Source organism: Python bivittatus, unplaced genomic scaffold (genome assembly GCF_059951505.1).
Source record: "Python bivittatus isolate LINGU-HERP-01145 unplaced genomic scaffold, Pbiv_v1 ctg000480_np1212, whole genome shotgun sequence".
Lineage (NCBI taxonomy): Eukaryota > Metazoa > Chordata > Lepidosauria > Squamata > Pythonidae > Python > Python bivittatus.
In genome coordinates this window covers 73,709,191-73,780,693 of record NW_028277075.1, presented here as the reverse complement: position 1 = coordinate 73,780,693, position 71,503 = coordinate 73,709,191, and the positions used below count along the sequence as shown (strand labels likewise).

At 42.0% G+C, this 71,503-nt stretch overlaps 3 protein-coding genes across 3 annotated transcripts in view; all 3 read left to right on the top strand.

Annotated features, from left to right (window-relative positions):
- Window positions 1-6,609, top strand: part of LOC103048818 (aldehyde dehydrogenase family 3 member B1-like) — an 8,519-nt gene extending 1,910 nt beyond the window's left edge. Inside the window, exons 2-8 of the mRNA XM_088145169.1 lie at window positions 365-485; window positions 603-688; window positions 1,559-1,640; window positions 2,918-3,304; window positions 3,791-3,957; window positions 5,373-5,472; window positions 6,310-6,609. Coding sequence (XP_088001295.1) covers window positions 365-485; window positions 603-688; window positions 1,559-1,640; window positions 2,918-3,304; window positions 3,791-3,957; window positions 5,373-5,472; window positions 6,310-6,503 — 1,137 coding nt within the window. The 3' untranslated portion in view covers window positions 6,504-6,609. The remainder of the gene's footprint in view (window positions 1-364; window positions 486-602; window positions 689-1,558; window positions 1,641-2,917; window positions 3,305-3,790; window positions 3,958-5,372; window positions 5,473-6,309) is intronic.
- Window positions 6,610-18,484: 11,875 nt separating this feature from the next.
- On the top strand, window positions 18,485-34,139 carry LOC103048587 (aldehyde dehydrogenase family 3 member B1-like). The gene is made up of 9 exons (XM_088145168.1): window positions 18,485-18,649; window positions 19,252-19,362; window positions 21,018-21,138; window positions 21,256-21,341; window positions 24,267-24,348; window positions 29,366-29,752; window positions 30,241-30,407; window positions 33,006-33,105; window positions 33,946-34,139. Exons 1-9 carry the CDS (start codon window positions 18,554-18,556, stop codon window positions 34,137-34,139), a joined length of 1,344 nt encoding a protein of 447 aa, XP_088001294.1. The 5' UTR covers window positions 18,485-18,553.
- A 14,185-nt stretch (window positions 34,140-48,324) lies between these two features.
- Window positions 48,325-59,728, top strand: LOC103063313 (aldehyde dehydrogenase family 3 member B1-like). Its single transcript, XM_088145167.1, has 9 exons — window positions 48,325-48,489; window positions 49,092-49,202; window positions 50,654-50,774; window positions 50,891-50,976; window positions 53,899-53,980; window positions 55,257-55,643; window positions 56,132-56,298; window positions 58,597-58,696; window positions 59,535-59,728. Exons 1-9 carry the CDS (start codon window positions 48,394-48,396, stop codon window positions 59,726-59,728), a joined length of 1,344 nt encoding a protein of 447 aa, XP_088001293.1. The 5' UTR covers window positions 48,325-48,393.
- The last annotated feature ends 11,775 nt before the right edge of the window (window positions 59,729-71,503 follow it).

Sequence of the window (71,503 nt, the reverse complement as noted above, 5' to 3'; positions counted from 1 at the left end):
CAGAAATGCCCACTCATAATCAATTAGTGTGGAGGAGCCCTTTTTATGTCAGAAATACCTGATGTAGATAGCAAGGAGGAATCTTGCTGAGATTAAACAACATACTAACTAAACAAATCAAGAATACAGGACTGAAAATGGAAGCATGAGCTTTTCAAAGTTCAGTGCTATTCAAGCCTTGCACTTCCTTTATAAAGAAGAGAGGATGAACAATGCTAACTCATGTGCACTAGAGCAAAGATTGGTTTGAAAGCACACAGCAATTTGTAGCTCCTCAGGTATTTCCACCCCTACAAAATCTTCTATTAATTTATCTTTCTGCTTCACCCAGTTGCTTTCTTGCATATTTCTGGTTTTTACGTAGATCACGAAGCTGGATCACGCCTTCATTCGCAAGGAGCCATTTGGTGTGATGCTGATCATTGGAGCCTTTAACTACCCTCTCTACGTTACTCTGATACCCCTCTTGGGGGCTATTGCAGCTGGTGAGTGAGAAGTTATCTGCTAATTCATTTTAGACATTGGATCTTCCAAGAGATCCAGGCATGTGGTGGATGCTCAACTGTTGCAGCCGTGTTAAAGTGTTCTCTCCCCCCTACTAGGGAACTGTGTGATTCTCAAGCCTTCAGAGCTGAGCAGCTGCACTGAAAGGCTCCTGGCAGAAGCCCTGCCTTGTTATCTTGATCCGGTGAGTTCCCCAGCTGCAAGTTCACCTTGTTAAAAAATCAAAATGTAACTGAGGTTTTCTAATTTGTCTTTTCCTCCATCATTTGCCTTAATTTCCTGGAAATTATGACTGGGCAATTCCCTGGGCCTCTTCAGGAGAACCTCTGGATCTGAAGTAATCTCAAACTGTTATCTGTTTTTGGAAGCTGAGTCAGTTTATTTCTGGCTGTCCCAGTTCGTCTGAAACCGTTCCAAACCTGTATATTCCTTCGCATTGTGATGGTGGTAACCCTCTGAGGTTTACAACTGAAGCATCAAAGTGCACTACTTTGCTTTTTCCTTATTTTCTTTTAATTTTTTTATGATAACTTTATGCCATTTTTAAAAAACATAAAGATAATCATTAAGAAGAAGTAATCAAGAAAAAGAACAGAAGAAAAGGAAGAATAAAGAGGAAGAAGGAAAGCTGAAGTGCAGAAAAAGAAAGAAAAAGAAACAGAAATACAAAAAAATGACTTCCGACTTCTTTTACAGCAGATATAAATAAAACATACATTAAGCTCTTACTCAAAGATTACAACTTAACACCCATTTTTTCTATGATTATTAATTTTACTAATCTTCAAATCCATATCATAATTTCATTTTTTTCTGTTTCCTGCAAAAAATCCAAAAGAGGTTTACAATTAGCATTAAATCAAAAATGGTCATCTCATTTTAAAATTGAAATACTTAAAGAAAATCTTAGTTTCCTTTCAGTTTAATGCAGCAGTTCCCTGCCCCCAGTTGCCCCCCAGAGGCTTTTTGCCCTGCAGGTTTCAGAGACAGAAACAGCACCCGTGTGATGTGCAGGCAGGTTGATTGGATGTGAACTTCCCTTTCTGTTTTATAGCAAACCTTTGCTGTGGTGACAGCTGGTCCTGAAGAAACAGGAAAATTACTGGAAAATAAGTTTGATTATATCTTCTATACTGGTGATTTTCTCTTCCTGAATATTCTTTTCAATCGTATTGTTTTTTTAAAAAATGATCATTAATGTCTGCAGAACAATCTGTGTGGTAAGCCAATATCCAACTATTGAAACTGAAAGGTTTGGGTAATTTATCTAAGATCATACATTAGCACACAAACACACACACACAGACATCATCTGCAGTAGAATTTCTCTCTGTGGCTACTACAATGCCTTTCTAGAAGAGCAAATTGTTAACAATAGCAGCAGTTGGCCATGTGTCTTCGTTCAGTAGCTTTATCACGTCTACTGCAATGCAGCTGAGTTCGTGGCAAGTTAGTGGCAGCTTTAGTGGGCAGATTGTAGGCCTTGCCCACAAGTGGAGGAAAAGATGAATTGTCACCCTGTAAGTAGAAGAAAGGCTACAAGAAGAAAGATTCTGAGTGAATTAGGAAAATAATCCCAACACTAACAGCAGTCCAAGAGTCGAGAGCCAGCTTGGTCTAGTGGTTAAGGCTCCAGGCTAGAATCCCAGAGACTGTGAGTCCTTCATGAAAGGTGGCTGGGTGATTTTGGGCCAGTCCCGCTCTCTCAGCCCAACTCACCCCACAGGGTCGTTGGGTGGGGAAAATCGGAGGAGGAAGGAGTACTAGGCTTGTTCGTCACCTTGAGTTATGTATAAAAAAGAATAAAAAGGTGGGATTAAAAAAATCTAAAAAAAAAATGACTTGGATAGCTGGATACGTAGTACATCTGGACATCCCTGTACTTTTACAAATTTACATAAATAATTATTCCTTGTTACTTTTTTGAAATAGTTCTTTTTAAATGTTACAATGCAATATTGATTTTTTTTTTTACCAAAGAATGATAGGAATTTGTGTAGATTTAAATTTATGTAATTCACATTTTTGCAGTGGTCAATACATTAAATAATTGTAAATCACTGTTTTTCCACCTATCCCACAACACTGATCTTTAGTCAAAGAAGATATCACAGGCTGTCATGTTCTGAACTTTTTAAAAATATATGTATCTTCCAAATTCTTTCTAAATCTGAAAATATTTTTTACATTATATACAAACTATCTGGGCAGTGTTACCTTGCCAACTATTCTTAACATTTAGTGGATGTTTTTTAAATAACCTGTGTGGAATTTTGTTGATCTGCATGGAGCAATGTTAGACAAAAAACAACACAGGTGTCTTTTGAACACACAATTGTGGCCCCTGATGGTGGATGGGAGGTGTGGGTGTCTGTATATCTCTCTTGACCCAAATGTTGCCATACCTCTACAGGGAATAGCCATGTAGGAAAGACCATCATGACTGCTGCAGCAAAACATCTGACACCTTTGACTCAGGAGGTGGGGAGTAAAAATCCCTGTTATGTGGATCACTGCTGCAATTTCCAGAATGCAGCCAACCGAATTGTATGGGGAAAGTTCCTCAATGCTGGACAGACATGCGTTGCATCAGATTATGTCATCTGTACAGCTGAAACACAGGAGAAGTTAATACCTTGCCTGCGCCAAGCTATCCGTGAATTCTATGGCCCTGATCCCAAGGGGTCGCCTGATTTTGGCCGCGTGACCAATGACAAGCATTTCCAGCACGTCCAGGATTTGCTGAAATGTGGCCGGGTGGCCATTGGTGGGGAGACTGATGAGAGTGACCATTATATTGGTGAGTATACAGCTTGGGACAGAGGGAAGAGTAAGGGGAAAAGTTTGGAGTTTGAGAAAAACGGGAAGACATTTTATGATTACTATCTAGTAAGCTTATGGAGAAAACCTATTTAGTCTCTAGGAGTCAAAAACAACTTGATAGCACATAATGAATCAGTCAATCAATCATGCTTATGAAGAAGTGCATGGTGAGTAGGTATAGGGATGAAATGAGGCTTCAAGTTGGTGCTCAAAATGTCTTGCTCTTAAATTCTCATTGGCCACACAGATTTTGTGTGGGATTTTGAAAGTTGCAGTGCCACAATCTGGTGAGAGTGAGATTGGGAAAGTCCGTTTAAGAGAGAGCAAGAAGACAGACATATTTTCCTGGGTTTGCGTATTGGAAGTGTAGTGCTGGGGAAAACTAAAGCTCTGGTTAAATTGGAGAATCAAGTTATGATAGATAAGCAGAGCAGGTCTTGATGTAATCTTTTGCCCATTACAGCTCCCACAGTGCTGGTGGATGTGAAGGCATGGAAGCCCATCATGCAGCAGGAAAACCTTGGGCCCATCCTGCCCATTTTCAATGTGAAGGATTTGGAGGAGGCCATCCAGTTCATCAATTGCAGAGAATGTCCATTAGCTGCCTATGCCTTCTCCTGTGATTGCAAGGTATATTGTTTAGGTTAGAGCATACTGTATCTGGGAGAATCTGGATTATTTCCCATCAGCCTATTCAATCCCATAAAGGAAATTAGGCAAGGAGGGCAAAATTAAGCAAATGATAAAAATGAGAGCTTGAACACTAACGATGTCCCACCACATGTTCAGGAGAGCAACTGGTGGTGATAATGTGTGAGGGCAGCAATATTGCTGGCCTTGTTGAGCTGTTGTCCTTCCTCCCGTCTGAAATGTCCTCCCAGGAGTCTGCTGGGTCTCTACACGCTGCCCTACCTTGCAGCTGGTGCAGCCATTTGGTAACTACTTCTGTCCCAATTGTCTCCCAGGGAGCTTCACTCCATCCCTGGTCTGGGAGAAAGATAGGCTCCCACAACCTGTGATCTTCTTTGGGCAAATAAAACTGGAAAAAAATGAAATAATTTCTATCATACCCTCCTGACCTTGTAGCATAAAAGTATGTGACTAGTTATTTCAGCCCATCCCTCTTCTTTTGCAGACAAATCAACCTTGCAAGTGACAATCAAACTTTAATTTTGTAATTAAACTTTAAATTTGTAATACTTAGGATATATGGATTACAAAAATGCACACCATGTGCTTGACTGATCAGGGTACTGATTATTTTAAACTTGTCATCTTTATTCCCACTCATTGCTCTTAGCTCTGTATGAAACGAGAATGGGAGTAGAAAATGGGGGTCCAAAAGGGTTCATTTGCGTTTTCAAACTCTCAAGTATTTTACTAAGATTCATAGAGAAATTATTTTTGATTTTTGCTTTCCAGTTGCCTTTTAGGAAATGGCTAATTGGCCACATATACAATATTAGCCATTTTGTGAACGTGCCTGTGGCACATTTTCAATATTCCAATGTTGATAGTGGCACAAAGGCTAAAGACCTTTGTTTGTACAAGTAGTCCTTGACTTACGACCACAATTGGGACCAGAACTTCCATCACTAAGCGATGCAGTCATTAAGTGAGTTGTGCCTGATTTTATGACCTTTTTTCTGCCATCGTTAAGCGAATAACGTGGTTGTTAAGTGAATCACGTGGTTGTTAAGCGAATCCGGCTTTCCCCATTGACTATGCTTGTTGGAAGCCCCTTGGAAAGTCGCAAATGGTGATCATGTGACCCTGGGATGCTGCAATTGTTGTAAATACATGCCGGTTGCCAAGGGATGGAATTTTGACCATGTGACTGTGCGGATCCTGCAATGGTTGTAAGTGCAAGGACTGGTCATAAGTCACTTTTTTCAACGCCATCGTAACATTGAATGGTTGTTAAACAAATGATCATAAATCGTATCATGTTCCTTATTATTATAGAGCTCAGACCTGATGAAACTCATGTTTGGAAGATTAAGGACAGGATACCTAATACTCTTCTACTGCTTTTCTCTTTATAGATTGTGAACTGTGTACTTGATTGTGTTAGCAGTGGCGGCTTTTGTGGCAATGATACCATGGCGCATGCAACATTGATTTCCCTTCCATTTGGTGGCATTGGTATGATTAGCCTTTTATCTCCTATGCTATCTCCGTTACTTACCTTAATCGTTATTCTTCGCTTCCAACCTGAAATGTTCTCCCTCTTGATGATGTTTTTCATCAGACTAAAGACAAAGACATTAAGAGTCCCTTTTTTTTTTTTACTATTTCCAGCATATTTGCAGATTAACCAAATGCAATCAAATAATAAATACCCCACTGTGCTATAAGCTAGGTGGTCATTTATAAATAAATGAGAGGGCGGGAAATCTCCTGGTGTACATTATGCTGGGAAGCAGGAGTAAGGGGAGGAGGCCCACTATTTTTAACTTTGTAAGTGGTGCTAACAAGACCAAAATATATTCCACAGGACGAACACCTCTGGTTCAACAGTTCTTGTCACGCACTGCACTGAACCAGCTTAACGTGCTGTGTAAATCAAGATTGTTGCATTTTGAGTACAAAACATGGTTAAACCAAAGGATACACAGATTTAATTTCTGCTCAATTTCTAGATATTACGATAACCAAAAAAGCAAGAGTCTCATTTTACTGGGGCAGTTGTAGTTCCACAATCATGAAACACAGCAGGCCCGCAAATTATTATTTAACAAAGCTTTGCTTGTCATTATTAGATTCTCTTCTTTAGTCCCTTCTTTAAGAGTACTTGTGCAGCGTCCACTGAATATAAAACCTTTCATAGTGAGCACTATGAGGGGAGTGCTTTTTAAGGGCATCTATCGTCCAGCCTGAGGAAAAAGAATAAATAGCAAGGGCTGTGCACGTTGTGTTGTCAGATGAAAAATTACAGTCAGCAGATGTGATCTGAACTTCTTCTTCTTTTTAATATTGCAGGATTCAGTGGATTTGGCAAGTACCACGGCAAGTTTACTTTCGACACATTTTCTCACTTTCGTGGCTGTCTTTTGCGCTGCATGGGCCTGGAGACAATCAACAAAGTGCGCTACCCCCCATACAACGATCATAAGTTGCAGCTAGCGATCTCTGCTTCGGAGATCAAGCGCAGAGGCATGTGCACTTTGCTGTGAGGCCTGGAATCACATCACCTGCGTTCGTAAGGAATCCGGCCAAGACTTTTGCTGAGGTTGAGAGGTTCTTCCCTTCATCAGCTGGTCCTGGAATTTTGCCTCATCACCTGCAGAGACCCTTGAAAAACACTCTCTCTTCTGACGAACCTTGTTTTCACCATCTTTGCTCCTTATATTGTTTCTTTATCCTCTATCAGCTTATAGAAATTCAACATTTAGTATGGTTAGAAAACTTAGGTGATACCCTCCCAGTCTCCTTGCACAGTTGTTGGGTATAGAACATATCCTTAATCCCAGTAATGACTAATTAAACAATTAATTAAAGTTTGTGGGTAAACTTTCATCTTCATTGGGACACATAAAGCCAATTCTGCTTTAAAAGCTACAAACATCGGATACTTTCTTAAAAATGGACAAGTACAGCTCCAGTTTACAGTGGAGCAGTCATCCTGATTAATATATTTGTAGAATAAAGATAGCAGCCCGGATGGTGTCTGCAAAGTGATAAAACTATTTCTGAGTGAATATTCAAAAGCTGGATCCATTAAACAATTTTATTCCCAAAGAAATTCACAGCTAAACGAATGCAGGTTGTTATGCATAAAGATACTCTGTTGACAATGCATTTTCCATACTGTGATGCTCTAAAGCTCAGACATGCCCCCTTTAATTATATTGCTTTCAATCTCCTTGCCTACAGTTATAGTTCATATCTTTATTCCATCAGTGATAGCTACGCTACCCAACCCAAAGCAGAATAATATAGAAGTACATTCTATCAAGTTCAGAGGCTTATTTCCACATAATTCTGCTAACGATTCACAATATACTGAGATTATCTGCACTCTTGCATTTTTCAGGTAAATGTCTTGCTTCTGTAATAAAGACCTTGCATCAAACCTTACAAATAGTTGACTAATTATTTAATAGTGCCATCAGTTGACATAATGTATTACATAATAAAATGATCCGGGAACTAGTTCCTACACCAGGAGCTTTTGATTGAAGGTACTGGAGAAGAAAAACAACATAATGAAGTAAAGAAAAAAAATGCTCAAGTGAATGTATAAGCAATTTGCTACAATAAAAATAAAGAGCATCTTGGCATTCGAAAGGGAGTAGCCAGTTTAGAGAGTACGCCCTGGAGTAAAATAGTAGCAAGTAAATCACAGTCAGTCTTGTGTTTCTTGAATGGATACAACGAGTTTTCTCTGAGCTATAGAATGTTCTGAAACAATAGTTACAGAATTATTAATTAACAACGATGAACAATGATGCATCGTCTCTTTTGGGATGCATTAGTAGTATGAATGAAGAAGTCATAGCATATGTCTTCTTTTGGAAGAAAAAAAAGCAGATGCATTCTGGATGGAGATACTGTACCTGTAGAAAGCTGTTATTTCTTAGAATTTAAAGTAGCAGCACAAACCAATTTAAATCCTGGGATGGGGATAAAATACGACAGTGTGATCGTGGGGATTCCTGGGCATTTTGAAGTTGGTGAAAACTACAAATAGCAATTGGCTGACACAGAAATGTAATTAAGCTGACCAAGCCAAGCATTATGAAAGAGATAGAGGCTACTTCTAGCAGCACAGACCCAACATTCTACCAACCTTCTTGGTAAGTTACATCCACCAATCCACGCAGAGTTTGTTTCCCTTCAGCCAATCAGTGACTTCTTCTTAGCCTGAACTGGCGGCACCTAACCTTTCCCCCGCCCCCAAATATTCGGAGGTTTCCAAGCATTCAACCAAAGCGCGAAGGGTGTCCTGCCTCTCGCGGGTCATCTTCAACCAATGACTTTTCAGCCAAGTGGTGATTGGAGCCAGTTATTCTTGCCGCTGATTGGCGGCTTTGAGCAGAGCAGTAGTTTCTATCACTGTTTTCACAGATGGGTTTTTGATACTTTTTGTCCTGCTCGGCCTCTGGTGGCACCAGGAAATTCTTCTGCTGAGAGGAGAGGCGGGGGAGAGCATTGTATTGTAGCAGAAAGGTTCATGGATGCAGAGAAGTGGATATTCCTGAAGGAGTGTGACTGAAGGCAGGATGTTGCTTATGACTACCATATTAAATTCCTGGAGTCATTCCATACCACACACATCATACATGGTACCTCACTATTCTGCAGAATTCTTGTGCATATAGCTATATAGGAGAGACACGAGATAAAACCTATTAACAAATGATGAGTGGAGGTGTCAGAAATAGTAAAATGAAATTTTGGTATTGATGAAATTTCTTCCAAGAACCCTGCACGTTAACTGTGGCCCTCGAGACGCATGAGGGTAAGGCGCTCCATTTAATAGATCAGAAAAGGTTGATTTTTCACCCACAAGAGCAGGATGTGATCCTGCTTTTCCAATGTTACCAAAAGAAAAAAGAAGGAAGCCAGTGTTTCTATCACTGGAGAGCTGCCAATGATGCAAATGGAAGTCAGTGCTTTATTTGGGCTGGTACGACCTCTAGATAGTCTTGAGTGTTTCCAAGGAAAAGGCTGTTGTCTTACAAACTGTATGAAGATGTGGAGTTGAATTTCCCTAGGAGATGGGATGCTCTGCTCTCCCCACCGAATATGTCCTGTCCACACCATGGAATGATGGAGAAGAAAATGGACTATGAAGTTCAACTGAGAAATATTTTTAGCCATTTTCCCCAAATCCATTTCTAAATTTGAATGATCCTTTCCAACATAGGAAATTGGTGCATGTCATGTCAAATCACTGGTTCACCAAACATAGAGTTGCTTGGATTGGCAGGCAATGAGTATCCCAAATTTCAGAGTAGAGTCTTTCCAACCTTTCTGGAAGATGCCAGGGGTTGACCTTGGGATCTTCAGAAGGACAAGCAGATGCTCCATCATGGACAGCTCTTCCTACAAATGAAATGAGGATGGATTGTATTTTCATGGCAAAGCACAAAGGTGAAGTGAGGGAGATGCTGCGTCTGGCTAGCTAGTATTTGGCATGCTGGACTAAATGGACCTGGAACTGATGAAGCAGGAGTTTTATTTATTTGGTTTATTTCCTGGTTTAGGAGCCAAATAAAGCCAGTGCCTCTGGGTTCCACACAGATCTTGGGGAATTCTGAGCAACTAGCAAAATGGGTAATTGCAGATGAGTACTTTGTTGGAAATTGTGCTCACCTGGTCCAAAAGAGAGAGGGAGAGAGAGAAGTAGGCTGAGCATAGCAGAGAACAGCATAATGTTTGGAGCATCCCTTTGCTTTCTTGAAAAGCGGTGCTATGTGATTTGTCATTCCTTGGCAGACCTTTTGTCAGAGTGCCCATGCAGCTGGCAATATTCCAGTACAATGGAGTCTAGTCATCACTTCAGGCCAAGCTGCAGATCTGTAGCTTAATCTTCCATAGCTGCGTTCAAAATGACCTTGAATTCCTCTAAATTTCCTCAATCCAGAACACACCTGCCTCTCACATACACCATTTTCCACCATAAATATTGTAAGTAAAAAGTAAACAAAACAAATCTAAAAAGCAAAAGCTTTCACCCATTTCTTTTCATAAAGAGCACCTATAAGATTGACTCCTATTTTGTGTATTTTAATTAATAATATTTTGTATCTGGCTGGTTTTTGACAAGCTTTGCATCTATCCCATGTGGTTTTCCTTTTTTTTTTTTTGTTGAAGCGTGTGCGTTTGTATATTTATATTCTATATTGTTTCATGATAGGGGTGTTCTCATGAGATTTAAAAGCAAGTTGTGGTGGGAGGCCTCAGTCACTTCAGTGGGTGGTGTTAGTGAAAGGGGCGACGCCTGGTAGGGTGACGTTTGCTGGACAGGACAGGAGGGAGGGATGAAGATAAAAGTAAGTCTCTGTGGGAGTGGGGGCAGATGGAGGTGTGAGAAAAGCCAAGCGACCTAGGAGTAGGACCTTCAGAACTTCAAGTCCAGGAGAAGGCAGTGGCAAATCACTCTTATGTTATTGTCAAGAACACAACGTGGAGTTGAGTGAAACATTTAAACAACTTTGGATTTTAGATGAGGATACTCATTAAGTATCTATGTACTACTAAGACTCTTGATGTTTGTAACCTTCAATTGAGTGAAATGGTACATCATAGGACAACAATTTTTGAATCAACATACCTCAGATGGGCTAATTTAAAGAACAAGTCCAAAATGTGGGACCCATTACTCCCACGGGATTGAAATTTGGCAAAATTGTGGCAGCTTCAGTGCCACTGTACATTCCAACTATACTTCCCAGAAACCTGTAGGCTGCATGCCGCAAGGGAAGATGGGAGGGCAGTATCCTCACCCTCTTTCCCTCCTCCCTCTGGCCTCTGTGTCCAGTTGGCTGGCAGCAAGGCCCAGCAGGTGAGCGGTGATTGGCTGTTTTGGAACTAAGGCTTGGAGGAAGGGGGCCCTTGGGGACATGCTGGGATGGGGAGTGGGGGTGCAGTTTTCCTCATGCTCCGCATCTCCCTTTGTTCCCCCCCCCCCACAGCAAAGTAGCAGGCAGTTCTGTGCATCAGCGGAGGAGGAGGTGTGATTTTCGATGTTCCCTGCCAACTTCCCACAAGCAAAGTCAATGGGGAAGCCGGCCGGAAGTCGGAAGTCGTTCCCACTACCACTGTTTTTTTTGCCTGACTGTGGCCATTCTGTTTCTCTGTTTAGGTAAGGAAATATCTCCGAAAGGATGACCCAACGAGTCACGGGTTGACTAGTTTCATCTGAATCTGTGCTTTCCTGCTTAACGGCTGGTCTATTGCTTACCATATCTCACTTTTGAATCCAACTCTTCTTGTAATTTCAGGTTTCTCCATTTCTCCAACTTTGGCACTGGTGGTACTGCATCCTTTCTAAACGTACCGAGTACTTCTTGCAATTTGCTATAGAATCCTTCAGTGTTTTTCACCACTGCATTTGCTACAGTTGTAGTAAGTGCATACCTTTTTGTTACACTGATGTTCACCGAATGTCCACTAATTCTAACAGGCAGCGTATTGTTTAGTGGGATATGTATAGCCAAACACATATTTTTCACTGTCCTTTATGAGTTTTGTTGCTACCCACTCCATTCCTTTATTTGGTGTCATCCTCTGAACCACATGATCGTTTGGTTTAAAGTGTCTGCTCCAGTCCATCTAAATATACTTATTTATAAATCATCCCATTTAGTGCCCTTCATTTCCTTTGAGAAATTCTTTGAGAATTCAATTTTTTTACTTGTCTCATACTTCCTGTGTACCATGTCCAAATTGTATGTAATATTGTAACTGTTTTTAAAATGAAGATCTCTGCTTTGAGTTCTGGCAGCATCAGTGATAGACTTCCATTTTGCTTTGACCTAACCATATCTTCACCTTCAGATCTACTTCTGACAGTTCAACATCTATCCCCCGTAACTAGGGAAATACCTTCCAACTTGCGAACATCATCATCAAGATGTCTATTCAAGATGTCAGATGGCATTTATAACCCCCTTTGTAGCGTGGGGCTGGCTCCTCATATTTCTCCAACTGTTTTAATTTCATGCAATTTTTATATGAGGTGGATTAGATAACTCTTGGGAATCAGTGTGTTACTGTTGTATTATTATTGGTATTATTTGTGTTTTTCTGTTGTGTGTGATTTTTTAAATCCTATATGTGCCACCCAGAGTTGCAGTTTCTGAGGTGGGAGATATATAGATCAATAAGATAAGAGGTGAGGTGAGGTGAGGTGAGGTGAGGTGAGGTGAGGTGAGGTGAGGTGAGATGAGATGAGATGAGATGAGATGAGATGAGATGAGATGAGATGAGATGAGATGAGATGAGATGAGATGAGATGACAACACCCTTTACTCCAGTCTGTGTGGTGGGTTCATTTTACCACCTTTAGATATAATTTTATCCGTTCACCAGTGGAATGGACATGGCAGGTGAAATGGGGATGGATATGCGGATTAATACAAAGTGGCGCTATATCAATTTAGGATTTCAACGTCATTATTAAAATCAAATGTATGTTCAAAGGTAGCCAATGTAATAGGAATCATCAGTCAAGATGAAAATTATCTTAATTAGATCATTTTATGTATTCTACAAGTTATTCCATCTAACATGTCTTAGTTACATAGAATTAGACCTAGCTAACTAAGAAGGTCTATCTTTATTACAACAAACCAGACAAGCTCTAATGTTTTAAACCTTTATGTTAGGAGAAATCCAAACCTTGGATGTTGTGCAAGTCGATTTGCTGAATAATAATCCTTAAACAGATTCTATGTTAAGTCAAATTCTGTATCTGACTTGTTTTTTAGAAATGAATTATTTTTATAATGATGCATATTTCCACAGTTTAGTCTGCTGTTCTTCTAAATAAAAGATTACATGTGAACTCTGCTGCTTATTTGAAGGTATCGGAAACAATGAGGTGGTTTTCATCATTTTGAGGACAGAGTCTTGAAAGATTTCATCTTTGTTTTATTTGGAAATAAGCCTTGCAGTCTATATTAACCATGTTTCCACTGATCAGGTTTTTTGGTACATTCACCTTCATAAAAATAAAAAATTAATGGTAAAGACATTGTAATTCTGTTTGTAGCCTGTATCACAACAATACCATTTGAGTTGCCTAACAGTCTGTTCTGTGGCAGAAACTCATGATGCTGCAATGTACAGATAGCCTTGGACAGTAATGTCATATAAATCGAAGACCTTGTAGCTGAATGACTCAAGAGGCAGATTCTTCTGGCTGCACATGTAGTTGCACCACAGTAAAGACGCCAAAGGTTTTCCATTGTTACCTGTTCCCACCAGCACAGGATGCTCAATTAAAAACTCTGGTCAAAGAGATGAACTCTAAAATACTCTCATTATATCCTGAAAGATGATATCTTTGACTAATATAATTATTGTCAGAGGTGCAAAGGGATAATAGTGGTAGTTTCCCTGTTTTTCTTGTCTTGCCCACATAGTTCCAGAAGACCAGGTCAGCTTCCTCGTGCTCCATATGGATCATCCCAAACCTTCCAGTGATATCCTTTGACCTGAATATTCCCTTCTTATTCTTGTGGTTTTGCAGAACCACGCCCACAGCACCTTGAGCATCCAATGAACTACAAGAGACTTTGGCTACCAACCAATCAGCATGGCCAGAGATGAAGTACTGAGAAAGCAAAGCAACAAAAGTGTGCTGAGTAAGAACCAGTTCTCCAGAAATAAAGAAGGTGAAGAAGAGACTTACCAGTTGCACCCAGGACCAGCCAGGCAAAAAGAAGCAGAAGTACAGGCTGAAGACTACAACTACAACAATGGAAAGAGGTACCAAAGAAGAATATAGGCTGGAAGCAAATCCCTTACTTTCCTCTTAGGGCTGAGATGGCAATCTGGTGCCTTATTGAGGTTTTGAATTTCCTCTGTCTTCATGCCCGGGCAGAATGGCCTGTGGCAAGAGACAGGCTTTTCAGCCCAAAATATCTGGAAGACACCAGTTTGCCCCTCTCTGATATAGGGGAGCCTATTCCCGGCTCAGCCATGGGTCCGGGAATTTAAGGGAGGGTTGATTGGATTCCCTTCTAAGATTTAACAGTTCCGATCTCAGGGAAGAAGCAGTGATGGCCCTCCATATGCTGCTGAACCATATTTCATGGAAACCTCAGCTGGCACAGTCAGGAGTGAGGGATTCTGGTGGGTGATGGTCAGCAACATCTGGAGGTTCATAAATTCTCTGGGATAAGTGGGTCAGATTAAAAGGGACTGGATATAAAAAGAGTTTGGGGAGTGTAGTGTAGAAATCATCAGAGAACGTCAGTGGTAGTCCACTGTGCTCTGCTACTGGATACTCATCTGATGGGTCGAGCCTGATCAAACACTAGAAAGGACTGAAGAATTGCCGGGCTGAATACTTTTCAAACCTATTCAATAGACTGTCTGCAGTTGATCATGACGTCTTACAGCAGATTTCTTGAGCTGCCAGGCTTGGATGCTCTAGACCTGCATCCCTCTACTGACGCGATCAAGAAAGTGATCTCACAGATGAACTCAAATAAAGCAACAGGACAGGATGGCATTCGTGCTGAGATCTACAAAGGACTAGACTCACACAGCCTACAGGCAACCCAAGACATCTTGGAAGACATTTGGTCCACAGAGGAGGTGCCTCATGACTTCTGCAATGCCCTCATTGTGGCTCTCTATAAAAATAAGGGAAGCAAATCAGACTGAAGAAACTACAGAGGTATCCCACTGCTGTCCATTGCAGGCAAGATCTTTGCCCGCATTCTCCTGAACAGACTTGTCACCGTCTCAGAAAGAACCTCCTTGAAGCCCAGTGTGACATTTGGCCAGAATGGAGTACAGCAGATATGATATTTTCCATGAGACAAGTCCAGGAGAAGTCCATTGAGCAGAACAAGCATCTTTACTCTGTCTTCATTGACCTGATAAAGGTATCTGACAATGTAAACAGGGAGGCTCTCTGGATCATCCTGGGACATTCTGGATGCCTGAGGAAATTTGTGAAGTTGATTCAGCTACCCCACAATGGAATCACACGACAGGTTCTTTACAACAGTGAGACATCAACTACATTGGGTAAAAAAAGAGTTATGTGCTAGCGCCTGTTTTGTTCAATCTGTTATTCGCTTGCATGTTGTCATGTGCTGTCCAGGATCTGAAGGAGGGAGTGTACATCAGGTACTGATTGGATGGCTCTCTCTTTGACCTTCGTTGCTTGAATGCATGGACAAAGTGCCTCCAGACAGTCATTCAAGGAACCCACTTTGCTGATGACCATGTGCTCCTGGTGTACAAAGACAGTGATTTACAGTTGATGCTGAACAAATTCTCAGATGCTGCCATGCTCTTTGGCCTGACTATCAGCCTGAAGAAGACTGAAGTACTTTAGCAGCTTGTGCCGACCCTGTAGAACCAAAATCATTGTTGATGACACCCAGCTGACAAATGAAAACAGCTTCAAATACTTGGGAAGCATTATCTTCAGCAATGGGTCTTTGGACAAAGACATTGACTCCAGGATCAGCAAGGCCAGCCAGGCACTGGGGAAGCTGCATACTAGAGTGCTCAATCAACACAACATCCGTAGCTCCACAAAGCTGAAAGTCTACAGAGCTGTGGTTATCCCTTCTCTCCAATATGGATGTGAGTCCTGGACTATGTACCGAAGGCACATCAAACAACTGAGGAAATTTCACATGCGCACTCTCTGCTTCATCCTCGGCATTTGTTGGCAACTTGGAGATCCTGGATTGTGCAGAGTCCACCAGCATTTAATCCCTGATTATCAGAGCCCAGATGGGGTGGGTGGGATAAGTCATTAGAATGGATGACCACTGTATGCGTCGCCAGTCACTCTATAGTATACTGGAGTCTGGGAAGAGACCTTGAGGTTGACCACGCAAGCACTAGCAAGATGCTGTGAAAGGAACCCTACGCCACTGGGACATCCAGCCAAGGGAACTAGAAGCTGCAGCTGCTGACACAACTCGCTGGCAAGTCCTGTGCTATGAAGGCTCCACTGACTTTGAAGACAGGCACCACCAAAAACCGATAGAAAGCCATGAGCGGCATCACAGAATGACACCCACAGTTACTATAACAATGGACTTCCAGTGCCTCCATTGTGCCCGACTATGCGCTTCCTGACTGGGACTGCAGAGCTCCCTCTGTGTCCACAGATGGACTGCACAACAGCGGGTCTTCTTTGAAACCGAAGAACTAGCATACAGATGTTACAATTCCCAGAATTCTCTAATAGCACTTTTGCTCACAATTCTGGTAATTGCAGTCCAGTACAATTGGGCTGGAAGCCCCCGGTGGAAGAGTGGGCTACATAAATGGCAGAATGATATGTACAGTTTCCAACAGCAGGTGAATGTGTGTGTCTATGTGTCTCTGTGTGTGTATGTGTGTGAAATGATAGGGGATTTCATATTAATCATTCAATGTTGAAAGTGCAACTTCAAAAACAAAACATAAATAAAATCATCCCAGCTGAATGTTTTATGATGCCACTTTTCAGTTTACAGGTGGTAAATTTATAGGCAATTTATTAGATCATTCAGAAATGTGATTCTGCCCATACATTACAGTGACATTGTTGATTCTACCATCTTATTTCACTGCCTACCTGGATGGATCCCTTTGCGCTCAAAAATATTTCTGATAATTTAAAATACATTTCAGGCATGAAATGTGTCACAGCCCATGACCTCCCCTCTTCAGTATAGAATATCACAGATAGATGTGAATCCATGGGCCTAGAATAGCACTAAGATATTAAGATCATCCTGAAACGGAATGAAGTTAGTGTACATTTTTTTCCCTTTTATTAGAAGAAGCAAACATTAGCAGCTATAAGCAGAAAATGTGTAGGCATTAATAGTAGCAAGACAGCACATCTGATTATTTTCTTCTCTTCTTCTAGCTGGAGAAAGAATGCAAGTTCAGGAAGTGGCCATGCAATGTGAAGACCAGCAAGGTACTACCTCGGCTGAGCACAAACTCCATGAAATCCCCCTCCAAGATGAACGCACACAGCGCGCTGGGACTTCAGGGAAGCAGACTTTCAGGAGGCAGTGCAAGCTCAAGGAAATTACCACCCCACATGACGGCATACAGAGTAGCTGCTCAGGACAGCCTAAGAAGCAACAAGAAAAACTCCAAGATGCTCCCCAGCAAAGCGGCTCTTCAGGACAATATAGTAGAAGGCAAGAAAACAGACCGCCCCAGGAAAGCCCAAGTGAGAACACACAGAGTTCAGGGAAACCCAGTCTAAAATATGGCAAAATCCAGAAGATTTCCAGCGAATGCCAAGATGCGCAGAGGTAAGAAACTGGTACAGAGCAAAACAGGTTAGGTGAGATCTCTCCAGATTACTAGACTGCATTTTCTGTTGAGCTCAGTTTGTCTGATGCTTTATTGGTAAAAGAGAAGAATCAGAGTCCGCTGAGTATATGGCATGAAAGTAAGTCACATACGGTGGTGGATCTGAAGCACATTCAGCTGAAAGTCTAGGGGATTTAGTAGGGCTATTGCATGCTAAGCTGTAAATGTTGCTTAAAAGTCTTGTGGCAGGGTTCACATAACATGAGGTTTGTTTAGTTATATCAGAACTAAACAAACCATGTTATGGACTAAGATGATGTGTGAATCCAGACAGTGCACTTAGAACTGTGCTCACAAGGGGTCAGCAAAGATGAGGAAAGACAGATTTTCTACATGGAAAGTATGGTAGATTTTGACCTGGGATAATCTAATCTTTTTTCTCCACATAAAAGCAGTTCTGTACCTGTAATAACAACATAATAAGCAAACATTTAGTAGGTTCTGTGTTGCTTCCTTCTAACACTGCTTTTCTATTCTTGGAAACATTGTCCATCCTCACTTTCTGCCTGTTGCGCAAAAGGCATAGAATCTTTTTGGGGAACTCAAAATAATCAGGATGGTTTAGAAAAGGAGCAACAGGTAAATTCCAAAAGCATCTTGCATTTGAAAAAATAATTGTAAGTTCCGCCTATAGGAACTGTTCCTCTGCATGAATTATTGACTTCATTCCCAAGCTTGGGAAACGCAGGGTGACACTGGGGATGTTAGCAAGCTTCAGGCTTGTGAGTTGCAGCTGTTCCAAGCAAACATCTTGGCAGCTTGTCACTGCTCACCCAGATGCCTTCAAAGATATTTTGTATTTCTTTTTGGCCAACATGAACAAACCAGTGGGATTCAAGCACTGACATTCTTCACGAAATGAATGACAGAAATCTTGGTCACAAGAAAAAATATTAGTTTGATCCCTCTCCGAAGTAGAAGTCTTTTTATGAAATGTTGAGAAGCTAAAACGGTATTGACCCATGGCAGAAACTCCCAAACTGAATTAGAAAGCGAAAGAAAGGCAAACCAGTTATCCATCCAGTTCCTATAGGCCATCCTGCCTTGCAGGGTCAGGTTTAACACAAACGACCTAAGGAGTGGGACTCTTCCATAGCCCTTTTGATTCTATGAGTATTTGTTTTCTCCTAGTGAAAACCCCTACGCTGGCCTAGTGGATTCCTTACGTGCTGCCTGGTGGACAGGAAAGACACGGCCTATGGAGTATCGGGTGAAACAGCTGGAGGGCCTGTGTCACTTTCTGGAGGAAAGGCATGACGAAATCCAGCATGCCCTGTGTACAGACCTACGGAGGGTGAGTGGACCATCCAGCCAGAGCATCTGACAGCTCAGATCAAGGGAGTTGCAGATCAAGGCCTTGCTTACCAGTTAATAGCCACTGCACAACTATTCCATTTTTCCCTTCACTGGATTTTCCATGAAAAAGTTATGAACAGGAAACAATATTTTCTGAAGTTAGCAAGGTGGCAAGCAGCAGTTCTCAGGCTATAGAAGATCATTATGGAAACATAGTTGAGCTGCATCCTAAAATGGTCAAGAGTACAGCCAAGTATCCATTATCTCAGAAAGGTGGGAAGAAAAGGTCAAAACTGATAAAGCCTTTGATTTCTTTGCATAGTAATCAGCTGGCTATATATGGTTTCTCTTGTAGCTGAGCTTGTGAGTCTTCTGCCTGATTAAGCGTTAATTATATAGAGAACTAAACCTAGTGCCATGTCCTGGTGTAAAGCCCAAAGATTTCATTTCAAGAATCAGTTGGGATGATTGCCTGATAAAGCACTACCATGCAATGAATGAGACCCAAGGTTTGCTCACTGAAGAGCTGCTGCATAGTTCACCTCTTGAAGCCAATATGGACATCACTGATGCATCTCATTTTATTTCTCTTCTCCACAGCCCTGCTTTGAAACTGAGTTCACTGAGATTCTCTTAATCAGAAATGCACTGGCTGAGGCTCTTAACAACTTAAGCTGCTGGATGAAGGATGAATGTGTGCAAAAGAGCCTGGTAAGGAGTCAAACTGAGTGGGAGGAGATGAAACGGAAAAGAATGGTTCTAGGTTGGAGAGGGATGAAGGTCTGAAGGGTGAATTATCTCATCAGACTGAAGATGGACTTTCTATCTGTGCCCTTTCAAAATAGGTGGATGCTCGTGTTGGAAGGCAGGACTCACTACTAGGGTATTGATGTTTCACCCTCCCCTACCTGATGTCCTTCCCATGGTGTTTGGGAATGATGAGATCTGTAATCTAACATACCAGGATGCTGTCAGGTTACTGATATGTAAACGTCCTGGAGCAGGTTCCAAATGATGGTCTCTAGGGTCATACATGCTGTGCCATCGGAGGAACAAGTTCCAGCTGCTTTTGTAGGATAACTTCTGCACTCCAATTTAGATTCATTAAAGTCACATTGGTTTAGAACAGCCTTTCCCAACCCATTGCCCTCCAAATAAATCAAATTGTAATCTTCATAGTTCCCAATTATCCCTAGTTACTATTGCTAGTGTTTGCTTCCTAGTTGTGTGGCCAGCAATCTCATCTGTGCACAGCGCCAGAGAGATTAAAAGGTTTGAAGTGTTAGGTGTGAAAACATCCTCATGTTTTACATGCATGTATCATCTAAGGCAAGTGTAACAAGGTGGAGCCTATGGCCTGATTTCAAAGCTCCCTGCAGGCTATTGATTCAAACCTCTAGTAGGAATAGTCTGTTCAAACCTACTGCAAGGTGAGGGAAAGAACAAGGGAAAGGGGTGTCAGAAAGCAGAAAACAAGGAAAGCAGAAGAGAATTAACCACCCCGTTCATGCTTGGATTGGCACTAACCTGAATGGTCTCTTTGGTCCTACCTACAACTGACTTACGTACAACTGACTTAGGGGGATTGACCTTCAAGAGAAAATTTTTTAGAATCCCATATCTGAGATAAGGGCTATAATATTCCTCCCTGATGCCCTCAGAGCCTTGTGGATTGTGTGCTAAGGCCAAACATTTTGGCATTTCCCCACAATTTAGGTATTAAACTCACATGTGGCTGAATCATAATTGTAATATGGGTTTGGGGGAGGTTGGAGGTTTAAAGACCTGTAAGGCTAATGAGGGCTTAAGGCAACCATTCCATTCCTTAACACATTCCCCCAAGTGTAACAATATACCTTTCACAATTCCTAGGACTTCTAATATTTTGGCCCACTCGCTCCAATGAGATAGTCCACCATGCTTCCTGGAGAGCAAGCGCATATACTCTCTCTGTGTGTAGGTATCAACTCTCCAAGCTGCAACAGAAATACACACTCATAATCAGTTAGTGCGGAGGATCCTTTTTTATGTCAGAAATACCCAATGTAGATAGCAAGGAGGAATCTTGCTGAGATTAAACAACATACTAACTAAACAAATCAAGAATACAGGACTGAAAATGGAAGCGCTCAGCATCAGCTTTTCAAAGTTCAGTCCTATTCAAGCCTTGCACTGCCTTTATCAAGAAAAGAGAGGATACACAATGCTAACTCATGTGCGCTACAGCAAAGATTGGTCTGAAAGCAGACATCAAGAGGGTTATACTTTGTTGCTCCTCAGGTATTTCCACCCCTACAAAATCTTCTATGAATTTCCCCTTCTGCTTCACCCAGTTGCTTTCGTGAATGTTTCTGGTTTTTCTATAGTTCACGAAGCTGGACTGTGCCTTCATTCGCAAGGAGCCATTTGGTGTGGTGGTGATCATTGGAAACTTTAACTACCCTCTCTACGTTACTCTGATACCCCTCGTGGGGGCCATTGCAGCTGGTGAGTGAGAGGTTATCTGCTAATTCATTGTAGAGATTGGATCTCCCAAGAGATCCAGGCATGTGGTGGATGTTCATCTGTTGCAGCCGGGTTAAAGTATTCTCTCCTGCCTACTAGGGAACTGTGTGATTCTCAAACCTTCAGAGCTGAGCAGCTGCACTGAACGGCTCCTGGCAGAAGCCCTTCCTTGTTATCTTGATCCGGTGAGTTCCTCAGCTGCAAGTTTGCCTTGCTAAAAAATCAAAATGTAACTGAGGTTTTCTGATTTGCTTTTCCTCTGTCATTTGCCTTGATTTCCTGGAAATTATGAGTGGGCAATTCCTTGGGCCTCTTCAGGAAGACTTCTGGATCTGAAGTAATCTCAAACTGTTTTCTGTTTTTTGAAGCTGAGTCAGATTAGTTCTGGCTGCCCCAGTTCATTTGAAACCCTCCAAAAATTTATATTCCTTCACATTGTGATGGTGGTAACCCTCTGAGGGTTACAACTGAAGGATCAAAGTGCACTACTTCGCTTTTTCCTTCTTTTAATTTTTTATGATAACTTTATTAAAGTTTAAAACACAGAAAGATAAAAAATAACAAAGTAATCATCAAGAAAAAGAATAGAAGAAAAGGAAGAAGAACGAGGAAGAAGGAAAGCGGAAGGGCAGAAAAAGAAAAAGGAACAGAAATGCAAAAAAAGAATGACTTCCGACCTCTTTTACAGCTTCTTTACAGATATACAGTACTGTGTACAAGTTTTAGGCAGGTGTGAAAAAACGCTGTAAAGTAAGTATCCTTTCAAAAATATGTATTGTAATTTTTTATGTTTCTCAATTTACAAAATGCAAAGTGAGCGAACAGAAGAAAAATCTAAATCAAATCAATATTTGGTGTGACCATCCTTTGGCCTGAAACCAGCATCAATTCTTACACTTGCACACTTTGTATACTTGCACAAAATCAGGGATCTTGTTGCATTAGAGCCAGGTGTGTGATTAACCAATTATACCAAGCAGGTGCTAATGATCATCAATTTGATATGTAGGTTGAAACACAGTCATTAACTGAAAGAGAAACAGCTGTGTAGGAGGCTGAAAGCTGGGTGAGGAACAGCCAAACTCTGCTACGAAGGTGAGGTTGTGGAAGACAGTTTCCTGTCACAGGTCATACATCATGGCAAGACTGAGCACAGCAACAAGACACAAGGTAGTTAGACTGCATCAGCAAGGTCTCCCCCAGGCAAAAATTTCAAAGCAGACTGGGGTTTCAAGATGTGCTGTTCAAGCTCTTTTGAAGAAGCACAAAGAAATGGGCAACACTGAGGCCTGTAGACACAGTGGTCAGCCAAGGAAACTTAATTCAGCAGATGAAAGACACATCATGCTTACTTCCCTTTGACATCAGAAGATGTCCAGCAGTGCCATCAGCACAGAACTGGCAGAAACCAGAGGGAGCCAGGTACATCCATCTACTGTCCAGAGAATTCTGGCCAGAAGTGGTCTTCATGGAAGAATTGCAGCCAAAAAGCCATACCTCCAACATGGAAACAAGGCTAAGCGACTCAACTATGAATGAAAACTTAGGAGCTGGGGTGCAGAAAAATGGCAACAGGTGTTCTGGGCTGATGGGTCAAAATTTGAAATATTTGGCTGTAGCAGGGGGCAGTTTGTTCACCGAAGGGCTGGAGAGCAGTACAATAATGAGTGTCTGCAGGCAACACTGAAGCATGGTGGAGGTTCCTTGCAAGTTTGGAGCTGCATTTCTGCAAATGGAATTGGAGATTTGGTCAGGATCAGTGGTGTCCTCAATGCTGAGAAATACATGCAGATACTTATCCATCATGCCATACCATCAGGGAGGCATGTGATTGGGCCCAAATTTATTCTGCAGCAGGACGATGACCCCAAACATACAGCCAATGTCATGAAGGACTATCTTCAGCGTAAATAAGAACACGGAGTCCTGGAAGTGATGGTTTGGCCCCCACAGAGCCCCGATCTCAACATCATCGAGTCTGTCTGGGATTACACGAAGAGACAGAAGGATTTGAGGCAGCCTACATTCACAGGAGATCTGTGGTTAGTTCTCCAAGATATTTGGAACAACGTACCTGCTGAGTTCCTTCAAAAACTGTGTGCAAGTGTCGCTAGAAGAACTGATGTGGTTTTGAAGGCAAAGGGTGGTCCCACCAAATATGAATTTGATTTGATTTTCTCTTGTTTGCTCACTTTGCATTTTGTAAATTGAGAAACCTAAACAATTACAATATGTATTTTTGAAAGCATTCTTACTTTACAGCATTTTTTCACATGTACCTAAAACTTTTGCACAGTACTGTAAATAAGCAGACATTGAAGTCTTACTCTAAGATTACAACTTTAACCTCCATTTTTTCTATAGTCTATTGATTTTACTGGTCGTCAAATTATTACATCATAATTTCATTTTTTTCTGTTTCCCACCAAAAATCGAAAAGGGGCTTCCAATTACTGTTAAAATTAGTTAATGTCTCTTCCCTAATCAAAGCTGCCCATTTCACCGTCTCAGCTACCTCCATCAACTTTGCCTTCCATTCTTCCATTGTAGGTAATAGCTTTCCACACTACTTTGCTTTTCCAGCCCCTCGATTTCAGTGAAAACGAAGAAGGTTGCCAAAGCGAAGCAGCCAGCTTGATGTGCCTCAGTTCTCTTTGTGGAGCCACATCAAAAGGGAAATGAGAGCTTACAGTGGGGTGATGAGTGTCAGTTCACTTTGGACGTAGGTTATGTGCTCTTTTTTCTCTTAAGATCCAAGTACAGCGTAAGGGACTGACTATATACTGTTGTTATTTTAAGGAAAACCTCTTTTGGGGAGAATGAGGCTAGGAGACCACTATGAATGTAAGACAATTCCACTCGCATGGGAAGGTTGGACAGAAAAAAAATCCCCTATTACTGTATGCTCACTGAATCAAAAATGACCATCTCATTTTAAAATTAAAATACTGAAGGAAAATCTTAGTTTCCTTTCAGTTTAATGCAGCAGTTCCCTGCTCCCAATTGCCCACAAGAGGCTTTTTGCCCTGCAGGTTTCAGAGACAGAAAACAGCACCTGTGTGATGTGCAGGCAGGTTGAATGGATGTGAACTTCCTTTTCTATTATATAGGAAACCTTTGCTGTGGTGACAGCTGGTCCTGAAGAAACAGGAAAATTACTGGAAAATAAGTTTGATTATATCTTCTATACAGGTGATTTTCTGTTCCTGAATATTCTTTTCAATAGTATTGTTTTTTTAAAAAATTGATCATTAATGTCTGCAGAACAATGTGTGTGGTAAGCCAATATCCAACTATTGAAACTGAAAGTTTTCTAAGATCACACATTAGCACATAAACACACAGACACAGACACCATCTGCAGTAGAATTTCTCTCTGTGGATACTGCAATGCCTTTCTAGAAGAGCAAATTGTTAATAATAGCAGCAGTTGGCCATGTGTCTTCGTTCAGTAGCTTTCTCACGTCTACTGCAGTGCAGCTGAGTTCGTGGCAAGTTAGTGGCAGCTGCCAGATTGCAGGTCTTGCCCACAAGTGGAGGAAAAGATGAATTGTCACCCTGTAAGTAGGAGAAAGGCTGCAAGAAAAAAGATTCTGAATGAATTAGGAAAATCATCCCAACAGTAACAGCAGTCCAAGAGTCGAGAGCCAGCTTGATCTAGTGGTTAAAGCTCCAGGCTAGAATCCCGGAGACTGTGAGTCCTTCGTGAATGGCGGCCGGGTGACTTTGGGCCAGTCCCGCTCTCTCAGCCCAACTCACCTCACAGGGTCGTTGGGTGGGGAAAATCGGAGGAGGAAGGAGTACTAGGCTTGTTCGCCACCTTGAGTTATGTATAAAAAAGAATAAAAAGGTGGGATTAAAAAAATCTAAAAAAAAAAATGACTTGGATAGCTGGATACATAGTACATCTGGACATCCCTGTACTTTCACAAATTTACATAAATAATTATTCCTTGTTACTTTTTTTGAATTAGTTCTTTTTGAATCTTACAATGCAGTATTGATTTTTTTTTTACCAAGAAATCATAGGAATTTGTGTAGCTTTCAAGTTTACGTATTTCAAATTTTTGTAGCCATCAATACATTAAATATTTGTAAATCACTGTTTTTCCACCTATCCCACAACATTGATCTTTAGTCAAAGCAGATATCACAGGCTGTCATGCTCTGATCTTTTTTAAAATATAAGTATCTTCCAAATTCTTTCTAAATCTGAAAATATTTTTTACAATATATACAAACTGCCTAGGCAGTGTTGCGTTACCAACTCTTATTAACATTTTGTGGATATTTTTTAAACAACCTGTGTGGATGTATTGTCGAAGGCTTTCACGGCCGGCATACGATGGCTGGTGTGGGTCTTCCAGGGTGTGTGGCCGTGTTCTGGAAGTTTTGTTTCCTAACGTTTCGCCAGCACCTGTGACCAGCATCTTCAGAGTGCAGGAGCACAGACAGGAGCAGTTCTCTCTGTGCCCAGGGTGATGTGACCCTTTTGTGGGTATTTATAGAGATCTGGGGGGGGGGGAAAGGGGGGATTGGGTGTGTGTGTGGGGGGTTGAGTTACTGAGTGGCTGCTTGTTTTGGTGTCAGAACCTGTGTGAATCTTCCTGGGGATTAGGCAGGGTTTTTTCTTCTATTGAATTGCTAACAAGGGGCTGCTGGGGGTGATTAGCAAGTTCATTGTGTGAACTGTTCACATGTCCTGGTGGTTGAGCTGAGTTCGTTGACCTTTTGCAGGCTGTATTTTTCAGGATTGGTAGCCAGGTTTTGTTGATTTTTAGACTCTCCTCTTTTTTATTGAAACTGTGCTGGTGTTTGTGAATCTCAATGGCTTCCCGGTATAGCCTGGTATAGTGGCTGTTGGTGTTGTCCAGTATCTCTGTGTTTTCAAAAAGGATTTTGTGTCCAGTGTGCTTGAGAGCATGTTCAGCTACTGCAGATTTTTCTGGCTGCTGTAGTCTGCAGTGCCTTTCGTGTTCTTTTATCCTGGTATGGATGCTGCGTTTTGTGATCCCGATGTATACTTGCCCGCAACTGCATGGTATGCGGTATACTCCTGCGGCGGTGAGGGGATCCCTTTTGTCTTTTGCTGATTTTAGCACTTCTTGTACTTTTCTGGTGGGTCTGAAGATTGTTTGGAAATTGTGTTTTTCCATCAGTTTTCCCATGCGGTCTGTGACCCCTTTGATGTAGGGCAGAAATACTTTGTTGGTGGGTGGCTGATTTTCTTCTTCAGTCGCATGTTGCTTTCTTGGTTTGATGGCTCTTTTTATTTCATTTTTGGAGTAGCCATTCACTTGTAGGACCCAATTTAGGTGGTTAAGTTCAGAGTTTAGGAATTGGGTTTCGCAGATCCGATTGGCACGATCCATGAGGGTTTTGATAATGCCTTTTTTCTGACGTGGGTGGTGGTTGGAGTTTTTGTGTAGGTACCGGTCTGTGTGGGTGGGTTTTCTGTAGACTTTGTGTCCTAATTTGAGGTCTGGTTTGCGTATGACCAACGTGTTTAGAAATGGAAGTTGGCCGTCCACTTCTTTTTCCATGGTGAATTGTATATTGGGGTGGATGCTGTTTAGGTAGTTCCGGAACTTCTCTAGGTCTTCTTCATCCTGACTCCAAATTGCAAAGGTGTCATCCACAAATCGGAACCGGACTGTTGGGGTAATGGGTGCGGTTTCTAAAGCCCGTTTTTCAAAATGTTCCATGTAGAAATTTGCTACGACTGGGCTCAGGGGGCTTCCCATGGCGACACCGTCCATCTGTTCGTAGTACTCATTATCCCATAGGAAGTAACTGGTTGTTAGGCAGTGCTGAAATAAGGCTGTTATGTCTTCTGGGAAGATCTGTTTGATGAGTGCCAGGGTGTCCTTCACTGGTACCTTGGTGAACAGGGAGACCATGTCAAAGCTGACCAGTTTGTCCGTGGGGTTGAGTTTCAGGGTGCTGATTTTGTCGATGAAATGTCCTGAGTCTCTGATGTGGGCTGGAGTCTGTCCAACGTGGGTCTGTAGAAGCGTGGCCAGATGTTTGGATAATTCATATGTCGGGGAGCCAATGGCACTTACGATGGGTCTGAGTGGGATCGAGTCTTTGTGGATTTTGGGGAGTCCGTATAGTCTGGGTGTAAGGGCTTCTGTCTTGCATATGTGTTGAAGTACGTTGGGGTGAAGGGAGGAGCTCCTCGTCAGGGTGTTGGTTTGTTTCATGATTTTGCTGGTCGGATCCCGTTTTAGTTTTCTGTATGTGGTGGGGTCTAGTAGTTCTCTAACTTTGTCCTTGTATTCCTCTGTTTTCATAATTACCGCGGCGTTGCCCTTGTCAGCCGGCAGGATGATGATGTCGGGGTCCGAATTGAGGGTTTCTATGGCATTTCTCTCTTTCTTCGTTATGTTACTGGTGGGGGGCTTTGCTCTCCGTAGGATCCTTGCTATTTCACCCCTTATTTCCTCTGCTTCCTCTTCAGGACGGTGGCGGACGGCTGATTCCACATTGGTGATGATATCTTCCACAGGAATTCTGGGGGGGAGGTGATTGTGAAGTTTCCTCCCTTGGCTAGGATGGCGGTTTCTTCTGGTGCGAGTTGGCGTACCATCAAGTTGATGACAATGCGGGAGGGATCCAGCGCCGGTTTTGGTTGACTATTTTGGCATTTGTTAAACTTTTGCTTTTGCCTGGTTGTGTGGTCAATGATATCCTTTTCCATTTTCCTGTAGGTTAGGTTGTCAATCTTGTCCCAGTCCTGGCTTCTCATTTTCTGACTGATGCTGATGTGTGTGTCAAATAGTTCTTTGTCTGTGATGGCAAGTTTTCTGCGGGTTGTGTGTATTCTCTCATGCAGGAGGGCTTGTTCAAGTCGGTTGTAAATGTGGTTAGCTTGTGGAGATTTGAGAGTCCTTTTTGTTCTGAGAAAAGCTGGGATGGTCCCAGTGTCTCTGCATCGTAGTAGGAAGGTTAATGAGCATAGTAGGTGTGCTTTTTTGTTCCGGAGTGTTCCTAGTCTCCGTGTCTGTCGGAACGTTTCCTCCCCGTAGAGGCGTTCAATGTATTGTTGAAGGCTTTCACGGCCGGCATACGAACTTAACCACCTAAATTGGGTCCTACAAGCGAATGGCTACTCCAAGAATGAAATAAAAAGAGCCATCAAACCAAGAAAGCAACATGCGACTGAAGAAGAAAAACAGCCACCCACCAACAAAGTATTTCTGCCCTACATCAAAGGGGTCACAGACCGCATGGGAAAACTGATGGAAAAACACAATTTCCAAACAATCTTCAGACCCACCAGAAAAGTACAAGAAGTGCTAAAATCAGCAAAAGACAAAAGGGATCCCCTCACCGCCGCAGGAGTATACCGCATACCATGCAGTTGCGGGCAAGTATACATCGGGACCACAAAACGCAGCATCCATACCAGGATAAAAGAATACGAAAGACACTGCAGACTATAGCAGCCAGAAAAATCTGCAGTAGCTGAACATGCTCTCAAGCACACTGGACACAAAATCCTTTTTGAAAACACAGGGATACTGGACAACACCAACAGCCACTATACCAGGCTATACCTGGAAGCCATTGAGATTCACAAACACCAGCACAGTTTCAATAAAAAAGAGGAGAGTCTAAAAATCAACAAAACCTGGCTACCAATCCTGAAAAATACAGCCTGCAAAAGGTCAACGAACTCAGCTCAACCACCAGGACATGTGAACAGTTCACACAATGAACTTGCTAATCACCCCCAGCAGCCCCTTGTTAGCAATTCAATAGAAGAAAAAACCCTGCCTAATCCCCAGGAAGATTCACACAGGTTCTGACACCAAAACAAGCAGCCACTCAGTAACCCAAGCCCCCCCACCCCCCACCCCCCCAAGTCCCCCCTTCCACCCCCCCAGATCTCTATACATACCCACAAAAGGGCCACATCACCCTGGGCACAGAGAGAACTGCTCCTGTCTGTGCTCCTGCACTCTGAAGATGCCGGTCACAGGTGCTGGCGAAACATTAGGAAACAAAACTTCAAGAACACAGCCACACATACCGGAAGACCCACACCAGCCAACCTATGTGGAATTGTGACCTGTATGGAGGAATGTTAGACAAAAAACAACACAGGTGTCTTCTGAACACACAATTGTGGCCCCTGATGCTGGATGGGAGGTGTGGGTGTCTGTATATCTCTCTTGACCCAAATGTTGCCATACCTCTACAGGGAATAACCATGTAGGAAAGATCATCATGACTGCTGCAGCGAAACATCTGACACCTTTGACTCTGGAGCTGGGGGGTAAAAATCCCTGTTACGTGGATCACTGCTGCAATTTCCAGAATGCGGCCAATCGAATTGTATGGGGAAAGTTCCTCAATGCTGGACAGACATGCGTTGCACCAGATTATGTCATCTGTACAGCTGAAACACAGGAGAAGTTAATACCTTGCCTGCGCCAAGCTATCCGTGAATTCTATGGCCCTGATCCCAAGGGGTCACCTGATTTTGGCCGCGTGACCAATGACAAGCATTTCCAGCGCGTCCAGGATTTGCTGAAATGTGGCCGGGTGGCCATAGGTGGGGAGACTGATGAGAGTGACCATTATATTGGTGAGTATACAGCTTGGGACAGAGGGAAGAGTAAGGGGAAAAGTTTGGAGTTTGAGAAAAACGGGAAGACATTTTATGATTACTATCTAGTAAGCTTATGGAGAAAGTCTATTTAGTCTCTAGGAGTCAAAAACAACTTGATAGCACATAATGAATCAGTCAATCAATCAAGCTTATTAAGAAGTGCATGGTGAGTAGGTATAGGGATGAAATGAGGCTTCAAGTTGGTGCTCACCAAATGTGTTGGTCTTAAATTCTCATTGGCCACACAGATGTTGTGTGGGATTTTGAAAGTTGCAGTGCCACAATCTGGTGAGAGTGAGATTGGGAAAGTCCGTTTAAGAGAGAGCAAGAAGACAGACATGTTTTCCTGGGTTTGCATATTGGAAGTGTAGTCCTGGGGAAAACTAAAGCTCTGGTTAAATTGGAGAATCAAGTTATGATAGATAAGCAGAGCAGGTCTTGATGTGATCTTTTGCCCATTACAGCTCCCACAGTGCTGGTGGATGTGAAGGCATGGGAGCCCATCATGCAGCAGGAAATTTTTGGGCCCATCCTGCCCATTTTCACTGTGAAGGATTTGGAGGAGGCCATCCAGTTCATCAATTGCAGAGAACGTCCATTAGCTGCCTATGCCTTCTCCTGTGATTGCAAGGTATATTGTTTAGGTTATAGCATACTGTGTCTGGGAGAATCTGGATTATTTCCATCAGCCTATCCACGATGCCTAAAAGAAAGGAGACTTGCACTATTTTCAAAATGTGCTTAGTGGTAAGCTGTGATGAACCAACATGGCAGCAGTTCTTGGCCCACTGGTAATACAGCTTGAGTGATAGAAGGAAAGCCGAATCCTATCCTTGTTGATTTAGGAATAAGCCCGCGTTAAAAATAACTGGCTTATCCACACCTCCACAGCGCAAAGGAAACTACATTAACAGTACTATTTTTAAGGTTCTGTCTTCAAAGCAGAGCCTCCCTCTCATCCCCAGCCCACTGCTCAGGAGGCAGCAATTGCTCTAAGCTGTTCTGGTACGACAGTGGTCTTTCCCCTTCTATTGCATCAGAAGAGCTCCCAGGCAGACATTCTAGGGCACAAATGTGGGTCTTCTAGGAGATCAGTACTCCCATTGGTGCACCAAAATCAGTTGTGAGACTCTGAACCCCTTGTTCTTGGGGCAGGAGCCTCTGTTTGCGGCAAAATTAAGGACAAGGAAGTATCTACACTGAAAGTCCAGTAGCCAAGGAGGGCAAAATTAAGCAAATGATGAAAATGAGAGCTTGAACACTAACAATGTCCCACCACATCTTCAGGAGAGCATCTGGTGGTGATACTGTGTGAGGGCAGCAATATTGCTGGCCTTGTTGAGCTGGTGTCCTTCCTCCCGTCTGAAATGTCCTCCCAGGAGCCTGCTGGGTCTCCACACCCTGCCCTACCTTGCAGCATTGGTGCAGCTGTTTGGCAACTACTTCTGTCCCAATTGTCTCCCAGGGAGCTTCACTCGATCCCTGGTCTGGGAGAAAGAGAGGCTCCCAGAACCCGTGCTGTCGTTTGGGTTAATAAAAACTGGAGAAAATGAAATAATTTCTCTACTATGCCCCCCTGACCTTGTAGCATAAAAGTATGTGGCTAGTTATTTCAGCCCATCCCTCTTCATTTGGAGAGAAATCAAACTTGCAAGTGAGAATGAAATGTTATTTTTTTTACAAAGCTAGGCTATATGGAGCCCAGCTTACAAAAATGCACAACGTGCACTTGACTGACCAGAAGATTGTGGTTGTCTGCTATAATTAGTAATCTTGGGGGAGAGACAGCTTTCAGGTTACACATCAGCTCCCAAGAAATTAGTAGAGAGAAGAATAAATCTTCAGCTTGTCTCAAATTACACCGAATGTCCTAACTTTACAGAGAAATTGGAATAAGAGAGAACAAGATTTCTGATCAACCCTGATTGCTCATTGGAAGGATCGATAATGAAGCTCAAGCTCAGATACTTTGGCCACCTAATGCGAAGAGAGATCTCTTTGGAGAAGACCCTGATGCTGGGAAAGATTGAAGGCAAAAGGAGAAGAGGACGGCAGAGGATGAGATGGTTAGATAGCATCACTGAAGCAATGAGCATGAAACTGAGCAAACTCAGGGAGGCAGTGAAGGACAGGAAGGCCTGGCACAATATGGTTCATGGGGTCACGAAGAGTCGGACACGACTTAACGACTAAACAACAACAAAGATTTCTGACACAGAGAGAAAAAAGACATTGAAACAACTTCTTGGAGGTCATTTCAGCTCTTTATCAGAGTTATTGGGGAGATGGCCCCCTCCATTTCCCCCCCAATTCAGGCACTGAAATTTCTTGTTCTGTGCTCCAGAGTTCTGCCATTGTTTTTTAAAAGAACAACCTTTCTCTTTACCTGGGAAGAGAGGAGTTGAGGGAAACTTCTGAGTGTTTGCTGTAAAGCCCTTGCTTGGGAGAGATATTGATTATTTTACCTAAACTTGTCCTCTTTATTCCCACTCATTGCTCTTGGCTCTTTATGTAGTGAGCATGGGGATAGAAAACAGGGGGTCCAAAAGAGTTCATTTGCATTTTCAAACTCTTGGCTGGTATACTATAATTCATAGAGAAATTATTTTTTATTTTTCTTTCCAGTAGCCTTTTAGGAAATCGCTAATTGGCCACGCTTACAATATCAGCCATTCTGTGGGCATGCCAGTGACACATTTTCAAAATTCCAAATGTTGATAGTGGCAAAAAGGCTAAAGACCTTTGTTTGTACAGGTAGTCCTCAACCTATGATCACAATTGGGACCAGAACCTCCATCTCTAAACAATGTGGTCATTAAGTGAGTTGTGCCTGAATTTACAATCTTTTTTGCTGTGGTCATTAAGCAAATCACGTGGTTGTTAAGCAAATCCGGCTTTCCCCATTGACTTTGCTTGGTGGAAGCTGCAAATGGTGATCATGTGGCCCTGGGATGCTGCAACTGTCGTAAATACATGCTGGTTGCGAAGGGCCTGAATTTTGATGACGTGACCACGCAGATGCTGCAACGGTTGTAAGTGCAAGGACCAGTGGTAAGTAACTTTTTTCAGTGCTGTCATAATTTCAACTGGTCATTAAACAAATAGTCATAAGCTGAGGATTACCTGTATTATGTCCCTTATTATTATAGAACTGGGACCTGATAAAATTCATGTTTGTAAGATTAAGGACAGGACTCCTAATACTCTTCTACTGCTTTTCTCTTTATAGATTGTGAACCGTGTACTTGATTGTGTTAGCAGTGGCGGCTTTTGTGGCAATGATACCATCACATATGTAACATTGGTTACCCTACCATTTGGTGGCATTGGTATGATTAGCCTTTTATCTCCTAGGCTATCTCCGTTTCTTACCTCCATCCTTACCCTTCGCTTCCGACCTGAAACGTTCTCCCTCTTGATGATTTTCAATCAGACTAAAGACAAAGACATTAAGAGTCCATTATTTTTAATTACTTCCAGCATATTTACAGATTAAACCAAATGCAATCAAATAATAAATACCGCACTGTATATAAACTAGATGGTCATTTATAAATAAATGAGAGGGCAGGAAATCTCCTGGTGTACATTACGCTGGGAAGCAGGAGTAAGTGGAGGATGCTCACTATTTTTAACTTTGCAAGTAGTGCTAACAAGACCAAAATATGTTCCACAGGACGAACAGCTCTGGTTCAATAGGCCTGGTCACGCACTGCACTAAACCCAGCTTAACATGCTGTGTAAATCACGATTATTGCATTTTGACTAAAAAACATGGTTAAACCAAAGAGATATGCAGATTTAATTTCTGTTCAATTTTTATATATCGTGATAACCAGAAAAGCAATAGTCTCATTTTACTGGGGATTAAGGCAGTTGTAGTTCAACAGTCATGAAACACAGCAGGCCAGCAAATTATTATCGAACCAAGGTTTGTTTGTCCTTATTAGATTCTCCTCTTTAGTCCCTTCTTTAAGAGTAGTTCTGCAGAGTCCACTGAATATAAAACCTTTTATAGAGAGCAGTATGAGGGGAGTGCTTTTAAGGGCAGCTATCGTCCAGCCTGAGGAAAAAGAATAAATAGCAAGGGCTGCGCAGGTTGTGTTGTCAGGTGAAAGATGGCAGTCAGCAGATGTGATCTGAACTTCTTCTTTTTTTTTATATTGCAGGATTCAGTGGATTTGGCAAGTACCATGGCAAGTTTACTTTCGACACATTTTCTCACTTTCGTGGCTGTCTTTTGCGCTGCATGGGCCTGGAGACAATCAACAAAGTGCGCTACCCCCCATACAACGATCATAAGTTGCAGCTAGCGATCTCTGCTTCGGAGATCAAGCGCAGAGGCATGTGCACTTTGCTGTGAGGCCTGGAATCACATCACCTGCGTTCTTAAGGAATCCGGCCAAGACTTTTGCTGTAGTTGAGAGGCTTTTCCCTTCATCAGCTGGTCCTGGAATTTTGCCTCATCATCTGCAGAGACCCTTGAAAACACTCTCTCTTCTGATGAACTTTGTTTTCACCATCTTTGCTCCTTATATTGTTTCTTTATCCTCTATCAGCTTATATAAATTCAACATTTAGTAGTGGTTAGAAAACCTAGGTGATACCCTCCCAGTCTCCTTGCACAGTTGTTGGGTATAGAACATATCCTTAATCCCAGTAATGACTAATTAAACAATTAATTAAAGTTTGTGGGTAAACTTTCATCTTCATTGGGACACATAAAGCCAATTCTGCTTTAAAAGCTACAAACATCGGATAGTTTCTTAAAAATGGACAAGTACAGCTCCAGTTTACAGTGGAGCAGTCATCCTGATTAATATATTTGTAGAATAAAGATAGCAGCCCGGATGGTGTCTGCAAAGTGATAAAACTATATCTGAGTGAATATTCAAAAGCTGGATCCATTAAACAATTTTATTCCCAGAATAAATTCACAAAGAAATTCACAGCTAAACGAATGCAGGTTGTTATGCATAAAGATCCTCTAATGAGAATGCATTTTCGATACTGGGATGCTCTAAAGCTCAGACATGCCCCCTTTGATCATATTGCTTTCAATATCTTTGCCCACAGTTAGAGTTCAGATTCTTTATTCCACCAGTGATAGCTACGCTACCCAACCCAAAGCATAATAATATAGAAGTACATTCTATCAAGTTCAGAGGCTTATTTCCACATAATTCTGCTAACGATTCACAATATACTGAGATTTCCTGCACTCTTGCATTTTTCAGGTAAATGTCTTGCTTCTGTAATAAAGATCTTGCATCAAACCTTACAAATAGTTGACTAATTATTTAATAGTGCCATCAGTTGACATAATGTATTACATAATAAAATGAGCCAACAATTAGTTCCTAAACCAGGAGCTTTTGACTGAAATTTAGAAACTGGGGAATAAAGACAACAGAACGAAGTAAAGAAAAAAATGCTCAAGTGAATGTATAAGCAATTTGCTACAATATAAATAAGGAGCATCTTGGCATTCTAGAGGGAGTAGCCACTTTAGGGATTACGCCCTGGAGTAAAATAGTAGCAAGTAAGTCACAGTCAGCCTTGTGTTTCTTGAATGGATACAAAGAGTTTTCTGTGAGCTTCAGAAGGTTCTGAGACAAGAATTACAGAATGATTAATTAACAATGATGAACAATGATGCATCCTCTCCTTTGAGATGCATTAGTAATATGAATGAAGACGTCATAACATACGTCTTCTTTTGGAAGAAAAAAAAGCAAATGCATTCTGGATGGAGATACTGTACCTTTAGAAAGCTGTTATTTTCCAGAACTTAAAGAAGCAGCAGAAACGAATTTAAACCTTGGGATGGGGGCAAAATATGAAGGATGAACTGCCTCTTGCAGGTCATCTTCAATAAATGACATTTCAGCCAAAAGGTGATTGGTCCCAGTTATTCTTGCCATTGATTGGCGGCTCTGAGCAGACAGTCGTTTCTATTGCTGTTTTTGTGAGTGAGTTCTTGACTTTTTGTCCTGCTTGGCCTCTGGTGACGGCAAGAAATTCTTCCGCTGAGAGGAGAGGCGGGGGAGAGCATTGTATTGTAGCAGAAAAGTTCATGGATGCAGAGAAGTGGATATTCCTGAAGGAGTGTGACTGAAGGCAGGATGTTGCTTATGACTACCATATTAAATTCCTGGAGTCATTCCATACCACAGACATCATACATGGTACCTCACTATTCTGCAGAATTCTTGTGCATATAGCTATATGGGAGAGACAACAGCTAAAACCTATTAACAAATGATGGGTGGAGGTGTCAGAAACAGTAATATGAAGTTTTAGTATTGATGAAATTTCTTCCAAGAACCCTGAGCGCTAACTGTGGCCCTCAAGACGCATGAGGGTAAGGCACTCTTGGCTAGCTCCATTTAATAGATCAGAAAAGGTTGATTCTTCACCTACAAGAGCAGGATGTGATCCTGCTTTTCCAATGTTAGCAAAAGAAAAAAGAAGGAAGCCAGTGTTTCTATCACTGGAGAGCTGCCAATGATGCAAATGGAAGTCAGTGCTTTATTTGGGCTCGTACGACCTCTAGACAGTCTTGAGTGTTTCCAAGGAAAAGGCTGTTGTCTTACAAACTGTATGAAGATGTGGAGTTGAATTTCCCTAGGATATGGGATGCTCTGCTCCCCCCACCGAATATGTCCTGTCCACACCATGGAATGATGGAGAAGAAAATGGACTATGAAGTTCAACTGAGAAATATTTTTAGCCATTTTCCCCAAATCCATTTCTAAATTTGAATGATCCCTTCCAACATAGGAAATTGGTGCATGTCATGTCAAATCACTGGTTCACCAAACATAGAGTTGCTTGGACTGGCAGGCAATGAGTATCCCAAATTTCAGACTAAGGTCTTTCCAACCTTTCTGGAAGATGCCAGGGGTTGACCTTGGGATCTTCGGAAGGACAAGCAGATGCTCTGTCATGGACAGCTCTTCCTACAAATGAAATGAGGATGGATTGTATTTTCATGTCAAAGCATTCACAGTGAAAAACTTAGTTACACTATTGCCTGCAAATGTATCAGACACATAGTGAAGAGGGCCATGTTAGTTAGGTACTCTTGAGTCAGGCCTAACCTATGATGGAACATCAGACTGATTCAGAGTATTGAATGTGATAGGGGAAATTATAGAAATGAGGATGGATTGTATTTTCATGGCAAAGCATGAACATGAAGTGAGGGAGATGCTGCGTCTGGCTAGCTAGTATTTGGCATGCTGGACTAAATGGACCTGGAACTGATGAAGCAGGAGTTTTATTTATTTGGTTTATTTCCTGGTTTATGAGCCAAATAAAGCCAGTGCCTCTGGACTCTGCACCGATCTTGGGGAATTCTGAGCAACTAAAACAATGGGTAATTGCAGCTGAGTACTTTGTTGGAAATTGTGCTCACCTGGTCCAAAAGAGAGAGGGAGTGAGAGAAGTAGGCTGAGCATAGCAGAGAACAGCATAATGTTTGGAGCATCCTTTTGCTTTCTTGAAAATCGGTGCTATGTGATTTGTCATTCCTTGGCAGACCTTTTGTCAGAGTGCCCATGCAGCTGGCAATATTCCAGTACAATGGAGTCTGGTCATCACTTCAGGCCAAGCTGCAGATCTGTAGTTTAATCTTACATAGCTGCATTCAAAATGACCTTGAATTCCTCTGAATTTCCTCAATCCAGAACACACCTGCCTCTCACATACACCGGTTTCCACAGAGTGCTTATTTTGAGTTTACCCTCTGCAGCTAATGTTGATTAAGAAAGAGAAATTACAGACAATAATTCTCCCAGTGTTGAATAATGGCACATGGTGGAATAATTGTGGAGAAACTAACTGATCAAATTCTTACAGCCCAAAGGCAAGTCACTTCCCTCAAATCTGAAGCCAGCCTTATCCAGTGAAAATTCTAGCTGTTATATATCTCATACCAAAACCAGGACCTGGACATTCGTCTCCTTATTCTGATCATTAGGAGTACAAAAACTGAATTGAAGTATTGCCTGCAACTACATCAGATACGCAGTGAAGAGGGCCACGTTAGCTAGGTCCTCTTGAGTCGGGCCTAACCTATGATGAAACGTATTGAATGTTATGGGGGAAATTATAGAAAAGAGATTTGAGTCCTGAGAAAGAGGAAACCATGAGAAAGAAACTCAAGATAATATTGCCTTGATTTTGCTAGGTAGAAGTAGAAATAGAAATTCTGACAGACTTTCAAGGTTCTGCCATAATACTCTAACAGCAAGAAAGAGAATTTCTGAAATCCCAGTTGTTCCTGTTTCTTGACTTTGCTTACCTCGACAGGCTAACACAACTCCAGAGGATTGCATGGACAGAAACCTGTCTCCCGGTTGATACTCTACTGGTCAATGAATAACATTCATTTGATATTCTGCCAATCCATTGTATTGTCTTCCTCTTTTCCCACTTCTCTCAACTTTGCCAAGCCTGGTAGTGTCTTCTAGTTCATAATCCATTCTGTTATATGCCCAAGGTATATGGGTTTCTGGTTGCTGAGTTACTCCCTTGCTTATCTGGCACGGGACTGACTGGCTCCTCTTGCAGTCCATGGTACCCTTGGTACCTGGCTCCAAATCCATAGCACTTTTTTCTAGCTCTTTTCAATATCCAGTTTTATGGCCATAGATAGCATTGGAAATGGCATTCATTATTCTGCAATCAACTATCATAGAAACAACTTATCCTTTGTGATCTTCTCTAGGTTGGTCACTTCTTTCCTCCCTAGATTTAATCATCTCTTTATTTCTCCAATTTGCTGTTGGAGAAAATATATATCTTTATATATTTTTGAATCCATGAGAAAAAAATCTATCTACTACCCTCAAGCTTGCAATGTCAGCTAAAATTCCCTAACAATGCTGCTTTACATGGCTGACTAACATTAACCAAGATTTTTAATTTTCTGCTTTTTCTTTGGAATGAGTTTTTCTAAGTTTCCTTTACTTTCAGCCAACGTTTGTGTTTCCACATCCAATTTTGATTCCAACTGTCATCTGTTCCAACGCTGACGTTATTATACTATATTTGCCGTATAAATTAAAGATGTATGGAAAGAATACACATCACTGGCTCAGTGATCCACTCTGTTTGCCCAAACCCAGTTCTTGCAGTAGCTTCTTGTTCAATGTAAAGTTATATTAGAAGAATAATCAGATGCTCTGCCACACCCATCAGCTTTAACGTAGTCCACATTCTAGCATGATCCACATAGCCAAAAGCAATTATTATAGTCAATAAAGCAAAGTATAACAAAGGGTTAAGGTCCTTCTTAAATTCCACTGGTCTCTTCATTGTGCATTTTATGTTAGCTATCTCAGCTCATGTGTCTTTGCCTTTGCCGAAACCTTTGCTGAAATCTCTGTTTGCTTATTTAGCACAGCTTTTCCTACCTATGGCTCCATTCTTCTTCAAGTTCCTAATTCAAACTTGGTTTATGTGAGGATTTAATGCAACGTTTCAGCAACTTGCACTTTCTTTTGTATCTCCTTTTGATGGTGTAGGTACAAGTAGTCCTCACTTAATGACCATTCGTTCAGCGACTGTTTGAAATTATGACGGCGCTGAAAAGTGGACTTACGACCTGTGCCCGAAATTATGACTGTTACAGCACCCCCACAGTCTTGGGATCAAATTTCAGGTGCTTGGCAGCCCACCCACACTTATGACTGCAGGGGCACCTCAATTCCCCCCACCCGCCTATCCCCCCCATCTTAGCCCTTTTGGTCTTGTGCCACCCTGTGCTCTGTCACCCCCGCTGACATTCCCTGCCGTTTTCTTGCTCCCGCTGCTACTGAGGGATGCCTGGCCTAGCTGCTAGGCCCTAAGGGGCTGCCTTTGCATGCGAAGAAGGGAAAAAGAGCTGAAAACAGACTATTCTTTCCCTTCATCCCAGTGCAAAGTGAGCCCCTAGCCGGCTAATGAAATGTTTGCAAGAAAACAACCAAGCTCAGAGAACCCCAAGGACTCTACAGTTCAACCCTGAGCTACACCTATTCGCTTCTATTGGTATCATACCTGTCACTTTGCAGATTTTGACATCTCTCCATGGATGCTGCTGGAAAGGACTTTCTGATGAAAAAAACAGTACCATAAATATTGTAAGTAAAAAGTAAACAAAAATAAATCTAAAAAGCAAAACCTTTCACCCATTTCTTTTCATAAAGAGCAGCTATAAGATTGACCCCTATTTTGTATATTTTAATTAAAAATCTTTTGTATCTGGCTGGTTTTTGACAAGCTTTGCATCTATCCCATGTGCTTTTCCTTGTTTTTATTTTTTGAAGCGTGTGCGTTTGTATATTTGTATTCCACATGGTTGCAGGATAGGGCTGTTCTCATGAAATTTATCAGCTAGTTGTAGTGGGAGGCCTCAGTCACTTCAGTGGGTGGTGTTAGTGAAAGTGGCGACTCCTGGGAGGGTGATGGTTGCTGGACCGGACAGGAGGGGAGGGACGAAGATAAGAGTAAGTCTCTGTGGGAGTGGGGGCAGATGGAGGTGTGAGGAAAGCCAAGCGACCTAGGAGTAGGACCTTCAGAACTTCAAGTCCAGGAGAAGGCAGTGGCAAATCACTCTTATGTTATTGTCTAGAGCACAATGTGCAATTGAGTGAAACATTTAAACAAGTTTGGATTTTAGATGAGGATACTCATTAAGTATCTCTGTACTACTAAGACTCTTGATGTTTGTAACCTTCAATTGAGCAAAATGGTACATCATAGGGCAACAATTTTTGAATCAACATACCTCAGATGGGCTAATTTAAAGAACGAGTCCAAAACATGGGACCCATTACCCCCACCGGATTGAAATTTGGCAAAATTGTGGCAGCTTCAGCGCCACTGTACCTTCCAACTATACTTCCCAGAAACCCGTAGGCTGCATGGTGCAAGGGAAGATGGGAGGGCCGTATCCTCACCCTCTTTCCCTCCTCCCTCTGGCCTCTGTGTCCAGTTGGCTGGCAGCAAGGCCCGGCAGGCGAGTGGTGATTAGCTGCTTTGGAACTAAGGCTTGGAGGAAGGGGGCCCTTGGGGACATGCTGGGATGGGGAGTCGGGGTGCAGTTTTCCTCATGCTCCGCATCTCCCTTTGTTTCCCCCCGCCCTGAGAGCAAAGTAGCAGGAAGTTCTGTGCATCAGTGGAGGTGGAGGTGTGATTTCCAGTGTTCCCTGCCCGCTTCCCACAAGCAAAGTCAACGGGGAAGCCAGCAGGAAGTCGGAAGTCGCTCCCGCTACCACTGTGTTTTTTGCCCGCCTGTGGCCATTCTGTTTCTCTGTTTAGGTAAGGAAATATCTCCGAAAGGATGACCCAACGGGTCACGGGTTGACTAGTTTCATCTGAATCTGTGCTTTCCTGCTTAACGGCTGGTCTATTGCTTACTATATCTCAGTTCTGAATCCAACTCTTCTTGTAATTTCAGATTTCTCCATTTCTCCAGCTTTGGCATTGGTGGTACTGCATCCTTTCGAAATGCACTGAGTACTTGCAAGTTGCTATAAAATCTTTCAGTGTTTTTCACCACTGCATTTACTACGGTTGTAGTAAGTGCATATCTTTTTGTTATGCTGATGTTCACTGAATGTCCACTAATTCTAACAGGCAGTGTATTGTTTAGTGGGATATGTATAGCCAAACACATATTTTTCACTGTCCTTTATGAGTTTCATTGCTACCCACTCCATTCCTTTATTTGATGTCATCCTCTGAACCACATGATCGTTTCGTTTAAAGTGTCTGCTCCAGTCCATCTAAATGTACTTATTTATAAATCATCCCATTTAGTGCCCTTCATTTCCTCTTTGACAATTCAATTTTATAAACTTATTTATAAATCATCCCATTTAGTGCCCTTCACTTCCTCTTTGACAATTCCATTTTTTCCTTGTCTCATGCTTCCCATGTAGCATGTCCAAACTGTATGTTATGTAACTGTTTGTAAAATGAAGATCTCTGCTTTGAGTTCTGGCAGCATCAGTGATAGACTTCCATTTTGCTTTGACCTAACCATATCTTCACCTTCAGATCTACTTCTGACAGTTCAACATCTTTCCCCCGTAACTAGGGAAACACCTTCCAACTTGTGAACATCATCATCAAGATGTCTATTCAAGATGTCGGATGCCATTTATAACCCCCTTTGTAGCGTGAGGCTGACTCCTCATATTTCTCCAACTGTTTCTGCCCATCCGCTGGACTGAACAGAAGGGGCATGCTCTGGGTCCTCTTTATTAAACAGTGTCATAGTACTCAGGAAACGTGCCTTCCACGTCACAGCAGCCGCCCTTTGGGATACCATGCCCCCAAGCTTTGCTTGGCCCCCAACCCTGTTGGCAGTTTATAAATCCTTGAAGACCTGGATGCTCACTGTGTATGCGGTTTGGAGTTTGGGTAATCCTGTTGTTGTGATGTTTTAATTTCATGTAATTGTTATATGAGGTGGATTAGATTATCCTTGGGCCTCAATGTGTTACTGTTGTATTATTATTGGTATTATTTGTGTTTTTCTGTTGTGTGTGAGTTTTTAAATCCTATATTCAGTACACAATGTTGCAATTTGTGAGATGGGCATCTATATAGATCAATAAGATAGGAGATGAGATGAGATGAGATGAGTGGAATGGACATGGTGGGAGAAATGGGGATGGATATGCATATTAGTACAAAGTGGCCGTATATCAATTTAGCATTACAAAATCACTATTAAAATCAAATTTATGTTGAAAGGTTGCCAATGTAGTAGGAATCATCAGTCAAGATGAAAATTATCTTATCTTAATTAGATCATTTTATGTATCTTAATGTGTCTTAATAAGATAGAATTAGACCTAAGAAGGTCTATCTTTATTGCAACAAATCAGACAAGATTTCATGTTTTAAAACTTTATGCTAGGAGAAATCCAAACCTTGGATGTTGTGCAAGTCAGTGTGCAGAATAATAATCCATAAAAGGATTGTATGTTAAGTCAAACTCTGTATCTGATTCATTTTTGAGATATGAATTATTTTTTAGAACAATGCATATTTCCAGAGTTTGGTCTGCTGTTCTTCTAAAGAAAAGATTACATGTGAACTCTGCTGCTTATCTGAAGGTAGTGGAACCAATGAGGTGGTTTTGATCATTTTGAGGACAGAGTCTTGAAAGATTTCATCTTTGTTTTATTAGGAAATAAGCCTTGCAGTCTATATTAACCATATTTCCACTGAACAGGTTTTTTGGTACATTCATCTTCATAAAAATAAAAATTTAATGGTAAAGACATTTTAACTGTGCTTGTAGCCTGCATCAGAACAATACCATTTAAGTTGCCTAATAATCTGTCCTGTGGCAGAAACTCATGATGCTGCAATGTACAGATAGTCTTGGATAGTAATGTCATATAAATCGAAGACCTTGTTGCTGAATGACTCAAGAGGCAGATTCTTCTGGCTGCACGTGTAGTTGCATCACAGTAAAGACGCCAAAGGTTTTCCATTGTTACCTGTTCCCACCAGCACAGGATGCTCAATTAAGAACTCTGGTCAAAGAAATGAACTCTAAAATACTCTCATTATATCCTGAAAGATGACATCTTTGATGAATGTAATTATTGTCAGAGGTGCAAAGGGATAATAGTGGTGGTTTCCCTGTTTTTCGTGTCTTGCCCACATAGTTCCAGAAGACCAGGTCAGCCTCCTCATGCTCCATATGGATCATCCCAAACCTTCCAGTGATATCCTTTGACCTGAATATTCCCTTCTTATTCTTGTGGTTTGGAGAGCCACGCCCATAGCACCTTGAGCATCCAATCAACTACAAGAGACTTTGGCTACCAACCAATCAGCATGGCCAGAGATGAAGTACTGAGGAAGCAAAGCAACAAAAGCGTGCTGAGTAAGAAATAGTTCCCCAGAAATAGAGGGTGAAGAAGAGACTTACTAGTTGCACCCAGGACCAGCCAGGCAAAAAGAAGCAGAAGTACAGGCTGAGGAATACAACTACAGCAATGGAAAGAGGTACCAAAGAAGAATATAGGCTGGTAGCAAATCCCTTACTTTCTTCTTAGGGCTGAGATGGCAATCTGGTGCCTTATTGAGGTTTTGAATTTCCTCTGTCTTCATGCCCGGGCAGCATGGCCAGTGGCAAGAGACAGGCTTTTCAGCCCAAAATATCTGGAAGACACCAGTTTGCCCCTCTCTGATATAGGGGAACCTATTCCCGGCTCAGCCATGGGTCTAGGGATTTAAGGGAGTTTTGATTGGATTCCCTTCTAAGATTGTTAAATGTTAGAAATGTCAGGGAAGAAGCAGTGATGGCCCTCCATATGCTAATGAAGCATATTTCACGGAAACCTCAGCTGGCACAGTCAACGGTGAGGGATTCTGGCAGGTGGTGGTCAGCAACATCTGAAGGTTCATAAATTCTCTGGGATAAGTGGTTCAGATAGAAAGGGACTGGATATAAAAAGAGTTTGGGGAGTGTGGTGTAGAAATCAATCAGAAAAACTTAGTGGTAGTCCACTGTGCTCTGCTACTGGATACTCATCTGATGGGTCGAGTCTGATCAAAGACCAGAAAGGTCTGAAAAATTGCCAGGCTGAACACTTTTCCAACCTATTCAATAGACTGTCTGCAGTTGATCATGACGTCTTACAGCAGATTTCTTGAGCTGCCAGGCTTGGATGCTCTAGACCTGCGTCCCTCTACTGACGCGATCAAGAAAGTGATCTCGCAGATGAACTCGAACAAAGCAACAGGGCAGGATGGCATTCCTGCTGAGATCTACAAAGCACTAGATCCAGACACCTTACAGGCAACCCAAGACATCTTGGAAGACATTTGGTCCACAGAGGAGGTACCTGATGACTTCTGCAATGCCCTCATTGTGGCTCTCTATAAAAATAAGGGAAGCAAATCAGACTGAAGAAACAACAGAGGTATTTCACTGCTGTCCATCGCAGGCAAGATCTTTGCCCGCATTCTCCTGAACAGACTTGTCACTGTCTCAGAAAGAACCTCCTTGAAGGCCAGTGTGACATTTGGCCAGAATGGAGTACAGCAGATATGATCTTTTCCATGAGACAAGTCCAGGAGAAGTCCATTGAACAGAACAAGCGTTGTTACTCTGTCTTCATTGACCTGATAAAGGTATCTGACAATGTAAACAGGGAGGCTCTCTGGATCGTCCTGAGACATTCTGGATGCATGAGGAAATTTGTGACGTTGACTCAGCTACCCCACAATGGAATCACTGGACAGGTTCTTTACAACAGTGAGACATCAACTACATTGGGTAAAAAAAGAGTTATGTGCTAGCGCCTGTTTTGTTCAATCTGTTATTCGCTTGCATGTTGTCATGTGCTGTCCAGGATCTGAAGGAGGGAGTGTACATCAGGTACCGATTGGATGACTCTCTCTTTGACTTTCGTTGCTTGAATGCATGGACAAAGTGCCTCCAGACAGTCATTCAAGAAACCCTCTTTGCTGATGACCATGTGCTCCTGGTGCACAAAGACAGCGATCTATAGTTGATGCTGAACAAATTCTCAGATGCTGCTATGCTCTTCAGCCTATCAGCCTGAACAAGACTGAAGTACTTTACCAGCTCGTGCCAACCCTGTAGAACCAAAATCATTGTTGATGACACCCAGCTGACAAATGAAAACAGCTTCAAATACTTGGGAAGCATTATCTTGAGCAATGGGTCTTTGGCAAGGACGTTGACTCCAGGATCAGCAAGGGCAGCCAGGCACTGGAGAAGCTGCATACTAGAGTGCTCAATCAACACAACATCCGAATCTCCACAAAGCTGAAAGTCTACAGAGCTGTGGTTATCCCTTCTCTCCAATATGGATGTGAGTCCGGGACTCTGTACCGAAGGCAAATCAAACAACTGAAGAAATTTCACATGCGTACTCTCTGCTCCATCCTTGGCATTTGGTGGCAAGACCGTGTCTTCAACCTGGACATCCTGGATTATGCAGAATCCACCAGCATTGAATCCCTGATTATCAGAGCCCAGATGGGGTGGGTGGGATAAGTCATTAGAATGGATGATCACTGTATGCGTCGCCAGTCGCTCTATAGTATACTGGAGTCTGGGAAGAGACCTTGAGGTTGACCACACAAGCACTACCAAGATGCTGTGAAAGGAACCCTACGCCACTGGGACGTCCAGCCAAGGGAACTAGAAGCTGCGGCTCCTGACACAACTCGTTGGCGAGTCCTGTGCTATGAAGGCTCCACTGGCTTTGAAGACAGGCACCACCAAAAACTGATAGAAAGCCATGAGCGGCATCACAGAATGACACCCACAGTTACTACGACAATGGACTTCCAGTGCCTCCATTGTGCCAGACTCTGCGCTTCCTGACTGGGACTGCAGAGCTCCCTCTGTGTCCACAGATGAACTGCACAACAGCGTGTCTTCTTTGAACCCGAAGGACTAGCATACAGATGTTACAATTCTCTAATAGCACTTTTGCTCACAGTTCTGGTAATTGCAGTCCAGTACAATTGGGCTGGAAGTCCCCGGTTGTGGAAGCCTGGGCTACATAAATGGCAGAATGATATATAGAATTTCCAACAGCAGGTGAATGTGTGTGTGTGTGTGTGAAATGATAGGGGATTTCATATAAATCATTCAATGTTGAAAGTGTAACTTCAAAAACAAAACATAAATAAATTCGTCCCAGCGGAATGTTTTATGATACCACTTTTCAGTTTACAGGTGGTAAATTTATAGGCAATTTATTAAATCATTCAAAAATGTGATTCTGTCCATACATTACAGTGACATTGTTGATTCTACCATTTTATTTCACTGCCTACCTGGATGGATCCCTTTGTGCTCAAAAATATTTCCGATAATTTAAAATACATGCTGTTTTTCTTAATTGGCGGGGAATGCCCTGAAATGTGTCACAGCCCATGACCTCTCCTCTTCAGTATAGAATATCACAGATAGATGTGAATCCATGGGCCTAGAATAGCACTAAGACATTAAGATCATCCTGAAACGGAATGAAGTTAGTGTACATTTTTTCCCTTTTATTAGAAGAAGCAAACATTAGCAGCTATAAGCAGAAAATGTGTAGGCATTAATAGTAGCAAGACAGCACATCTGATTATTTTCTTCTCTTCTTCTAGCTGGAGAAAGTGTGCAAAGTGTATTTCTAGGGCAGTGGGACGTGGGACAAGGCAAAGTTCAGGAAGTGGCCATGCAATGTGAAGACCAGCAAGGTACTACCTCGGCTGAGCACAAACTCCATGAAATCCCCCTCCAAGATGAACGCACACAGCGCGCTGGGACTTCAGGGAAGCAGACTTTCGGGAGGCAGTGCAAGCTCAAGGAAATTACCACCCCACTTGGCGGCATACAGAGTAGCTGCTCAGGACAGCCTAAGAAGCAACAAGAAAAACTCCAAGATGCTCCCCAGCAAAGCGGCTCTTCAGGACAATGTAGTAGAAGGCAAGAAAACAGACCGCCCCTGGAAAGCCCAAGTGAGAACACACAGAGTTGCTCTTCTGGGAAACCTGATGCAAAATGTGACATAATCGAGAAGATTTCCAGCGAATGCCAGGACACACAGAGGTAAGAAACTGGTACAGAGCAAAACAGGTTAGGTGAGATCTCTCCAGATTACTAGTCTGTTTTTTCTGTTGAGCTCAGTTTGTGTGATGCTTTATTGGTAAAAGAGAAGAATCAGATTCCGCTGAGTATACGGCATGAAAGTAAGTCACATACGGTGGTGGATCTGAAGCACATTCAGCTGAAAGTCTAGGGGATTTAGTAGGGCTATCGCATGCTAAGCTGTAAATGTTGCTTAAAAGTCTTGTGGGAGGGTTCACATAACATGAGGTTTGTTTAGTTATATCAGAACTAAACAAACCACGTTATGGACTAAGATGATGTGTGAATCCAGACAGTGCACTTAGAACTGTGCTCACAAGGGGTCAGCAAAGATGAGGAAAGACAGATTTTCTACATGGAAAGTATGGTAGATTTTGACCTGGGATAATCTATAATCTATAAGTTCCACCTATAGGAACTGTTCCTCTGCATGAATTATTGACTTCATTCCCAAGCTTGGGAAACGCAGGGTGACACTGGGGACATTAGCAAGCTTCAGGTTTGTGGGTTGTAGCTGTTCCAAGCAGACATCTTGGCAGCTTGTCACTGCTCACCCAGATGCCTTCAAAGATATTTTGTATTTCTTTTTGGCCAACATGAACAAACCAGTGGGATTCAAGCACTGACATTCTTCACGAAATGAATGACAGAAATCTTGTTCACAAGAAAAAATATTATTTTGACCCTTCTCCGAAGTAGAAGTCTTTGTATGAAATGTTGAGAAGCTAAAACTGTATTGACCCATGGCAGAAACTCCAAAACTGGGTTAGAAAACGAAAGAAAGGCAAACCAGTTATCCATCCAGTTCCTACAGGGCATCGTGCCTTGCTGGGTCAGGGTTAACACAAATGACCTAAGGAGTGGGACTCTTCCATAGCCATTTGGATTCTATAAGTATTTGTTTTCTCCTAGTGAAAACCCCTACGCTGGCCTAGTGGAGTCCCTACGTGCTGCCTGGTGGACAGGAAAGACACGGCCTATGGAGTATCGGATGAAACAGCTGGAGGGCCTGTGTCACTTTCTGGAGGAAAGGCATGACGAAATCCAGCATGCCCTGTGTACAGACCTACGGAGGGTGAGTGGACCATCCAGCCAGAGCATCTGACAGCTCAGATCAAGGGAGTTGCAGATCAAGGCCTTGCTTACCAGTTCATAGCCATTGCACAACTATTCCATTTTTCCCTTCACTGGATTTTCCATGAAAAAGTTATGAACAGGAAACAATATTTTCTGAAGTTAGCAAGGTGGCAAGCAGTAGTTCTCAGGCTATAGAAGATCATTATGGAAACGTAGTTGAGCTGCCTCCTAAAATGGTCAAGAGTACAGCCAAGTATTCATTATCTCAGAACGGTGGGAAGAAAAGGTCCAAACTGATAAAGCCTTTGATTTCTTTGCATAGTAATCAGCTGGCTATATATGGTTTCTCTTGTAGCTGAGTTTGTAAGTCTTCTGCCTGATTAAGGGTTAATTTTCTAGAGAACTAAACTTAGTGCCATGTCCTGGTGTAAAGCCCAAAGATTTAATTTAAAGAATCAGTTGGGATGATTGCATGATAAAGCACTACCATGCAATGAATGAGGCCCAAGATTTGCTCACTGAAGAGCTGCTGCATAGTTCACGTCTTCAAGCCAATATGGACATCACTGATGCATCTCATTTTATTTCTCTTCTCCACAGCCCTGCTTTGAAACTGAGTTCTCTGAGATTCTCTTTATCAGAAATGAACTGGCTGAGGCTCTTAACAACTTAAGCTGCTGGATGAAGGATGAATGTGTGCACAAGAGCCTGGTAAGGAGTCAAACTGAGTGGGAGGAGATGAAACGGAAAACAATGGTTCTAGGTTGGACAGGGATGAAGGTCTGAAGGGTGAATTATCTCCTCAAACTGAAGATGGACTTTCTATCTGTGCCCTTTCAAAACAGGTGGATGCTCATGTTGGAAAGCAAGACTCACTACTAGGGTATTGATGTTTCACCCTCCCCTACCTGATGTCCTTCCCATGGTGTTTGGGAATGATGAGATCTGTAATCTAACATACCAGGATGCTGTCAGGTTACTGATATGTAAAGGTTCTGGGGCAGCTTCCAAATGATGGTCTCTAGGGCCATATTTGCTGTGCTATCCGAGGAACAGGTTCCTGCAGCTTTTGTAGGATAACTTCTGCACTCCAGTTTAGATTCATTAAAGTCACATTGGTTTAGAACAGCCTTTCCCAACCCATTGCCCTCCAAATAAAGCAAATTATAATCTTCATAGTTCCCAGTTATCTCTAGTTACTATTGCTATTGTTTGCTTTCTAGTTGTGTGGCCAGCAATCTCATCTGTGCACAGCACAAGAGAGATTAAACGGTTTGAAGTGTTAGGTGTGAAAACATCCTCATGTTTTACATGCATGTATCATCTAAGGCAAGTGTAATAAGGTGGAGCCTATGGCCTGATTTCAAAGCTCCCTGCAGGCTATTGATTCAAACCTCTAGTAGGAATAGTCTGTTCAAACCTACTACGTGGTGAGAGAGAAAAAGAGAAAGGGGTGTCAGAAAGAGGTAAACAAGGAAACCAGAAGAGAATGAATCACCCACTCAAGGCTGTATTTGCCCTAACCTGAATGGTCTCTTTGTTCCTATCTACAACTGACATAGCTCCTTACAATTACCTTCAGGGGGATTGACCTTCAAGAGAACATTTTTTAGAATCCCATCTCTGAGATAAAGGCTATGATATTCCTCCCTGATGCCCTCAGAGCCTTGTGGATTGTGTGGTAAGGCCAAACATTCTGGCATTTCCCCACAATTTAGGTATTAAACTCACATGTGGCTGAATTGTAATTGTAATATGGGTTTGGGGGAGGTTGGAGGTTTAAAGACCTGTAATCCTAATAAGGGCTTAAGGCAACCATTCCATTCCTTAACCCTTTCCCCCAAGTGTAAAAATATACCTTTCACAATTCCTAGGACAAAATACCAAGTAAACAAATCAAGAATACAGGACTGAAAATTGAAGCGCTCAGCATCAGCTTTCCAAGTTCAGTTCTATTGAAGCCTTGCACTGCCTTTATCAAGAAAAGAGAGGATACACAATGCTAACTCATGTGCGCTGGAGCAAAGATTGGTCTGAAAGCAGACATCAAGGGGGTTATACTTTGTTGCTCCTCAAGTATTTCCACCCCTACAAAATCTTCTATGAATTTCCCCTTCTGCTTCACCCGGTTAGTTTTGTGAATGTTTCTGGTTTTTCTATAGTTCACGAAGCTGGACTGTGCCTTCATTCGCAAGGAGCCATTTGGTGTGGTGCTGATCATTGGAAACTTTAACTACCCTCTCTACGTTACTCTGATACCCCTCTTGGGGGCCATTGCAGCTGGTGAGTGAGAAGTTATCTGCTAATTCATTGTAGACATGGATCTTCCAAGAGATCCAGGCATGTGGTGGATGTTTTTCTGTTGCAGCCGTGTTAAAGTGTTCTCTCCCCCCTACTAGGGAACTGTGTGATTCTCAAGCCTTCAGAGCTGAGCAGCTGCACTGAAAGGCTCCTGGCAGAAGCCCTGCCTTGTTATCTTGATCCGGTGAGTTCCTCAGCTGCAAGTTCACCTTGCTAAAAAATCAAAATGTAACTGAGGTTTTCTGATTTGCTTTTCCTCTGTCATTTGCCTTGATTTCCTGGAAATTATGAGTGGGCAATTTCTTGGGCCTCTTCAGGAAGACGTCTGGATCTGAAGTAATCTCAAACTGTTTTCTGTTTTTTAAAGCTGAGTCAGATTAGCTGGGGCAGTTCTGGCTGCACCAGTTCATTTGAAACCCTCCAAAAATTTGTATTCCTTCACTTTGTGATGGTGGTAACCCTCTGAGGGTTACAACTGAAGCATCAAAGTACACTACTTCGCCTTTTCCTTCTTTTAGTTTTTTATGATAACTTTATTAAAGTTTAAAACACAGAAAGATAAAAAATAACAAGAAGTAATCATCAAGAAAAAAATTGAAGAAAAGGAAGAATAACGAGGAAGAAGGAAAGCGGAAGGGCAGAAAAAGAAAAAGGAACAGAAATGCAAAACAAGAATGACTTCCGACCTCTTTTACAGCTTCTTTACAGATATACAGTACTGTGTACAAGTTTTAGGCAGGTGTGAAAAAACGCTGTAAAGTAAGTATCCTTTCAAAAATATGTATTGTAATGTTTTATGTTTCTCAATTTACAAAATGCAAAGTGAGCAAACAGAAGAAAAATCTAAATCAAATCAATATTTGGTGTGACCACCTTTTGGCCTGAAACCAGCATCAATTCTTACACTTGCACACTTTGTATACTTGCACAAAATCAGGGATCTTGTAGCATTAACCAATTATACCAAGCAGGTGATAATGATCATCAATTTGATATGTAGGTTGAAACAGTCATTAACTGAAAGAGAAACAGCTGTGTAGGAGGCTGAAAGCTGGGTGAGGAACAGCCAAACTCTGCTACGAAGGTGAGGTTGTGGAAGACAGTTTCCTGTCACAGGTCATATCATCATGGCAAGACTGAGCACAGCAACAAGACACAAGGTAGTTAGACTGCATCAGCAAGGTCTCCCCCAGGCAAAAATTTCAAAGCAGACTGGGGTTTCAAGATGTGCTGTTCAAGCTCTTTTGAAGAAGCACAAAGAAATGGGCAACACTGAGGCCTGTAGACACAGTGGTCAGCCAAGGAAACTTAATTCAGCAGATGAAAGACCATCATGCTTACTTCCCTTTGACATCGGAAGATGTCCAGCAGTGCCATCAGCACAGAACTGGCAGAAACCAGAGGGAGCCAGGTACACCCATCTACTGTCCGGAGAATTCTGGCCAGAAGTGGTCTTCATGGAAGAATTGCAGCCAAAAAGCTGTATTTCCGACATGGAAACAAGGCTAAGCAACTCAACTATGAATGAAAACTTAGGAGCTGGGGTGCAGAAAAATGGCAACAGGTGTTCTGGGCTGATGGGTCAAAATTTGAAATATTTGGCTGTAGCAGGGGGCAGTTTGTTCACCGAAAGGGTGGAGAGCAGTACAATAATGAGTATCTGAGGGCAACAATGAGGCATGGTGGAGGTTCCTTGCAAGTTTGGGGCTGCATTTCTGCAAATGGAGTTGGAGATTTGGTCAGGATCAGTGGTGCCCTCAATGCTGAGAAATACATGCAGATACTTATCCATCATGCCATACCATCAGGGAAGCGTGTGATTGGGCCCAAATTTATTCTGCAGCAGGACGACGACCCCAAACATACAGCCAATGTCATTAAGAACTATCTTCAGCGTAAAGAAGAACACGGAGTCCTGGAAGTGATGGTTTGGCCCCCACAGAGCCCCGATCTCAACATCATCGAGTCTGTCTGGGATTACACGAAGAGACAGAAGGATTTGAGGCAGCCTACATTCACAGGAGATCTTTGGTTAGTTCTCCAAGATATTTGGAACAACCTACTTGCCGAGTTCCTTCAAAAACTGTGTGCAAGTGTCGCTAGAAGAATTGATGCTGTTTTGAAGGCAAAGGGTGGTCCCACCAATATGGACTTGATTTGGATTTCTCTTCTGTTTGCTCACTTTGCATTTTGTAAATTGAGAAACCTAAACAATTACAATATGTATTTTTGAAAGCATTCTTACTTTACAGCATTTTTTCACACGTACCTAAAACTTTTGCACAGTACTGTAAATAAGCAGACATTGAAGTCTTATTCAAAGATTACAACTTAACCTCCATTTTTTCCATAATCTATTGATTTTACTGATCATCAAATCCATACATCATAATTTCATTTTTTTCTGTTTCCCACCAAAAATTGAAAAGGGGCTTCCAATTACTGTTAAAATTAGTTAATGTCTCTTCCCTAATCAAAGCTGCCCATTTCACCGTCTCCGCCGCCTCCATCAACTTTTCCCTCCATTCTTCCACTGTAGGTAATAGCTTTCCACACTACTTTGCTTTTCCAGCCCCTCGATTTCAGTAAAAACGAAGAAGGTTGCCAAAGCGAAGCAGCCAGCTTGATGTGCCTCAGTTCTCTTTGTGGAGCCACATCAAAAGGGAAATGAGAGCTTACAGTGGGGTGATGAGTGTCAGTTCACTTTGGACGTAGGTTATGTGCTCTTTTTTCTCTTAAGATCCAAGTACAGCATAAGGGACTGACTATATATTCTTGTTATTTTAATGAAAAACTCTTTTGGGGAGAATGAGGCTAGGAGACCACTAGGAATGTAAGACAATTCCACTCGCAGAGGAAGGTTAGACAGAAAAAAAATCATAGGTCCCCTGTTACTGTATGCTCACTGAATCAAAAATGATCATCTCATTTTAAAATTAAAATACTGAAGGAAAATCTTAGTTTCCTTTCAGTTTAATGCAGCAGTTCCCTGCTCCCAATTGCCCCCAAGAGGCTTTTTGCCCTGCAGGTTTCAGAGACAGAAAACAGCGCCTGTGTGATGTGCAGGCAGGTTGAATGAATGTGAACTTCCCTTTCTGTTTTATAGCAAACCTTTGCTGTGGTGACAGCTGGTCCTGAAGAAACAGGAAAATTACTGGAAAATAAGTTTGATTATATCTTCTATACAGGTGATTTTCTCTTCTTGATTATTCTTTTCAACAGTATTGTTTTTTTAAAAAATTGATCATTAATGTCTGCACAGAAATCTGTTCAGGTAAGCCACTATTCAACTATTGAAACTGAAAGGTTCGGGTAATTTACCTAAGATCACACATTAGCACAGAAGCACACACACACAGACACCCCATCTGCAGTAGGATTTCTCTCTATAGCTACTACAATGCCTTTCTAGAAGAGCAAATTGTTAATAATAGCAGCAGTTGGCCATGTGTCTTCGTTCAGTAGCTGTCTCACGTCTACTGCAGTGCGTCTGAGTTCATGGCAAGTTAGTGGCAGCTTCCAGATTGCAGGTCTTGCCCACAAGTGGAGGAAAAGATGAGTTGTCACACTGTAAGTAGGAGAAAGGCTACAAGAAGAAAGATTCTGAGTGAGTTAGGGAAATCATCCCAAAAGTAACAGCAGTCCAAGAGTCGAGAACCAGCTTGGTCTAGTGGTTAAAGCTCCGGGCTAGAATCCCGGAGACTGTGAGTCCTTCGTGAACGGCGGCCGGGTGACTTTGGGCCAGTCCCGTTCCCTCAGCCCAACTCTTCTCACAGGTCATTGGGTGGGAAAAATAGGAGGAAGAAGGAGTACTAGGCTTGTTTGCCACCTTGAGTTATGGATAAAAAAGAATAAAAAGGCAAGATTAAAAAAATCTAAAAAAAAAAGACTTGAATAGCTGGAGAAGTAATACACCTGGAAATTCCTGTACTTTCACAAATTTTCATGAATAATTATTCCTTGTTACTTTTTTTGAATTAATTCTTATTGAATCTTACAGTGCAGTATTGAGTTTTTTTTTTTTTTTACCAAAGAATGATAGGAATTTGTGTAGATTTAAATTTATGTAATTCAAATTTTTGCAGTGGTCAATACATTAAATATTTGTATTTTATCTGTTTTTCCACCTAACCCACAACATTTTTCTTTATTCAAAAAAGATATCACAGGCTGTCATGCTCTGATCTTTTTTAAAATATAAGTATCTTTCAAATTCTTTCTAAATCTGAAAATATATTTACATTATATACAAACTGCCTAGGCAGTGTTGCCTTGCCAACTCTTATTAACATTTCGTGGATATTTTTTGAACAACCTATGTGGAATTTTGATCTGCATGGAGGAATGTTAGACAAAAAACAACACAGGTGTCTTCTGAACACACAATTGTGGCCCCTGATGCTGGATGGGAGGTGTGGGTGTCTGTATATCTCTCTTGACCCAAATGTTGCCATACCTCTACAGGGAATAACCATGTAGGAAAGATCATCATGACTGCTGCAGCGAAACATCTGACACCTTTGACTCTGGAGCTGGGGGGTAAAAATCCCTGTTACGTGGATCACTGCTGCAATTTCCAGAATGCAGCCAACCGAATTGTATGGGGAAAGTTCCTCAATGCTGGACAGACATGCGTTGCACCAGATTATGTCATCTGTACAGCTGAAACACAGGAGAAGTTAATACCTTGCCTGCGCCAAGCTATCCGTGAATTCTATGGCCCTGATCCCAAGGGGTCGCCTGATTTTGGCCGCGTGACCATTGACAAGCATTTCCAGCGCGTCCAGGATTTGCTGAAATGTGGCCGGGTGGCCATTGGTGGAGAGACCGATGAGAGTGACCATTATATTGGTGAGTATACAGCTTGGGACAGAGGGAAGAGTAAGGGGAAAAGTTTGGAGTTTGAGAAAAACGGGAAGACATTTTATGATTACTATCTAGTAAGCTTATGGAGAAAACCTATTTAGTCTCTAGGAGTCAAAAACAACTTGATAGCACATAATGAATCAGTCAATCAATCAAGCTTATTAAGAAGTGCATGGTGAGTAGGTATAGGGATGAAATGAGGCTTCAAGTTGGTGCTCACCAAATGTGTTGGTCTTAAATTCTCATTGGCCACACAGATGTTGTGTGGGATTTTGAAAGTTGGAGTGACACAATCTGGTGAGTGTGAGATTGGGAAAGTCCGTTTTGGAGAGAGCAAGAAGACAGACATGTTTTCCTGGGTTTGCATATTGGAAGTGTAGTGCTGGGGAAAACTAAAGCTCTGGTTAAATTGGACAATCAAGTTATGATAGATAAGCAGAGCAGGTCTTGATGTGATCTTTTGCCCATTACAGCTCCCACAGTGCTGGTGGATGTGAAGGCATGGGAGCCCATCATGCAGCAGGAAATTTTTGGGCCCATCCTGCCCATTTTCACTGTGAAGGATTTGGAGGAGGCCATCCAGTTCATCAATTGCAGAGAACGTCCATTAGCTGCCTATGCCTTCTCCTGTGATTGCAAGGTATATTGTTTAGGTTATAGCATACTGTGTCTGGGAGAATCTGGATTATTTCCATCAGCCTATCCACGATGCCTAAAAGAAAGGAGACTTGCACTATTTTCAAAATGTGCTTAGTGGTAAGCTGTGATGAACCAACATGGCAGCAGTTCTTGGCCCGCTGGTAATACAGCTTGGGTGATAGAAGGAAAGCCGAATTGTATCCTTGCTTATTTAGCAATAAGCCTGCGTTAAAAATAACTGGCTTATCCACACCTCCACAGTGCAAAGGAAACTACATTAACAGTACTATTTTTAAGGTTCTGTCTTCAAAACATAGCCTCCCTCTCATCCCCAGCCCACTGCTCAGGAGGCAGCAATTGCTCTAAGCTGTTCTGGTACGACAGTGGTCTTTCCCCTTCTATTGCATCAGAAGAGCTCCCAGGCAGACATTCTAGGGCACAAATGTGGGTCTTCTAGGAGATCAGTACTCCCATTGGTGCACCAAAATCAGTTGTGAGACTCTAAAGCCCTTGTCCTTGGGGCAGGAGCCTCTGTTTGTGGCAAAATTAAGGACAAGGAAGTATCTACACTGAAAGTCCAGTAGCTAAGGAGGGCAAACATAAGCAAACGATAGAAATGAGAGCTTGAACACTAACGATGTCCCACCACATGTTCAGGAGAGCAACTGGTGGTGATACTGTGTGAGGGCAGCAATATTGCTGGCCTTGTTGAGCTGGTGTCCTTCCTCCCGTCTGAAATGTCCTCCCAGGAGCCTGCTGGGTCTCTACACCCTGCCCTACTTTGCAGCATTGGTGCAGCTGTTTGGTAACTACTTCTGTCCCAATTGTCTCTCAGGGAGCTCCACTCCATCCCTGGTCTGGGAGAAAGAGAGGCTCCCAGAACCCGTGCTGTCGTTTCGGCAAATAAAAACTGGAGAAAATGAAATAATTTCTCTACTATGCCCCCCTGACCTTGTAGCATAAAAGTATGTGGCTAGTTATTTCAGCCCATCCCTCTTCATTTGGAGAGAAATCAATCTTGCAAGTGACAGTGAAATGTTATTTTTTTACAAAGCTAGGATATATGGAGCCCAGCTTACAAAAATGCACACCGTGCTCTTGACTGAGCATAAGATTGTGGTTGTCTGCTATAATTAGTGATCTTGGGGGAGAGACAGCTTTCAAGAAATACATCAGCTCCCAAGAAATTAATAGAGGGAAGAATAAATCTTCAGCTTGTCTCAAATTACACTGAATGTCCTAACTTTACAGAGAAATAGGAATAAGAGAGAACAAGATTTCTGACACGGATAGAAAAAAGACATTGAAACAACTTCTTGGAGGTCATTTCAGCTCTTTATCAGAGTTATTGGGGAGATGGCACCCTCCATTTCCCCCCAATTCAGGCACTGAAATTTCTTGTTCTGTGCTCCAGAGTTCTGCCATTGTTTTTTAAAAGAACCACCTTTCTCTTTACCTGGGAAGAGAGGCGTTGAGGGAAACTTCTGAGTGTTTGCTGTAAAGCCCTTGCTTGGGAGAGGGTATTGATTATTTTACCTAAAGTTGTCCTCTTTATTCCCACTCATTGCTCTTGGCCCTGTATGTCGTGAGCATGGGGGTAGAAAACAGGGGGTCCAAAAGAGTTCATTTGCATTTTCAAACTCTCGGCTAGTATACTATAATTCATAGAGAAATTATTTTTTATTTTTCTTTCCAGTAGCCTTTTAGGAAATGGCTAATTGGCCACGCTTACAATATCAGACATTCTGTGAGTGTGCCAGTGACACATTTTCACCATTCCAAATGTTGATAGTGGCACAAAGGCTAAAGACCTTTGTTTGTACAGGTAGTCCTCAACTTACGATCACAATTGGGACCGGAACTTCCATCTCTAAACAATGTGGTTGTTAAGTGAGTTGTGCCTGAATTTATGATCTTTTTTGCTGTGGTCATTAAGCAAATGATGTGGTTGTTAAGCAAATCCAGCTTTCCCCATTCATTTTGCTTGGTGGAAGCCGCAAATGATGATCAAGTGGCCCTGGAATGCTGCAACTCTCATAAATACGTGCTGGTTGTGAAGGGCCTGAATTTTGATCACGTGACCAGCGGATGCTGCAACGATTGTAAGTGCAAGCACCAGTGGTAAGTAACTTTTTTCAGTGCTGTCATAATATCAACTGGTCATTAAACAAATAGTCATAAGCTGAGGATTACCTGTATTATGTCCCTTATTATTATAGAACTGGGGCCTGATAAAATTCATGTTTGTAAGATTAAGGACAGGGCTCCTAATACTCTTCTACTGCTTTTCTCTTTATAGATTGTGAACCGTGTACTTGATTGTGTTAGCAGTGGCGGCTTTTGTGGCAATGATACCATCACATATATAACATTGTCTACCCTACCATTTGGTGGCATTGGTATGATTAGCCTTTTATCTCCTAGGCTATCTCCGTTTCTTACCTCCATCCTTACCCTTTGCTTCCGACCTGAAAAGTTCTCCCTCTTGATGATTTTCAATCAGACTAAAGACAAAGACATTAAGAGTCCATTATTTTTAATTATTTCCAGTATATTTGCAGATTAAACCAAATGCAATCAAATAATAAATACCGCACTGTATATAAACTAGATGGTCATTTATAAATAAATGAGAGGGCGGGAAATCTCCTGGTGTACATTATGCTGGGAAGCAGGAGTAAGCGGAGGAGGCTCACTCTTTTTAACTTTGCAAGTAGTGCTAACAAGACCAAAATGTGTTCCACAGGATGAACAGCTCTGGTTCAATAGGCCTGGTCACGCACTGCACTAAACCCAGCTTAACATGCTGTGTAAATCACGATTATTGCATTTTGACTAAAAAACATGGTTAAACCAAAGAGATATGCAGATTTAATTTCTGTTCAATTTTTATATATCGTGATAACCAGAAAAGCAATAGTCTCATTTTACTGGGGATTAAGGCAGTTGTGGTTCAACAATCGTGAAACACAGCAGGCCAGCAAATTATTATTCAAGCAAGGTTTGTTTGTCATTATTAGATTCTCTTCTTTAGTCCCTTCTTTAAGAGTAGTTGTGTAGCGTCCACTGAATATAAAACCTTTCGCAGTGAGCACTATGAGGGGAGTGCTTTTTAAGGGCAGCTATCGTCCAGCCTGAGGAAAAAGAATAATTAAGAAGGGCTGCACAGGTTGTGTTGTCAGCTGAAAGATGGCAGTCAGCAGATGTGATCTGAACTTCTTTTTTTTTATATTGCAGGATTCAGTGGATTTGGCAAGTACCATGGCAAGTTTACTTTCGACACATTTTCTCACTTTCGTGGCTGTCTTTTGCGCTGCATGGGCCTGGAGACAATCAACAAAGTGCGCTACCCCCCATACAACGATCATAAGTTGCAGCTAGCGATCTCTGCTTCGGAGATCAAGCGCAGAGGCATGTGCACTTTGCTGTGAGGCCTGGAATCACATCACCTGCGTTCTTAAGGAATCCGGCCAAGACTTTTGCTGTAGTTGAGAGGTTCTTCTCTTCATCAGCTGGTCCTGGGATTTTGGCTCATCACCTGCAGAGACCCTTGAAAAACACTCTCTCTTCTGACGAACCTTGTTTTCACCGTCTTTGCTCCTTATATTGTTTCTTTATCCTCTATCAGCTTAATTAAATTCTACATTTAGTAGTGGTTAGAAAACATAGGTGATACCCTCCAAACCTCCTTGCACAGTTGTTGGGTATAGAACATATCCTCAGTCCCAGTAACGACTAATTAAACAATTAATTAAAGTTTGTGGGTAAACTTTCATCTTCATTGGGACACATAAAGCCAATTCTGCTTTAAAAGCTACAAGCATCAGATTCTTTGTTAAAAATGGACAAGTACAGCTCTGCTTTGCAGTGGAGCAATCGTCCTGATTAATATATTTGTAGAATAAAGATAGCAGCCCTGATCGTCTCCGTAAAGTGGATCCATTAAATAATTTAATTCCCAAAGAAATTCACAGCTGAACTAATGCAGATTGTTATATGTAAAGATCCTCTGTTGAGAATGCATTTTCTATACTGGGATGCTCTAAAGCTCAGACATGCCCCCTTTAATTATATTGCTTTCAATATCCTTGCCTACAGTTACAGTTCAGATTCTTTATTCCATCTGTGATAGCTACGCTACCCAGCCCAAAGCATAATAATATAGAAGTACATTCTATCTGCTAAATTCTGCTAAAGATTGCCAATATACTGAGATTTCCTGCACTCTTGCATTTTTCAGGTAAATGTCTTGCTTCTGTAATAAAGACCTTGCATCAAACCTTACAAATAGTTGACTAATTATTTAATAGTACCATCAATTGACATAATGTATTACATAATAAAATGATCCGGGAACTAGTTCCTACACCAGGAGCTTTTGATTGAAGGTACTGGAGAAGAAAAACAACACAATGAAGTAAAGAAAAAAATGCTCAAGTGAATGTATAAGCAATTTACTACAATAAAAATAAAGAGCATCTTGGCATTCTAAAGGGAGTAGCCAGTTTAGAGATTACACCCTGGAGTAAAATACTAGCAAGTAAATCACAGTCAGCCTTGTGTTTCTTGAATGGATACAAAGAGTTTTCTGTGAGCTTCAGAAGGTTCTGAAACAATAGTTACAGAATCATTAATTCCCAATGATGAACACTGATGCATGGTCTCCTTTGAGATGCATAAGTAGTATGAATGAAGACGTCATAACATACGTCTTCTTTTGGAAGAAAAAAAAGCAGATGCATTCTGGATGGAGATACTGTACCTGTAGAAAGCTGTTATTTCTTAGAATTTAAAGTAGCAGCACAAACCAATTTAAACCTTGGGATGGGGAGAAAATACGACAATGTGATTGTGGGGATTCCTGGGCATTTTGAAGCTGGTGAAAACTACAAATAGCAATTGGCTGACACAGAAATGTAATTAAGCTGAGCAAGCCAAGCATTACGAAAGAGATAGAGGCTACTTCTAGCAGCACAGACCCAACATTCTACCAACTTTCTTGGTAAGTTACATCCACCAATCTATGCAGAGTTCATTTCCCTTCAGCCAATCAATGACTTCTTCTTAGCCTGAACTGGCGGCACCTAACCTTACCCCTGCCCCCAAATATTTGGAGGTTTCCGAGCGTTCAACCAAAGCGCGAAGGGTGTCCTGCCTCTCGCGGGTCATCTTCAACCAATGACTTTTCAGCCAAGTGGTGATTGGAGCCAGTTATTCTTGCCGCTGATTGGCGGCTTTGAGCAGAGCAGTAGTTTCTATCACTGTTTTCACAGATGGGTTTTTGATACTTTTTGTCCTGCTCGGCCTCTGGTGGTGCCAGGAAATTCTTCCGCTGAGAGGAGAGTCGGGGAGAGCGTTGTATTGTAGCAGAAAGGTTCATGGATGCAGAGGAGTGGATATTCCTGAATCCTACTGCATCCTTTCTAAACGCACCAAGTACTTCTTGCCCCCTTCAGTTATATTGCTTTCAATATCCTTGCCCACAGTTAGAGTTCAGATTCTTTATTCCATCAGTGATTTCTACACTACCCAGCCCAAAGCATACTAATTTAGAAGTACAGCACATCCTATCAAGTTGAGAGACTGATTTCCACATAATTCTGCTAATATACTGAGATTTCCTGCACTCTTGCATTTTTCAGGTAAATTTCTTGCTTCTGCAATAAAGACCTTGCATCAAACCTTACAATAGTTGACTAATTATTTAATAGTGCCATCAATTGACGTAATGTATTACATAATAAAATGTGCCAACAATTAGTTCCTGAATCAGGAGCTTTTGACTGAAATGTAGATACTGGGGAATAAAGACAACAGAAGGAAGTAAAGAAAAAAATGCTCAAGTGAATGTATAAGCAATTTGCTACAATAAAAATAAGGAGCATCTTGGCATTCGAAAGGAAGTAGCCACTTAGAGAGGACATCCTGGAGTAAAATAGTAGCAAGTAAGTCGCAGTCAGGCTTGTGTTTCTTGAATGGATACAAAGAGTTTTCTGTGAGCTTCAGAAGGTTCTGAAACAAGAATTACAGAATCATTAATTAACAATGATGAACACTGATGCATCCTCTCCTTTGAGATGCATTAGTAGTATGAATGAAGACGTCATAACATATGCCTTCTTTTGGAAGAAAAAAAAAGCAAATGCATTCTGGATGGAGATACTGTACCTTTAGAAAGCTGTTATTTTCCAGAACTTAAAAAGAAGCAGCAGAAATGAATTTAAACCTTGGGATGGGGGCAAGATATGAAGGATGAACTGCCTCTTGCAGGTCATCTTCCAAAAATGACATTTCAGCCAAAAGGTGATTGGTCCCAGTTATTCTTGCCGCTGAATGGCAGCTCTGAGCAGACAGTTGTTTCTATTGCTGTTTTTGTGGGTGAGTTCTTGACTTTTTGTCCTGCTTGGCCTCTGGTGATGGCAAGAAATTCTTCCGCTGAGCGGAGAGGTGGGGGAGAGCGTTGTATTGTAGCAGAAAAGTTCATGGATGCAGAGAAGTGGATATTCCTGAAGGAGTGTGACTGAAGACAGGATGTTGCTTATGACTACCATATTAAATTCCTGGAGTCATTCCATACCACAGACATCATACATGGTACCTCACTATTCTGCAGAATTCTTGTCCATATAGCTACATATATGGGAGAGACACGAGATAAAACCTATTAACAAATGATGAGTGAAGGTGTCAGAAATAGTAAAATGAAACTTTGGTATTGATGAAATTTCTTCCAGCAACCCTGAGCACTAACTGTGGCCCTCGAGACACATGAGGGTAAGGCACTCCTGGCTAACTCCATTTAATATGTCAGAAAAGGTTGATTTTTCACCCACAAGAGCAGGATGTGATCCTGCTTTTCCAATGTTAGGAAAAGAAAAAAGAGGGAAGCCAGTGTTTCCATCACTGGAGAGTTGCCAATGATGCAAATGGAAGTCAGTGCCTTATTCGGGCTGGTATGACCTGTAGACAATTTTGAGTGTTTCGAAGGGAAAGGCTCTTCTCTTATAAACTCTATGAAGATGTGGAGTTGAATTTCCCTAGGATATGGGATGCTCTGCTCCCCCCACCAAATATGTCCTGTCCGCACCATGGAATGATGGAGAAGAAAATGGACTATGAAGTTCAACTGAGAAATATTTTTTTAGCCATTTTCCCCAAATCCATTTCTAAATTTGAATGATCCCTTCCAACATAGGAAATTGGTGCATGTCATGTCAAATCACTGGTTCACCAAGCATAGAGCTGCTTGGATTGGAGGCAATGAGTATCCCAAATTTCAGACTAAGGTCTTTCCAACCTTTCTGGAAGATGCCAGGGGTTGACCTTGGGATCTTCAGAAGGACAAGCAGATGCTCTGTCATGGACAGCTCTTCCTACAAATGAAATGAGGATGGATTGTATTTTCATGTCAAAGCATACACAGTGAAAAACTTAGTTACACTATTGCCTGCAAATGTATGAGACACATAGTGAAGAGGGCCATGTTAGTTAGGTACTCTTGAGTCAGGCCTAACTTATGGTGGAACATCAGACTGATTCAGAGTATTGAATGTGATAGGGGAAATTATAGAAATGAGGATGGATTGTATTTTCATGCCAAGGAAACGAACATGAAGTGAGGGAGATGCTGCGTCTGGCTAGCTAGTATTTGGCATGCTGGACTAAATGGACCTGGAACTGATGAAGCAGGAGCTTTATTTATTTGGTTTATTTCCTGGTTTACGAGCCAAATAAAGCCTGTGCCTCTGGATTCTGCACAGATCTTGGGGAATTCTGAGCAACTAACAAAATGGGTAATTGCAGCTGAGTTCGTTGTTGGAAATTGTGCTCACCTGGTCCAAAAGAGAGAGGGAGAGAGAGAAGTAGGCTGAGCATAGCAGAGAACAACATAATGTTTGGAGCATCCCTTTGCTTTCTTGAAAATCGGTGCTATGTGATTTGTCATTCCTTGGCAGACCTTTTGTCAGAGTGCCCATGCAGCTGGCAATATTCTAGAACAATTGAGTCTAGTCATCACTAGGCCAAGCTGCAGATCTGTAGCTTAATCTTCTATAGCTGCGTTCAAAATGACCTTGAATTCCTCTGAATTTCCTCAATCCAGAACACACCTGCCTCTCACATACACCGGTTTCCACAGAGTGCTTATTTTGAGTTTACCCTTTGCAGCTAATGTTGATTAAGAAATAGAAGTTGCAGACATTAATTCTCCCAGTGTTGAATAATGTCACATGGTGGAATAATTGTGGAGAAACTAACTGATCAAATTCCTACAGCCCAAAGGCAAGTCACTTCCCTGAAAACTGAAGCCAGCCTTATCCAGTGAAAATTCTAGCTGTTATATATCTCATACCAAAACCAGGACCTGGACATTCATCTCCTTATTCTGATCTTTAGGAGTACAAAAACTGAATTGAAGTATTGCCTGCAACTGTATCAGATACGTAGTGAAGAGGACCACGTTAGCTAGGTCCTCTTGAGTCAGGCCTAACCTATGATGGAACGTAATGAATGTTATGGGGGAAATTATAGAAAAGAGATTTGAGTCCTGAGAAAGAGGAAACCATGAGAAAGAAACTCAAGATAATATTGCCTTGATTTTGCTAGGTAGAAGTAGAAATAGAGAGAAATTCTGACAGACTTTCAAGGTTCTGTCATAATACTCTAACAGCAAGAAAGAGAATTTCTGAAATCCCAGTTGTTCCTGTTTCTTGACTTTGCTTACCTCGACAGGCTAACACAACTCCAGAGGATTGCATGGACAGAAACCTGTCTCCCGGTTGACACTCTACTGGTCGATGAATAATATTCATTTGATATTCTGCCAATCCATTGTATTGTCTTTCTCTTTTCCAACTTTTCTCAACTTTGCCAAGCCTGGTAGTGTCTTCTAGTTCATAATCCATTCTGTTATATGCCCAAGGTATATGGGTTTCTGGTTGCTGAGTTACTCCCTTGCTTATCTGGCACGGGACTGACTGGCTTCTCTTGCAGTCCATGGTACCCTTGGTAACTGGCTCCAAATCCATAGCACTTTTTTCTAGCTCTTTTCAATATCCAGTTTTATGGCCATAGATAGCATTGGAAATGGCATTCATTATTCTGCAATCAACTATCATAGAAACAACTTATCCTTTGTGATCTTCTCTAAGTTTGTCACTTCTTTCCTCCCTAGATTTAATCATCTCTTTATTTCCCAATTTGCTGTTGGAGAAAATATATATCTTTATATATTTTTGAATCCATGAGAAAAAAATCTATCTACTACCCTCAAGCTTGCAATGTCAGCTAAAATTCCCTAACAATGCTGCTTTACATGGCTGACTAACATTAACCAAGATTTTTAATTTTCTGCTTTTTCTTTGGAATGAGTTTTTCTAAGTTTCCTTTACTTTCAGCCAACGTTTGTGTTTCTACATCCAATTTTGATTCCAACTGTGATCTGTTCCAATGCTGACGTTATTATACTATATTTGCTGTATAAATTAAAGGTGTATGGAAAGAATACACATCACTGGCTCAGTGATCCACTCCGTGTGCCCAAACCCAGTTCTTGCAGTAGCTTCTTGTTCAATGTAAAGTTATATTAGAAGAATAATCAGATGCTCCGCCACACCCATCAGCTTTAACATAGTCCATGGTATCCTTGGTAACTGGTTGCATGGTCCATGGTATCCTTGGTAACTGGTTGCAAGTCAAATTCAAGATTTATTACGATCACAGACCAGCATAATTGTGCATTCACTGTGCATTTTATGTTAACTATCTCAACTCATGTCTCTTTGCCTTTCCTGAAAACTTTGCTGAAACCTGTCTTATTTAGCATAGCTTTTCCTACCTATGACTCTATTCTTCTACATGTTCTGAATTAAAACTTGGTTTATGTGAGGAATTAATGCAGTGGTTCAGCAACTTGCACTTTCTTTTGTATCTCCCTTTTATGGTGTAGGTAGAGGTAGTTGTCGCTTAATGACCATTTGTTCAGCGACTGTTTGAAATTATGACAGCACTGAAAAAGTGGACTTACGACCTGTGCCCGAAATTATGACTGTTACAGAGCCCCCACAGTCTTGTGATCAAAATTCAGGTGCTTGGTAGCCCGCCCACACTTATGACCGCTGGGGCACTTCAACTCCCCCCACCTGCCTATCCCCCCCATATCAGCCCTTTTGGCCTCCTGCCACCCTGTGCTCTGTCCCCCCAGCTGACATTCCCCACTGTTTTCTTGCTCCTGCTACTGATAAGAGATGCCTGGCCTAGCTGCTAGGCCCTAAGGGGCTGGCTTTGCATGCATAGAAGGGAAAAAGAGCTGAAAGCAGCCTTTTCTTTCCCTTCATCCCAGTACAAAGCGAGCCCCGTCCCCTCCAAGAGCTCTAAAGAGGGCTTTTCAGTGCAAAGAATGGAAGGAGAACTGAAAGCAGCCCTTTATCCCTTCTTTGGAGCACTCCTTCTCATCCCTGGGGGCTGGCTGAAAAAGCTCCGTGCAAAAATCCAAGCAGGATTTTCAGCCACGGTGGATTTTCAAGCCCCAGAGTAGAAAGGCTTCAGAAGCCTCTCTTCTCACCTCCAGATCTACTTCTGACAGGTCAACATCTTTCCTCCTTAACTAGGGAAATACCTTCCAACCTGTGAGGATCATCATCTAAAATCCAAAATTTAATATGGGTCCAGGGATCTGAAAAGGAAGATTGTTCTCCATAGTATCCTGCTGCCTGGGCCAAGATATGTAGCAGAATTTCCCTTCCAATAGCGGAAATTGGTGCATTTCAAGTCAAATCACTGGTTCACCAAGCATAGCGTTGCTTGGATTGGCAGGCAATGAATATCCCAAATTTCAGACTAGAGTCTTTCCAACCCTTCCGGAAGATGCCAGGGGTTGACCTTGGGATCTCCAGAAGGACAAGCAGATACTCTGTCACGGACAGCTCTTCCTACAAATGAAATGAGGATGGATTGTATTTTCATGTCAAAGCATACACAGTTAAAAACTCAGTTACACTATTGCCTGCAAATGTATCAGACACATAGTGAAGAGGGCCACATTAGTTAGGGACTCTTGAGTCGGGCCTAACCTATGATGGAACACCAGGCTGATTCAGAGTATTGAATGTGATAGTGGAAATGATAGAAAAGAGATTTGAGTCCTGAGAAAGAGGAAACCATGAGAAAGAAACTCAAAATAATATTGCCTTGATTTTGTCAGGTAGAAGTAGAAGTAGACAGAAATGCTGACAGACTTTCAAGGTTCTGTTACAATACTCTAAAGGCAAGAAAAAATCATCCAATTTTGATTTCCACTGTCATCTGTTCCAATGCTGACATTATTACACTATATTTGCTGTATAAATTAAAGATGTATGGAAAGAATACACATCACTGGCTCAGTGATCCACCCAGTTCTTGCATAGCTTCTTGTTCAGTGTAAAGTTATATTAGGAGAATAATCAGATGCTCCACCACACCCATCAGCTTTAACATAGTCCACATTCTAGCATGATCCACGTAGTCAAAGGCAATTATTATAGTCAATAAAGCAAAGTATAACAAAGGGTTAAGCTCCTTCTTAAATTCTATTCATCTCTTTGTTGTGCATTTTATGTTAGCTATCTCAGCTCATGCGTCTTTGCCTTTGCCGAAACCTTTGCTGAAATCTCTGTCTGCTTATTTAGCACAGCTTTTCCTACCTATGGCTCCATTCTTCTTTGTGTTCTTAATTCAAACTTGGTTTATGTGAGGAATTAATGCAACGTTTCAGCAATTTGCACTTTCGTATCCTTACCCTCTTTCCCTCCTCCCTCTGGCCTGTGCACCCAATTGGGTGGCGGCAAGGCCCGGCAGGCGAGCGGTGATTGGCTGCTTTGGAACCGAGGCTGAAATCTCTTAATGGCGGTTGGCGTTGAGGGAAGGACGAGGGAGCGACTTGGATGCCTGCTGGTGAGGTAGGGATCGCTGGGGGGCGCCGGTGGTTGACAGGGGAGCCCTCTTGCTCCCTGGAGGGAGGGGGCCTTGGGGACACGCTGGGATGGGGAGTGGGGGTGCAGTTTTCCTCATGGTCCTTGGCTCCCTTTGTTCCCCCTCCCCGCAGCAAAGTAGCAGGCAGTTCTGTGGATCAGCAAAGGAGGAGGAGTGATTTTTGATGTTCCCCGCCAGCTTCCCACAAGCAAAGTCAACGGGGAAGCCGGCAGGAAGTCGGAAGTGGTTCCCGCTCCCACTGCTTTTTTGCCCGCCTGTGGCCATTCTGTTTCTCTGTTTAGGTAAGGAAATATCTCCGAAAGGATGACCCAATGGGTCACGGGTTGACTAGTTTCATCTGAATCTGTGCTTTCCTGCTCAACGGCTGGTCTACTGCTTACCATATCTCGCTTTTGAATCCAACTCTTCTTGTAACTTCAGGTTTCTCCAACTTTGGCATTGGTGGTACTGCATCCTTTCTAAACGCACCAAGTACTTCTTGCCCCCTTCAGTTATATTGCTTCCAAAATCCTTGCCTACAGTTACAGTTCAGATTCTTTATTCCATCGGTGATTTCTACACTACCCAGCCCAAAGCATACTAATTTAGAAGTACAGCACATCCTATCAGGTTCAGAGACTGATTTCCACATAATTCTTCTAATATACTCAGATTTCCTGCACTCTTGCATTTTTCAGGTAAATGTCTTGCCTCTGCAATAAAGTTGTTGCATCAAACCTTACAATAGTTGACTAATTATTTAATAGTGCCATCAATTGAGATAATGTATTACATAATAAAATGAGCCAACAATTCGTTCCTGAATCACGAGCTTTTGACTTAAATTTAGATACTGGGGAATAAGGACAACAGAAGGAAGTAAAGAAAAAATGCTCAAGTGAATGTATAAGCAATTTGCTACAATATAAATAAGGAACATCTTGCCATTCGAAAGGGAGTAGCCACTTAGAGAGGACACCCTGGAGTAAAATAGTAGCAAGTAAGTCACAATCAGGCTTGTGTTTCTTGAATGGATACAAAGAGTTTTCTGTGAGCTTCAGAAGGTTCTGAAACAAGAATTACAGAATCATTAATTAACAATGATGAACAATGATGCATCCTCTCCTTTGAGATGCATTAGTAGTATGAATGAAGACGTCATAACATATGTCTTCTGTTGGAAGAAAAAAAAGCAAATGCATTCTGGATGGAGATACTGTACCTTTAGAAAGCTGTTATTTTCCAGAACTTAAAGAAGCAGCAGAAACCAATTTAAACCTTGGGATGGGGGCAAGATATGAAGGATGAACTGCCTCTTGCGGGCCATCTTCAACAAATGATGTTTCGGCCAAGAGGTGATTGGTCCCAGTTATTCTTGCCGCTGATTCGCGACTCTAAGCAGACAGTTGTTTCTATTGCTGTTTTTTGTGGGTGAGTACTTGACTTTTTGTCCTGCTCGGCCTCTGGTGATGGTAAGAAATTCTTCCGCTGAGAGGAGAGGCGGGGGAGAGCGTTGTATTGTAGCAGAAAGGTTCATGGATGCAGAGAAGTGGATATTCCTGAAGGAGTGTGACTGAAGGCAGGATGTTGCTTATGACTACCATATTAAATTCCTGGAGTCATTCCATACCACACACATCATACATGGTACCTCACTATTCTGCAGAATTCTTTTGCACAGAGCTATATGGGAGAGACACGAGGTAAAACCTATTAACAAATGATGGGTGGAGGTGTCAGAAACAGTAATATGAAGTTTTAGTATTGATGAAATTTCTTCCAGCAACCCTGAGCACTAACTGTGACCCTCGAGATGCATGAGGGTAAGGCACTCTTGGCTAGCTCCATTTAATAGATCAGAAAAGGTTCATTCTTCACCTACAAGAGCAGGATGTGATCCTGTTTTTCCAATGTTACCAAAAGAAAAAAGAAGGAAGCCAGTGTTTCTATCACTGGAGAGCTGCCAATGATGCAAATGGAAGTCAGTGCCTTATTTGGGCTCGTATGACCTCTAGACAGTCTTGAGTGTTTCCAAAGGGAAAGGCTCTCCTCTTATGAACTATATGAAGATGTGGAGTTGAATTTCCCTAGGAGATGGGATGCTCTGCTCCCCATACCGACTATGTTCTGTCCACTGCATGGAATGATGGAGAAGAAACTGGACCATGAAGTTCAACTGAGAAACATTTTTCAGCCATTTTTCCCAAATCCATTTCTAAATTTGATCCCTTCCAATGTAGGATTTGGCGTATGTGAAGTCAAATTGCTGGTTTACCAAGTTTAGTGTTGCTTGAATTGGCAAGCAATGATTATCCCAAATTTCAGACTAGAGTCTTTCCAACCTTTCTGGAAGATGCCAGGGGTGGACCTTGGGATCTTCAGAAGAACAAGCATATGCTCCATCATGGACAACTCTTTCTGCAAATGAAATGAGGATGGATTGTATTTTCATGGCAAAGCACGAACATGAAGTGAGGGAGATGCTGTGTCTGGCAAGCTAATATTTGGCATGCTGGACTAAATGGATCTGGAACTGATGAAGCAGGAGTTTTATTTATTTAGTTTATTTCCTGGTTTACGAGCCAAATAAAGCCAGTGCCTCTGGGTTCCACATAGATCTTGGGGAATTCTGAGCAACTAAAACAATGGGTAAATGCAGCTGAGTACTTTGTTGGAAATTGTGATCACCTGGTCCAAAAGAGAGAGGGAGAGAGGGAAGTAGGCTGAGCATAGCAGAGAACAACATAATGTTTGGAGCATCCCTTTGCTTTCTTGAAAATCGGTGCTATGTGATTTGTCATTCCTTGGCAGACCTTTTGTCAGCGTGCCCATGCAGCTGGCAATATTCTAGTACAATTGAGTCTAGTCATCACTTCAGGCCAAGCTGCAGATCTGTAGCTTAATCTTACTGTCAGAATCCTCGCAAGATTTGATAATAGATTGTTATAATGGCTAGTTTAGAAATTGATTTTTGCATGCTGCGGTTCTGCCATTTTAAAAGGGGGGGGGGGAGAAGGAATGAGAAACTCTTAAAAGCAGATGGCCCCTTATCACAGGCACTGGCATGTGCAAGGTCAGCGAGGGAATCAGAAGACCAAGAACAAATTGGGGTGTGTGTGTGTGTGTGTAAGGTAAGAAAAACAACTTTTGGTGCGCTTAGGCTCAGTCTTAGCAATGCTTTGGAACTGTTCACTTATTCTCAGTAAATGAACTTTCTTTTGAATCAATATTGGTTGCAAGGAAAGTTACTGGATTTG

What these genes read in the sequence shown, in the direction of transcription:
- LOC103048587 (XM_088145168.1), top strand. Translation starts at nt 18,554, where the DNA reads ATGGAGTATCGGGTGAAACAGCTGGAGGGCCTGTGTCACTTTCTGGAG. An exon ending in TGTGTACAGACCTACGGAGG is followed by an intron (nt 18,650 to 19,251) that starts GTGAGTGGACCA and finishes TCTTCTCCACAG; the next exon opens with CCCTGCTTTGAAACTGAGTT. An exon ending in TTCCTTGTTATCTTGATCCG is followed by an intron (nt 21,342 to 24,266) that starts GTGAGTTCCTCA and finishes TCTATTATATAG; the next exon opens with GAAACCTTTGCTGTGGTGAC.
- LOC103063313 (XM_088145167.1), top strand. Translation starts at nt 48,394, where the DNA reads ATGGAGTATCGGATGAAACAGCTGGAGGGCCTGTGTCACTTTCTGGAG. An exon ending in AATGTGTGCACAAGAGCCTG is followed by an intron (nt 49,203 to 50,653) that starts GTAAGGAGTCAA and finishes GTTTTTCTATAG; the next exon opens with TTCACGAAGCTGGACTGTGC. An exon ending in CCTTCTCCTGTGATTGCAAG is followed by an intron (nt 56,299 to 58,596) that starts GTATATTGTTTA and finishes TTCTCTTTATAG; the next exon opens with ATTGTGAACCGTGTACTTGA.